A 72,089-nucleotide genomic window follows, 5' to 3' on the forward strand; every position below is an offset into this window, starting at 1 on the left:
GAAAAGATATACCCCTACACAAAACCTGACTACGTAGCAAAGAATTCCTCTAACACATCTGACACTTACTCAGGGAGCAATACCAATTCAGATAGTGACAGCAACTCGTCAGGGTATACACGGCAACGCCACGGACGACGTGGCCAACGCCGAGGAGGATGGAATTATCCACCCGTACCTCCCCAATATCCACCATACTTTAACCAACAATGGGGCTGGCCCAACCATTATGGCCCTCCGCAATACCAAGCACCTTACCTACAACACCCTGCCCAATGGTCCTTCCCTGAACCCCCACCTCCTTTTTTAGACAGAGGCCATGGGAGGGACAGAGGGAGGAGAAAAGAAGTACAGTGGCGTCAAAAAGAGGATGTTTTGGAAAACCCAACGCACAGGGACCAGGGACAAGCAAGACAAAGTAAACTCCGAGTTAGAGAACACAGTTAACATCATCAACCTAACCAACCGGACCCTGAGTCAAATCGAAACCCAAGCATTGAATAAAGGTCTGAATTTTGTGCCTACCCCTAGAGTAGACCTATTCAGAACTAGAACAGAATTGGCCGGTCTGTTTCATAAGATCCGCCTTAAAACCTTTTTCCTCAGGAGAAAATTTGATACTCACGCACAGAATACAGGACTACGTCCGAAGTCTACTTTCTGCCCCCCAGCAGGGCAGATGCCCCCGGAGGTACTGGCTTTTGAAAAGTCAGTATCCCTCAAGATCAATGGGCTGGCTGAGTCATCCAACAAAGTATTCCATAATATGAGTAAAATTGAAATAGAATCACTGAAGAGCCTCACAGCCGATCCTAATATTATCATCAAACCAGCAGATAAAGGCGGGGCCACTGTGATTCTATCATACAAAATGTATAGAGACGAGTGTGAGCGACTACTGGGGAATACCAGACACTACAAGCGGCTGTCACGAGATCCTACAATTGATGTCCAAGAAGAGATCACCTTCCTAGTGTCAAAAGGGAAAGAAAACAATTGGATCACAGATCATGAGGCATCATATCTGACACAAACCAATCCAAAAATCCCGTACTTTTATATTCTACCCAAAGTACATAAAGGAAAGATCCCCCCACCCGGTAGGCCTATAGTTTCCGGGATAGGCTCGGCACTTGAGCCCTTGTCTAAGTTTGTGGATTACTTTCTTCAGCCAATAGTCAAAACGATCCCAACATATCTTAAAGACACCACCCATGTCCTCCTTTTACTGGAATCCATAGCCTTTGACAAATCGAAGGAATTGCTAATTACCCTTGATGTGGAATCGCTCTACACAAACATCCCGCAAGAGGCGACTCTGGAAGTAATAAGCAATCTACTGGACATACATATGGGTGTATCCCAAACCCAAACCTCCCCTGGGTTTATATTGGACTTAGCACATCTCGCCCTGACTAGAAACTACTTCAAGTTTGAAGATAGCTTCTTCCTGCAGACACAAGGCACATCGATGGGAAGTACATTTGCCCCCAGCCTAGCATGTCTATACGTTGACCATATTGAAAGACATACGATCCTACATGAAGATAACCCCTACCGAGATCAGATTAAACTCTGGAAGCGATACATCGATGATGTATTGTTAATATGGACCGGTTGTAAAGAAGAAGCCCAGGCATTCGCTATCTGGCTTAACGGGGCCAACCCTTTTTTAACCTTCACTATGAATATAGGTGACAATAAACTACCTTTCCTCGATCTACTAATCTTTGAACAAGATGGCGGGCTAGCGACTGAAGTCTATTATAAACCAACAGACTGCAACAATCTATTACAATACCAGAGCTTCCACCCACGAGCCCTACGAGATAACCTCCCGGTCGGGCAGTTCCTCCGGTTAAGACGGAACTGCTCATCCATCACCGATTACCGCAAACATGCAGAGAAACTATCTACCAAACTACACACCAAGGACTATCCCACACATTTGATTAATAGGGCAAAAAAACGGGCACGTAACAATAACAGAGACCAGTTGCTCCAGCCCCGAGCACAAAAACCAGACTTGGATAAAATCGTATGTGTCACCACCTTCAATCCCCTTTCCAATAAAATCCAGAGGATCATTAGAGAAAATTGGAAAATCTTGACGTCAGGTGGCTTACCCTTTGAACCACCATTACATGCATTTAAAAGAGCAACTAGCATACGGGACATGGTGGTCCACACTAGACCGAAGGAGAAGCGAGGGTCCACACAGACCACACTTTGGCAAATGCCCCCACCCGCTGGTCATTACCCCTGCGGCAACTGCAGCGTTTGCCCTTTTACTCACAGATCGACCACCATCGATCTTGACCTCAAAACTCCATGGGTGCAAAAATCACTGACAAATTGCAACAGCAAAAACGTAGTTTATTTAATCAAATGCCCTTGCCTACTTAAATATGTGGGGATGACTACGAGGAAAGTGAGCACCAGAATTTGTGAACATAGAAGCACGATCAGGTGCAAACAAGATGCAACGAAGCTCACCAGCCATTTCCTACAAAGAAACCACTCTCCAGATGACATGTCTTGGACGGTCCTGGAACAATTCTCTCCTTCAACCCCCAGCCTGTCCGATAAACTTTTTAGGGCAGAACAATGCTGGATCTGGAGATTGCACACCGACATGGTTGGATTAAATGACGAGATACCGTGGTTCTCCCTTCATAATTAGAACCCCCTACGTTCCCCACCCTTTCGCCCCGCTGTCATTCAAATTCCTCTCTTTTCTCTTCCTCTCCCCTGCAGTCTCTCCTTGAACCTTCCTTTTTCCTTGGTCTTTTCTTAACATCTCCTTCCCTGCCTCGCCCCTCCCTTCCCCTTCCCCCCTTTTTCCCCCCCTCCCCCTCTTCTCCTTTTGGTTTCCCCCTTTTCTGCTGGTTCTTTCCTCCCCTTTCTCTTACTGACTCCTCCTTTCCCAGATCTGCCCTCCTCATTCCCCTTTCCGAACACCCCCACCTCCACTCCTCCTTCCCCCCCCTTTTCTTATCAGCATTTATTTATTATAGATCTGTTATTTTGTTTTATATGTTCGTGTTCTATCCTCTATCCTATTTTCCTTAGCATTCATTATTTTCATTTGATTTACATTTTTTTCATTTTTTTCATTTTTTGTTATATATTTTTTGTTATATTTATTTTTTTCATCATTTTTTTCATTTCATTTTCCTCGCTTCCCCTTTTTTTCCCCTTTTTTCCCCTTCTCCTCTCCTTCCCCCCCGCCCCCCTCCCTTCCTTGTCCTTTCCCCCTCCTTTCCCCCCCCCCCCATCCCCAGCCACCGCCACTCGCCCCCTCTACCCCTTATCCCTTGTCCTGGCTTCGCTCTAAGCCTCATTCGCAGCCGGGATACCACGTTTCCCGGCCCGCGAGTGTAGGCTACACGCATGGCTGCCCGGGAACTACGTTTCCCGGCAGCACGCGCGGGCCCGCGCCTCCCGCCCGCACAGGGCATTCTCAAAGCCGCAGTCACGGACCGCGGACGCATCGGCCCTCGCGGTGGGGGCTGATTATGTGGGGGTCACACCCACTTTGGGCCATTTTTGGCCACTTCCGGACCACAATCGAATCCGGGGCATCAAACGTTGACTACTCGTGTTACTTCCGGCCCCCGGGCCGTGGCGATGATTACCTACAGCTGCAGGCAATTCTACTCACCAATAATACTATATAAACTAAGGACTTTCTGGTCACTTTACCCAAGCGGTCCTGATAGAGAGGTCGGTATAGGCGCACAGAGAGCGCCCACCTTTGATGCAGGGAGTCTACCATCGATGGATACACAGATAAGAAACCTTTCTTTTCTTTTCTTCTCTGTTCTCTTCTTTTCTCCTTTTTACTTTGGCCACCTTCCCCTTTGTTCCCCAGCTTTTCTTTTTCTTTTTCTTCTTTTTCTTCTTTTTCTTCTTCTTCTTCTTTTTCTTTCTTTTTTCTTTTTTCCTTTTCTTTTACTTTGTTTCTTTCTTTTCTTTCTTTCTTTCTTTCTCTCTTTCTTTCTTTCTTTCTTTCTTTCTTTCTTTCTTTCTTTCTTTCTTTCTCTTATGTCTGTATTATTCCTTCCTATTTCTTTGCCCCCCCCCTGCTTTTGCCCCCTCCCTCTTCCCTTTCCCTTTTGTCTCCCCTTTTCTTCCCCCTCCTTTCTTCTCCGTTCTCTTTCTTCTTCTTCTTCCTCTTCATCTTTTTCTTCCTCTTTCTTTTTCTTCTTCTTTTTCCCTATTCCTATTCTTTCATATATATTTCTTTATCTTCACTCCTTTTCCGGTCTCTCCCTTCTAACCCTAGAGTCTGACTATAAGGGGACGCTCCCTCTCCAGGATACCAGAGGCTAGTAGCCTTGATTGTTAGGGTAAGGAATTGTCTTCCCTGACCTACCACTCGCCGCGCATAACCTGCATTGCTGCGAACGTTTTATCTGCAATCAGTACTACTGTGGTATGCATGAAATTGTGTCACGTGTGCTGTGGTTTGCTGTGAATTATCTTCTCACCGCCTTTTTTGGTCTGTTTATGTTATTGTATTTTATCATAGGTCCTCCCCAGGTATTCCCTTGGCTAAGGTAGGCCCTTCCATCCCTTCCCACGTTTTTCTCCTACTGCGATTTAAACTGCAGCGCGCTATAAGCATCTGCAACAGGGATCCAACGCCCTGAAGAATGCCCAGAGACCCTCCATAGCTCAATCACAAGGGCAGAAACATGTCGGCTAGATAGGTGACCTTGTGAGTCATTGTTCTCACACTGGTCTCCCACTTCTTTTAATCACACCACACAGAACCTTCTATTAAATTCACCCTGGTACCTGTGTAGGTGTTTTTATTCCCATAGCTTAGCTGGATCCCTACTTTCCAGAAATCAAACTAATTTACGCACTCCCTCCTGTTCCTTTAACAGCGAGGTTGAGTCCGCCCAGGTGGTACTGCCCTACCTGGGTGGGGCTAGGTGGTCATATGATGAAGCATGACACTATATAGTGTGTGAGACCACCTAGTCCGTAAAGGAAATCCCCCTCCACAGACCTTTAACCACCCCTCGTTTTATCTCTAGTCGAGATTTAGGATTGGTATAGTGACGCAATTAGCACACTTTTAACCCATTTGTAATTCCAAAAAAACCCGTACTCTCTTTTGTGACTTAGTATTGTGTTTGGGGAGTTGAGTACGATGGGTGTCTTCTCCCGCTCCCTTATACTCTCCCTTTGTGTACTATCATGAGGGTGTGTATCACCCATTAGGAGGAGGATGTAATTTGGTGCAGTTGTATGTCCTAGCTTCCAATACATGATTTCTCACAGACACTTTCTACACATCCACAGTGCAGGCTTTGGGTGGGGGCACAGCTATTTTTCACATGGGTCCCCTAGTATGGTGCATGTAAGGTCAGGTATGTCCTCTATACTCCTACCAAGTACTACTATGGCATCCTGATTGTAACAGTTTTTTCACAGTCAGTACCATGGTGGACCATTCCTGGTATACAGAACAGACATGCTGGTGTTAGGGGGCACTAGGGGCGCATGTGAGGTAGCACTGGTGTAGGTGCTGCCCCATTTCTCTTGATTCTGCTCCATGGTCTTAAATGGAAGATATTTTTTTACACGTATGTGTGTGATACAATGCAGCAGACAGGGTAATCTGCACACTCCAGGTATGTCAGGTATGTGTAGATGATATGTAGTTGGTTATGGCACCACTTGGGTGGCATTTGATTTAGGTTCTGCCAGAGGCTTGCACACCATGATTTATGTGCCTATGTGAGACTTACTCAAAATTACCATGGCCTATGCCATTGACATGCCTGGGCACTTCTTTGCTTTGTGTAATGTTTGTGTGTGATCTGTATTTAGTTGTCAACCTGTGGACACTTGTAGTGTTTGTGAGCAGCTTCTGTATGCAAAGACGAGGTGGCTCCACCTGTCCACACGTGGTGTGCCAGTCTGGGTGTGTCTGTGTTATGTACATGTAGGTGTATGTGTTTGTTAAGTGCAATCTATGCAGTGTAGTGTGGCATGTTGCATTTGTGTTGTTCCCTGTACATCTATGTGGCCCGGCCCATGGGTATTTAGTATGGTGTTTGTCTTGTTTGTCCTAGATGGTTGGTGTTTTGTGTGTTATGACTGGTATGGTGGCTGACTTATGAGTAGCCCATTGCCAAATTGGCCATTCTGGAACCGCTTGTTGGTGGTGCAATGGGTAAATATGTATGCATCATGGACGTTGCCGGGATATTTAGCAAGGATGTTGGGGAAGAGCCCACAGTGGTCCACGATGGCCTGCACATTGATAGAATATGTGTAATTACGGTTCCTATATAGATGTTCCGTTGCTGCAGGAGGGACAATTTGCACATGGGGCAGTCCATTGCACCCAGCACATGCGGGAAGCCAGCAATTTGATAGAAGTATTGCTTGGTCTCCTGCTGCAGATGCTGGGTGTTTGGAAAGATGTGGTGGGGTGTGAGGCATAGGATAGCATCCAGGACATTAGGTAGAAGGACCGAGAAGGATGACTGCGAGATACCAGCTACTTGTACACCTGTTATCTGAAATGATCCAGACATCAGCATATGGAGGACAGCAAGGAGTTTGGTCATGGGTGGAATGTTAGTGGGAGTTTGCACCCTTGCCGTGATGTGTGTCGCAATATGATGCAGCAGGTGTACAATGGACTCCCGGTTGAGTCTGTACATCTGGATCACATCTTGTTCCCTAAGTCCAAGGATGTGCGCTGTCTGAAGATCCTCTCCCTCCTTCTGCGCTGCCTATGTGGCTGCTGTGGTGGTGTTTGGGGTTGCTGCGGTGGTGGTAGAAGGACCTGCTGTCTTCACTGACGTCTGCGGCGTGTGCCAAGCTGGAGCAGTACCACTTCCATGTTCTCCTGGAGGTTTTCAAAGGTCCTTATGTGTGTCTTCCTTGAGTGGTGGCCTGTGGGCCTCTTTTAAACGCCTGGTCTGACCAGACATTAAAATTTGACGCTAATTAGACTTAGTGCTATTTCTTAAGTTTGTTTCCTTGGCGAGCGTTGTTTTTGCATTGGTAGGTAAATATGGTGCTAGAGGGCTAGCATAATTTTTTGGAAGGTAACACATACCTTGCATCTCATTTTTGCAATGAGACGCAAGGTGGTTAGGTGCTCCCTTAAGATGGCGCTAACTCTAAAACTTTGATCCTAGACGGGTCTAGCGTCAAAAAATAAATATGAAGTAATTTTTGTGCCCCTTTAGCATTTAAAAAATTACACTAAGGCGGCACAAACCTTTCATAAATATGGGCCTTTGTGTCATGAATAGAAGACAAAAATATCATGAAGGTAAGTTTCTATAGTTACGCAATGTTTTACTATATATCACTCTACAAATATGTACCTTGACAATCTATATGTCTTCAAGGTACATAGATGTGGAGTTGAGATCAAATCTAAACTTACCAATCTGCACTTACCTACCTCCTCGATATTTTGGTCCTTGATTTTTTTGGCACGATATTCTATCCACAAGATAATTTGTTAGCAATTTTCTGTCAGTGCTGCAGCTGAAAAACACAGTTTTGCTGTTTTGAGAGATTAGGTCCTTGTTTCTTCTTTTATAAAAGGAAGGTTCCAGCACTATTTTGAAGGCACGCTGGGGGATTATTTTGAGCCTCATTGCATCACCACTTAAATAGCTTACTTTTGAGTGCCATTTACAGAAGTTTTCACCACAAAACATCGACACAAACCAGGACCTTTATTTGCGATGGAGAAGTGCTGGTGAGCGGTGAGAATTTTGTCCATGTGAGCAAACTTCACACATGCAAAGTTCAATTTAAAGAAATAAAGCACTTTAAGAAAATGTGGCACTCTGATATTTATCTCACAGTAGGGGTGAAACACATAAATTGTCAGGCTTCAGTGGCCCATCGGGGCTCTGGGACCTGGTGCCACTGCATCTTGTGCTCTAGTGGCAGCTACGCCCTACTTCACTTCTTCCCCGGACTACACTGGTATATTTTTCAGGAAGACATTCCAAACATACTGATCTCCCATTTCCTTGTTCCACCCCTTACTCGTGAGCTCATTAAGATACATAATTAATTACACAGAACAGCGGATTTAATGTTCACATTCATAATGACATCATTAAACCTTCTGGGACATCTCCTGCCACATGCCCGTGGCAGGCACGAGTGTGTTCTGGCAACCTTCACAGAGAGCGTGCAAGAAGCAACCTGTCAGTATTTGTAAACTAATAGGCGTGAGAGCGACAATAAGCTGTTTTAAATAGATCCGGTGAAGTCACGGACATTCTCGGTGGGTTAGTCTTCCTTGTAGCATACCTGTCTGCCTGCTTTACACAAAATTATGCTCCCTTGGGGTGTACACCCTCAATTGCCACACTGGTATATCGATGCCACACAATATTGAGGTCAAAATATCGAAAATAAAATACCGACACGAACGGTCGGAGTGACCTATCAGGCACTCCGGCAGTATCCAAGGGGCTGGTCTCATAGGTCAGAGTATTGGTCAATTTTTTTGGTTTATGGGCCTTTTTTATGGCCAGGTGGGCCGGTTTTAACTGTTATTTTCCTGATATTACCACAAACATTACCCATACCAAGCATAAATGCATGCAGTGTCCCATACATTGCAAAACACCTACACAACTTGTCTTCAAACCTACCCTATTTGCATATGTGGGACACTTTTCAATCTATCTGATTTGCTAATTGGGACACTTTTATTTTGGTGGCCGGGCCAATTTACTGTCACAGTCAGGCCCTGTCAATAGTCAAGTAACACTACACTTTCTATACCTAATGCAGCAAATATGTACGTTTGTGATACATATATCTTCAAGGTACTTAGATGTGGAGTTAGGAGTAGTAAATCTATACTTCACTGTATGATATGCATTTACCTTTTGATATTTTGTCCCGCGACATTCTATCCACGAAATTCTTGTACCATGATATTCTCTGGGTCAATATTAAATAGAATAACCCTTCCTTAGCGTTTAGCATATCTCTCAGGTGCCCCCATCCTCTTCTTCAGTGCTAGGTTCATCAGTTTAACAGACACATAATGAAGATAAACACTCCTATAGTAAAAAACAATTCATGCACCTTGATCTGTTTGGTGAGTACTGTGTTGCAATAATTCTGATCATCAAAATAACCTTGAGCAATAGCTATGTTGAGTAAACATTCTCTTACACAATAATTATGATCAGCATTTTTATGGCACATTATTTTGAGGGTTTCTTTTTCACAGTGCAGTCTTTTAGGGGTCTGGACTTCTGTCACAGTTTTCTTTGGTGCCTTGTATGTCTTTGTAGGTTTGTTTCCGTACTTATAGACAACAAAGCTAACATGAGAGCCCTGGAGCGCTTTGTATGTGCATGAGCCCAAGGATGTAATTTGTCAAATTTATGGTATTCATGAAAGTTGATTCCTATCGTTTTGAGCTGTAGTGTTCTCCGCCAAGGTGAGTATTCATATTGTTTTCACATTGCAGGAGAGCTGGAGCTCATCTGATGTTAATGGCAGGGGCAGCTCCTCCATAGGGGCGTAGGAGTGTCACTCTCCCGCCAGCAGCGGTAGCTGCAAACCTGTTCCCAAAAATTGATCATAAACTATGCTTATGATTGTTTTTTGGGAAAAGGGGCCACGGGAGTGTCGTGCACTGAGGAGAGCGCATGTGTGTTTGGCCGGCTTTCTCAGGCTGGCCAAACACACATGCGCACAGGGCTCTCTCCAGCCACAGGCTCCCAGTCTGCCTGGGAGTGCCATGACTTGGCGCTCTCAGCCAATCCTGACGCTGCTATAAGCAGCGTCAGGGTTGGCGCAAGGCAGGCTGGGAAGCCTGTGCCTGCAGCAGAAGACCGAGGAGGCAGAGGAGCAGTGAAGCGGGCGCGGGAGCGCAGGTAGGTGCTTTTTAAATTGAATAATTTTTTCACTCCGTGTGCCGCGCTGCGCCGCCCCGCCCCTTTAAATTTGAGCGAGCCACGACTAGTTAATGGAGATGCTATTCTAGATCCTAGGAGCATGAATAGAGAAGGCCTAACATCAGGTTTTCTCTTTATTTCAGCTTCTGATCTTCTGCCTCCTTTTGTGGTGCAGGCCAGCATCTATGTTTTTTTCAGGACATCTGGAGTAGAGCTATTGTATCTGGCGGGCTTGTAAATGAGCAGCTGGTTTTGAAGAAGCACCTGGTAATTCCTTCATATCTGAGGTGATGTGATTGAACTTTTGTAGGCTCTTGATGAGGCATGCTGCAGCGTTTACGGTGCACCTTTATCGGAGCTAGGGTGGTGTTAAGGAGGCAGTGGAGTAGGGCATTGACTCTGTCCAGGTGTTGGAGGGAGGAATTGTTTCACATATTTCACTAAGGAGAGTTGGTATTGTGCTGTCTTTGGACAATGTTTTGTTCGGAGGGGAGGCTTGCATCAAATGAGAATCCCTCTGATTTTGTGTTGGATTTCGGCTTAGGGATCAAGCCATCCAGGCTCAGTTTAGAAAGTCATGCATAAATATGTGGTTGTTTATTGCTGCCAGCGAATAGGGTGGAATTTGCCTTTGGATTTTAGGTAGGGACTGGACATCCAGTTCTCAATGAGCAGTAGGCAGTGTCTGAGTCATTAAATGGGGTGAGCCCTGGAGATTTCCATGTTGAGTTGTTTATGTTGGCTTGCTATGGATTCTCATATTGTCATCCGTTTGCAGGATTCCAGAGACTCCGTGTACTGACTGAAGATGGTATAAGGCAGGATGAAGCCCTGGTGTACATCACAGGTGATTAAGAGTTTCTTTAATATTGAGGTTCCCATCACACTGAATTGATGGTGGTTAGTGAGGTAAACCAAAGTCGGAAGGTGTCGGGTAAACAGTGCTTGTTTCCAGTGCTTGGTTTAGTGCTTGGTGTTGGACTGCACTAAATGCTGCAGGGAGGTCATGTAGGATCAGGAAGCATGGAATTCTGTTCTTTCAGATTAGAAGGGTATTGTCATCCATATGAAGGGTGATGGCCTTGGTTGCAGCGTGCCCTGTAGCTGCAATGGTATTCCTTGTGCTATATACATATCACAAGGGATAGTTGGCTTTCACTCCTTTTTCCTTCTGAGGTTGAGGGTCCAGTGAAGGATTGGCGTCATGAGTCTAGATTGAAAAGCATAGTCCCTTGAGGGGATTTTATTCATGGTTCCCTACCCTCTTGTGGAAAGCTTGACTTGAGTGTACCTCACTATAATAAAGAGAAATGGGACTGTAGAGATGTAGGCGATAGGGGTGACTAAAGGCAGCAGATGACCTGTTGGGAGACAACACCTCATACTGTGGATTAATTATAAAGATAAAACAACCAGACATAATGCATGCACTACAACCTTGATTAATTCTCCTCAGAATGGGGACATTTATGGCTAGGCATGAATTATAACAAACGGTACAACTATATACACTAGCATACTCGTGCTTTTGGTGCTGGGTGATTTTGCCCCATCTAGTGCAGGAAATGAGGAGAATCCTGCTGGATTCCGGTTCCGGACGCTATTTCTAAAGCTGATCTGGGATCCAGCTGAACCAGTGAAAGAGGGTGGATTTGTTAAGGTGTAATATGCCAATACCGGAACACATTCAGCAGTGCAGGCACGTTGTCTGCTTTATGTTTGAAGCAGGAGCCTGTAGGGGATGAAGAGCTTTCTTACTTTCACTTCCACCTGGGCCTAACACAAATCCCGTATTTAAAGTGCTACCAACCCTCCTTATGTCAAAATATCATCCTGCTGGGAGCTTACTGGAGCCTAAAACCTAGATGTCGGTGTAATGGTGGAAACTGACAAACACAGCTTATCACTTCACAATTATTTAAGAGAAATGATGATGTGGTGGAAGGTTTTTTACTTTATTCAACCTCTGTATGTAAGACAGGCATGATCTGAAAGAATGCCAGATGTGTCTCTGTATATAAAAAATTACACAAATAATGATTTGTAATGGCATTTACTAATTTATTTTTATTTAATGCTTTTATAGTCCTGTCATCCACGTCTAGAGACTAGAGTACTTTACATCACCCATAGAGAGACAAATCATACAATGTCTGTACATCAACGTTCAGAAAATGTTACATAAGGCATTTAGGGTTGTTAAGTGTGTGAGTCACATACCGCCCATACTTGTAGATATTATATATTAAGAGTGCATGGTTGTGAGAAACACAAACTCAGGTTTTAAATGTAACAGTGATTGGGGTTCTCTATACTAACAATGTCATTTTACTTTTCAATGGAACCCTTCTTTGCAACTTAGAATGATAACAGATTAAGAAAAAACAAATAAAGATCTATACCCATGGCTTGTGGTTTGTATGCTGCTCCTTGGTGCTGGTTCATGGGTCACCCGCGCTAAATTTGAAGCACTGAAACTTATGAACTAGAGGTAACAAAGGATAACTGTGCCAAAGGCCATAACTCACTTACCTATCCACATAAAATACAAATCAGTGATCTGCATGTTACACGATGTGTGTTGCAGCAGGCACATTAATCCTCAAAACTACTTTATGAGTCAAATCTGTGAGTAGACAAGCCACATATCTCTCCGGGAAGTGGATTAACCACCAAAGTAATCGTACCATTATTATTACCCTTGAAATGTGTTGGGCACACAAAGACATTTGCTGCATATGCTTAAGCTCATCAGATATTTCAAAATGCAGCCTCCCTGTGACCAATTAATTAAGTAGAACAGATTTACTGTCACATTTGCCCTTGTTGCCAATTTCTTTGAGGCAAATTAAAAATATATATATGTATAAGTTAATTCCCAGACTCTGCTTTTCATAACTATGTCCCTTTTTCAATGCCATAACTTAACCAGGGGCGGTTCCTCCACAGTGGCAGAATGGTGTCACTGCCCTGGCTGAGCCAGCAGATGAAAAATATAATGATAGGAGGACAGAGTGCACACTAAGGGGGTGATTCTGACCCCGGCGGTCAAGGACCGCCGGGGCCGGGGTCGGCGGGAGCACCACCAACAGGCTGGCGGTGCTCCGCAGGGCATTCTGACCGCGGCGGTATGGCCGCGGTCAGAACAGGAAAACCGGCGGTGTCCCGCCGGTTTTCCGCTGCCCTGCTGAATCCTCCATGGCGGCGCAGCTTGCTGCGCCGCCATGGGAATTCCGACCGCCATCCTGTTCCTGGCGGTTTCGCCCGCCAGGAACAGGATGGCAGTGAGGGGTGTCGTGGGGCCCCTGGGGGCCCCTGCAGTGCCCATGCCAATGGCATGGGCACTGCAGGGGCCCCCGTAAGAGGGCCCCACTTTGAATTTCAGTGTCTGCTCAGCAGACACTGAAATTCGCGACGGGTGCTACTGCACCCGTCGCACACCTTCCACTCCGCCGGCTCCTTTCGGAGCCGGCTTCATTGTGGAAGGTTGCTTCCCACTGGGCTGGCGGGCGGCCTTTTGGCGGTCGCCCGCCAGCCCAGTGGGAAACCCAGAATGACCGCCGCGGTCTTTTGACCGCGGTACGGTCTTCTGGCGGTCCCAGCCAGGCCGGCGGCTACCGCCGCCGGCCGGGGTCAGAATGACCCCCTAAGTGTGCATGTGTGTTTGGTAGGCCGTTCAAAAGTTGGGGATCTAATACGTGATAAAGTTGCTGTGAAAAAGGATTTTAGTCCTTCTTATAGTGCACCGGCCCCAGTCTTGGGAATACATGGTACCAGAACTGTCATTTTACCACCGTTGGCTGGTGCTAAAGAAAACCACTTTGTATCTATAGTCAATGTCAAGTTACACCATGTGGCCGATCCTGCACAGCAGACCAAGAGGAGCAGCCAGAAGTTCCCGAATCCCTCTCAGTACTGGTCAAGACATCCCTCGACAAGTTTTGAGCAGCAACGCTGACACCCCTCCGAGCTTAGGGAGGGTGGAAAATGATCTTGCATTAGTTCCACTAACATCTGTTACAACAAACGATATAGCAATTGCTGATTGATTTGACTCGACTTCTACACAGACGGATGTTATAATTTACTTGAACCACCGCGGGAGACTCCTACCAGTTCTCCTCCTACAAATACAGCTCCAGCTTTTGCATGAACTGCTTCTGGATTCTTTACCGACATCAACAACACTTTTTCGGACTCATTTGCCTCTTCTACATCTGAATTGCCAAAAACATGTAAGCTGATAAACTTGCTTAAAACAAATTACTTTATTTTCCCATGGAACTATCTGTGGCTTTCCTTGACTATATTATCTTTCCTCCTTTGGATTGGCTTTGTCATAACATTCTTTCTATTAATACATGGTCATTTTCTTCCTGAAAGATGAACAGTTGAACTGGTGGATGAGGTCCTAAAACTTCATTTTTCCTCTAACAAGGTCTGAAGAGACTTGTCTTTCGTAAATATTTCTGCGATACCAATTGCTGATGGGATTGTTTGGGATAAAGTCACATTTGATATATACGGCCCCACCGAGGTCATTCAAATACCATATGTGTTTAACCTTTCAATTAATTATGTAATAATACCCAGAGTTGTTTCTGATGACTGGGTTGTGAAAACAGTTGATTCCATGATGAGTGAATTATAGAATTTTACTGTATTTGAAAGTGAGGATGTTTATCAATCTAAAGGGAATGATGGTTACATGTTTTGCTATAATTATTATGGACACCATTTCATTCACAGAGCGAGTAGCCCAAAGACTATTTTTAATTACACACAATGGGAACATTGTCCAACTCCACCACAAGGGAGTTCTAAAATGTATTCTGAAAAATGTGCATATTTTTCTGGGCACGATGTAAAAAATGCTGAGTCATATTATTTCAAATTGTCATTGATGGAAAATGTGCATATATTATTGACAGGTACAAAATTCATTTATTTGGATTCCTTTGTTTCCCGGTAGGCTATAGAAGGCTATGAATATTGACAGAAGTCAATTGACTCAAAAAGTGTGTGGGGAACAAAAAATGGGAAAATAAGGTGGAACGAAGCTTTATTCAGAGCATGCCTGATACCTGTTCAAGTGATATTTATAAATGAAACTGTACAACATACAAGTTGTTTAGGCTTAGCAAATATTGAGGAATTGAATGCACCCAGTATTCTGTCCCTTGCAAAATTTTACAAATGGCAAAAGTATATAAATGCATCTGAAAATCAGCTCAATGAATGGGTCCAGAATGACACGTTTAATGCTTCACTGTCACGTCCTGGTGAGTGGTTATTGTGGCCCATAGATACCAATGGGTGACATAAACGTTTTATAAACTCTACGGAGGGTTTTAGAACAAGTAGGCCAGACCCTCGCTATGTATCATCCGAACATGCAGGTATAGTAACAAAATACAGTGTAGGGAAACTATGCCAGCAATTGTTGAAGAGTTCCTCACTAGATGCTGTTAGAGATCACCTCAATCCCCTGATCTCCTGTCTAATAACACTGACTTACAGGGTTTCCTGTTAGGCCCCAGAATACAACTCAGAAAGTGCTTCTTAAATGCAGTCTATAATGAAATTTGGAAGCTTTTTCAACAAGAGGCTGCTGCCTGGTTAAGGCAAATAGATCAGGAAAACTTACAGAAGGCATTAGCTGTTGTAGATAATGGGTTTAATACCTTGCCCAACTGGATATACACCTTAAATAACATTGTTTCTTCCGCAATAGACATAATACAAAGTGATATGTCTTCTCTACACCATGGACAGAATCAACTAAGGTCCATTATGCACTTGGGTTGGACACTACAAACATTGAAAGCAGGTCGGATTCCCTGGCAACATGTTAGCGCAAGGGAGAAGAAGAAAGAAGACAGCAAGTGAAGAAAGAAGACAGAAGACGGCATGCGGTGAAGAAGAATATGGCATGTAGTGAAGAAGAAAGTAGACAGCAGTGAAGAAAGAAGACAGTAAATTAGGCACTGGTGTAGGTCCAGGCAAGGCAATAAGGGTGTTTGTGCAGCATGGCAGCTGCCCATCCTCTAGACTGGGTTTTTTCCTATCTCCCATATTTCTTACCATGATCTCCCATCAAGGCATCGAAGGCTATAGCTTGTTTGTTGCTCATCAGGTGGACCCTGCCTCCCCATCCAGATATACAGTCCTATTGTGCATCCTCCAAAACAAGGACACCATCTCCTGCCAATATTCAATTCCAATACAAAGATCCCACCTCTCTCCCTACCCTTGTAAAGTATTATGGCACATATATGGGCTGTGCAACAGCCCCAGTCAGATACTCTGCCCCCTTATGTATACCTGCATGATCTTCTGAGGCTTTCCCCAGTACCTCTTATGTGATGACGTGAAGAGAGCTTCAGGCTATCACCATCTAACACCCCAGGTTGTCCCACCAGGTGGACATCATGGAATAAGAAATCATCACTCAGGAAGCAGGCTGGAATTCAACTAAACTAAGAGCTAATCAAGCAATGTTCAGACACTTTGTTCAAGTTTGTAAAGGGTAAAATTGCCTAATTTCACCCAGCTACATTGGCATAGTGAAAACCTCAAAGACTCCATAATGAACAGGGGAACTGGAAGCAATTCAGATGCCAAAAGTTGAAGTGGCTGTAGAATGTAAAGTAGTAGGTAAGTTTAAAAGAATGTGTGAGGTAGTGATAGAGGTGTGGTGTGGGGACCTAGAATGAGAATAAGATGGAGATGGCAGAATGTTGGAAATGCAAGTGAAAAACGATGATGATGTTGATTCTGACATACATATAACACTGCATCACTGGGTTTTTTATACCCTCTGCTCACAATTAGGAGCAGCATCAAGATGATTATGATCTGATTTTGAGGAAGAGATCAGCAACAAAAAAGGATCAATCCAAAAATAAATTTGGATTTGGGAAACTCAGCTTTGATTTTGAGAACAGAGTTCCAGAGTTTATCCTCTCTGGTGAAATGATTTGTTCCATCCTTGGTGGTCAGGCGATTGAGAAGGGGAACAGAGAACATTTGTTGAGAGTCTAGGAGTCCGTCTACCCTTGTGCAAACTGGTTTTACTTGGCCTTTTCACATTGTGTAAAAACATGAGGATATGTAGAGGTAAGCAAGAATAAGAAGTGACAAGGAAGGTGACAAGGAAAGGGAGACTGAAAGAGACAGAAGTAAAAATCAAAGAAAGGATAGAGGATGAACATAGGCGAGTAGGAAGCTTGGAACCATATGGATGTGAAAATGAAAGGTGTAGAGATAAGTGGAAGACTAAGAGAGAGGGAGGGGAGACAAAGTTAGAGTGAGAGATGGACGTCAGGGAATTGATTGACAATGGTAGAGAGAAAGGCTAAAAAATGACTTATGGTTGTGTTAAGATTGAATTGTCGAGAGAAACACAAACTTAGGATATAAAACCTAACACAGTGATTGTGGTTGTCTGTGCTAATAAGACTACAACTTTCCAAAGGAACCCTTCTTCGCAATAATAGATTAACAACAGATTGAAAAAAAACAATAAGGATCTATACCTATGACTTACAATTTGCATGCAGCTCCCTGATGTTGGTAAACAATGCATTGTGCTAAGTCAGGTTTGCAATTTATGAACCAGAAGTAACACACCGATCTCAATGTCAAAAGCTGTAGCCCACTTATCCATGTAAATAAAAAAACAAATCTTTGATCTCCATGTTACACAATGTGCTTTGCAGCAGGCACTTTAACCCTCTATGCTACTTTATGAGTCAAAACTGCGGGAAAAACACAGAACTCTCCCTGAACTGTATTAACAACTAGAGTAATTTTACCGCTATCATAATCCTTCAGAACTGATGGGCACACAATATTCTAATGATATTTTAAAATTCAGCCTCTTAGTGACAAATTAAGTAATCTAGAACAGATTTGTTTTCACATATGTCCTTGTTGTCAATTTCTTTGCCGCAGATTTGTTTTTATTTAAACGTGTAAATTGATTGCAACATTGTGCTTTTCAAATTCGGCCCCTTTTGACTCCTTCCCCTTCCCTCTGCCACACTTTGACTCCCCCTGTCTGGACTCCCGGAGTATTTTTTTTCCAATTCTAGCACTGACTACAGGAGCATGAGTGCTGATGGCCTCCGTCTCAACCATCTTTCTCCCTCTTTCCAGCTGATCTTTCACTTTAAGGCTCATTGGTGACATCACAGCCCTGTGTTTGTTGATCCTCCCCCTCCGCGTGGCGCTTGGTATTGCCCAGAGCATTAGGATTCACTTGTTAAACATGAAGCTTGCCAGGGTGCCTGCACCACGTGTCTCTAAGAGGAGGACAGCCTACAACCAAAACAGCCTCGCCCTCTTTGCATGCAGTAAAGAATGAAGCAGGTGACTAAGTATTGCGGCACTGAAATTATATCCCGCATCGATCCGGACGGGTAGACCAGAAATGCTTTGATTGGTTCCCCGGGAGGCCGAGGCGCACAGGTGCATCCCTCCTGAGGCCTGTACTTAAGACCTGGCAGCACAGAGAAGGCAGGTTTGGATGGAGTCGCGTCTCACTGGAAACACTCCTGAACTAGTGCGACTGCAGAGTTAAAGGGGATCTATCCAGACCCTAGCCTAAATAACTTACATTTAAATATCGTGAAGTCTGAGATCGACCATTTAAGGTAAGAACTGCGAGATTATACTTAAAATTCTTATTTACTGTCTTATTCTCTTTGTTAATTGGATACATGACGCTGCCTGCCATCAGAACTCATCACAGGCATCACATCTCCCTCCACAGCAGTTAGGATAGATTGGTGTCTTCTTCCGGCACAAAATTTAGAGCGATCATGATTTCAGTTTGGGACAGTTTCACGTGGGCACTCTTTCTCCTGCAGGGCCCCAATATTTTTCCCTGCTCATTGTGTTTCTACTGCTCACAGAATTTTTCTCATGGTCACATACGTGTCTCTCAGGGGTACAACCTCGTCTTCGTGGCGACACATGAATAATATATTACAGTCAAACTGTGACGTATCTGGTCACCTGTAACAAAGAAATGAGGTTGCGGAATAATAAAAGCCGCTGTTTCACCAAGGAATAATTTTCTTTCTTCTGATATCCTTTTCTAAAAAGAAAAAGTTAACTTCGGAAACTACATGTCATGTTAAGTTTTTATGACGCTATAGGTATTGTAGGCAAGCTAGGTTATCTGCACGTTTCTACTCAATCTCAGTCCCAGCGTTCAACATGACTGACATTAAACGGATTCTAAGATCTATCTTAGATCAAATATTTTTATTAGTTTTATGGATACCTTTGCCTGCATCAAAGGCCGGCGAGGAGCTGTGTATTTCTGATTTCCTTTGAGAATAGATAACCCTAAACCCCTCTTGCCATCGTCCCACCCTCAGCCCAGCATTCATTCTCTGTGTTCCACCTTCTCATTACTCGCTCCAAGCAATGAGAGTAGCCCCCTCCTCCAGTATCGCATGTAAAGTGGTTCTGAGCTTTCAGCATCACCTGTCCCCTCCCCGACCAGTACAACGGCCATTCGTATAATGTCTGAGCAGAAGTGGAGGACTGATGAAGTAGAAGTGAAGCAGGAGTGGAGGACCGATGAAGTAGAAGTGAAGCAGGAGTGGAGGACCGATGAAGTAGAAGTGAAGCAGGAGTGGAGGACCGATGAAGTAGAAGTGAAGCAGGAGTGGAGGACCCATGAAGTAGAAGTGAAGCAGGAGTGGAGGACCGATGAAGTAGAAGTGAAGCAGGAGTGGAGGACCGATGAAGTAGAAGTGAAGCAGGAGTGGAGGACCGATGAAGTAGAAGTGAAGCAGGAGTGGAGGACCCATGAAGTAGAAGTGAAGCAGGAGTGGAGGACCGATGAAGTAGAAGTGAAGCAGAAGTGGAGGACCGATGAAGTAGAAGTGAAGCAGGAGTGGAGGACCGATGAAGTAGAAGTGAAGCAGGAGTGGAGGACCGATGACCTGGTATCATACGTAAAACCCTGTCGTGTATAGGTTGCCGTAGTTCACTATAATCTTTAGCGAGGACAGTGATCTATGGTACCCAATCAGTGTCACATGCTTTTAGTCTTTGTGCCATCTGAAGGCTTAGCTTTTCCATGGCTAATGTGTTTCACATATTTAAAAAAACTGTGATCAATTGTAGGTGCCTGTGTTGTAAACAGAGAACTCGTTGATGAAAGTATCCTATAGTACTTCGGACTGCCCATGCTCGAAAGAGTGCTACAATATGCTCACTGAATTTTTTCCAAATACAGTTTTTAATATTAAGTCACTTCCAGCTCCACCACCAATGCCAGACATAGCTAGTGAAGGCGTAAGAGAACGAGAGAAGGATTTATCCTTTCACAGCACTTGATCTGGATTCACTGGAGGCAAGTCTTAAATCTATTAAGCCGGGTTACCCTCTAGATCCTTCTAAAAGGCAGGAGTACTTTGATGCTCCCGTTAACGTATGTTCTGAATCTCTCCTTGGAGAGAAGTATAATTCCCGTAGCCTCGAGACAGGCAGTAGTAAAAACTCTCCTAAAATAAACCTATGGACAATCCAGCATTATTAGAAAACTATAGACCCATTTCCCTACTCCCAGTGGCAAGCAAAATCATAAAAAATCATGTTAATAAACACTTATCTGACTTCTTAGAACCCATAACATTCTCGGCCCTACACAAACAGGTTTTAGACAGGGGGCAGTACTGAAACCGCCTTACTTGCAGTTATGGAGGAACTAAGGCGGATCCTGGACTGCAGTAGTACTGCCGCCTTGATCATGCTGGACCTCAGTGCTGCATTTGATACTGTCTCTCATCCTACTCTTATACAAAGTTTGAGGGAAGAAGGAATTGGGTTGCTTGCTTTAAAATGGTTTGAAGCTTTTATGGAGGATAGAAGCTTCCAGGGGTGTGAGGAAGTTTTCTCCTCTGATGTTTTCCGTTTTACCTGGCACTGAATCCCATCCCGAATTTTACCCCCCTGCAGCTCAGCCAGTGTCTGATGAGAGTCCTGGAATGGAAAGCAGCTAGCTGACTGAAATTAAATAGCTGCAAGACAGAGGTCATGATTATGGGGAATGACCTCTTGAGATGGAATGAAATTGACTGGAACATTTAGGAGACTGTTCAAACAAAGCAAGACCCTAAAGAGCCTGGGCTTTTTGATTGATGAGAAACTAATTATAGAATCCCAGGCATGTAAATTATCAGGCATATGTTTCAGAACTCCCAGAAAGCGTCTCCAATGCCACCCCCCATCCATTAGGAGAGTGGTAGTCCAGACCTTGATTTGCTAAAGATTAGACTATGGCAATTCATTTTATATTGTCCATCCAAACTATGTTATCAAAAGGCTACAGGTAGTCCAGAATGCTGCAAGGACCCTACTCAAAATCTCCAAATTTCAATTGGCTCTGGCAGCCTTGCATTGGCTGCCGATTCATTAAAGGATCAAGTTTAAAGCCTAATGTATAGTCCATAAAATAATCCACAGTACAGGAAACTGATCCCCCCCATGTCCTTAAAAGTACACTACATTCACAATCACGTGGACTCTTGACAGTCCCAGCAATCATAAGAGCAAGATTTGGAGGCAGAACGTTTGCATCCCAAGTTCAGTGGTGGCTCCTCCGTGTGGGCGGAGGAGCGTTGCCCGGCAACCTGCAGCGGCAGTTGCAAAACCTTTTAAAGAAAACGATAATAAACTAAGTTTATTATTGTTTTCTTTCAAAGGGGCAGGGCCACGAGGGTGACGTGTACTGAGGGGGAGTGCTCAACACTCCCCCTTCACAGTGCATGTGTGTTTGGCCGGCTGTCTCGGGCAGGCAAAACACACATGCACTGTAGGCTCTCTCCAGCCCAGCAACACAGTTCCTGGGCTGGAGAGAGCCTCCACAGCCTCCCAGTCTGCCTGGGAGCTCCCTGGCTGGGCGCTCCCACCCAACCCTGACACTGCTCTGAACAGCATCAGGATTGGCACAGGGCAGGGTGGGAGCTTGTGTCTGCAGAGGCAAAGGAGCGTTGAGGAACAAGGAGCGGCAGAGGAGGTGTTTTTTGGGGGATTTTAACAAATAAATGTAACGTTTATTCTCTCCCTCTCTCCCATGCACCTCCCCGCCCCTTCAGTGGCCCGCGAGCTGCTACTACCTAAATTTTGAAATGTCCTCCCCACTGAACTGAAATGTCAACAGTCAGAAACAAGATTTAGGAAGCTGCTCAAAATGTATTTGTTCTAGACCTATGTGCCTTTGCTGCCTCTGTCCTGTTTGATTGAGTTAGCGCTGGGATGCCCACTTGGGTAGCCATGCGCTCTATAAAAACTGGATAGTAGTGGTAGTTGTGCCCCATTTACCTAGTATGGTTTTTACACCAACTGGCAAGGCCATCATAAGTAGTTTTCCCTTAGTGATCTATGAGACGTCTGACCTTGGTGTGGGGAGCCAAAACAATATGGTGTCTGAGTCCCGCTTTATGTGGGATTCACAGATGCCTCTAGGTCTGGCAGAATTGCATCCCAGTATCCTCCTAGGTGAGTCAGTACCACAGCAAATAGTTCAGAGTGCAAGGGACCCCAGAACTGTCAACATGTCCTCTCTCTCATTCTGTCCCACTCTTTCAGTTTCTGTGGAGTACTCTACCAGTAATGGATCAGTTTGTAATGTGTCTCCAGAACTGGGCAGACCCTGCCAGAGACTCGAGTCCTCTCATATATCTTGTTCCATTCTTTATTTGTAAAGGTTCTCCCCAACTGTTCCTCCCATGTCCTGTTGGGGTCTTGTCTTTATGTAGGCCATCCATTAACTGCTTTTTTATACTGCCAAGATCACATGGTTACTGCTGTCTTTGACCTTGACCCATTTCTTGAAGTTGGTGAGGGGCATGGAGGCACCTTATTTCATCCCTAGTTGGAGAACCCAATTTCTGACATGTCGGTAAGGAGAAGCACTCACGTTCAAGGAGCTGATGGTGTTTAAGATTGTCAAATTATTGGATCTGCCCGTTCTTGAAGAGAGAGCCCACTATGATACAATTATTGCCCTTCTACTTCATGTAGGTCGATTTTTCTAGAGCTGGATAGAAGTTCAGATTAAAATAAATCTCTCTTATCCGAGAGCCTATCCCAAGCCTCCAAAGTCACCCTTATTACTGGAGAAGAGTAAAAACCCCAGGTTCTATATTTTTGAGCCCTCCATGGGATCCGCCACGTTGGAACAGTTGCTATGAAGTGGTCAATGCTAAACCACTATTTGTCTGTTTCTGTTTTCCCTGTTCTACTAGGTATCACAAAAGGGTCATAATAAGGTTTGTATGTCTTGAGCTGCTAGGCTGCCATGTTGCCGTGATTTATACATTTGGTTTGGTACTTTCATACCCAGCCAAATGTAGTAGATTGTGGCTGACTTCAGTTGAGTGAGATCTTCTTTTATAACCTTTAGTGTGGGCTCTTGGAACAAGTATAGGATTCTCAGGAGTATATTCAATTTGTCATTAGAAATTCTGCCCCTGGAAGCGTTGCTGTTTCTGAGACTTATGGCTCGGAGTCTAAGAGTGAGCAAGAACAAAGCAGGGAGAGGGAACACCCCTGTCTGGTTTCCCTCTGAATGATGAATGGCGCTAAGGTGGTGCCATTCATTCATATACAAGCTTTTGTGGGATTTGTAGCCTGCTAGGGCTCAATTTAGGAAGCGAGCACCAAAGCCAGGTGCATCAATATCCAATCCAGTCAGTGAAATGCGTTTTCATTGTCTAGAGAGAGTAGGAGTATGTTTTTGCATCACCTCTGCACATTTTCTATATTGTGTATTAGTTCTTTGATGTTATTACCCCAAAGGCATTCTGGTATAAACCCAGACTGATCTGCATGGATTCAACCTGTCATCAATTGTTTAAGATGTGCAGCTACGATGCTAGTAAATAGTTTGGCATCAATGTTCATTAGAGATGTCGGACAATAGGAGGCGTGCAGAGTATGATCTTTTTCAGAATTCAGGATCAGCATAATGGCTTCTTCCATCGTTGACTACACTAGTTCACCTGTGCTGGCAAACTGATTGAATAGTTTAGTGAGAGTAGATGCCAATAATGTGCAAAAGTTTTATAGAATGTTCCAGAGAGCCCATTGGGTCCCGGTGTCTTGCCCAGTTTTAATCAATGTATACCCTTCTCCACTTCCGCATTTTCTATAGGTTCTTCCAGTTTATGTTTCACGGCACTAGGTATAGTATTTTTGGGTGCTTCTGGACACCCACTTAAAGCCCTGATTGCCCTAAGCCATGGTTAATGCATCACTTCGTGCACCCAGAAGACAGTGGAGTTACACAAAATGACTGGGACCCCCTGCAGAATATGATGCGAGTATGGGCGCCAATTCACCAAAATGCCACGTGTATAGGAAGTGACATCACATGCCACTTGATCTTTACACACATGCTTACACAGACACACACATTCAAGCATTCTCGCTCACATAAACACTCTCACCTGCAAGCATACATACCACATACATTTGAAAGCATTTTACTTACCTTAGCTGCCAGACAGTCATATTCCAGTGAATTGTTCTCGATTTTATTACACAAATAGTAAATAATGTTATTCACTATTTGTGTAATAAAAAAATGACAGAAAACCAGGAAAGTGAAGCCCCAAACGAGAACTAGCTACGCCTGTGTTCCAGGCACTAATTTTGCCACCTCTTAGTTCAAAAGTCGCAGAGGCAGTCCATAGGTCGCAAGGGGCAAGCCGGGGTCGCAGCTGCGACTTCTGGCGACCCCTAAATGACGTATGCATTGGCCTTTTGGCTGAATACCGGGCCCCTTGAAAAGTTGTGGGCCCCTGGAAGGGTTGAGGGCCCCCTGCGCCACAGGGACTGCAAGGGACCTGCGTTACACACCCGCTGCGAGAAGCAAAACCGGAAACGTATTTCTTTCCACAGAGAGCTCGCGCACGAGGCAGTCCGCGGCAAAGGATGCCATTGCGAGAGGCACGAGGTACATACTGAGAACAGAGCACTGCAGAGCCGGATTCTGCTCCCGGCATATCCTTGTCTCGCCACAAAGCAAAACTTCTCATTGTTCAGAAATGCTGCTGAGCGCTCCACGCGAACGCTGACTGGGTGAAGTAGCATGGCAGAGTGGCTTCAGGTGGGGACACTGGTGTGCGTGTGCCCACTCACACCCTCCTCTGACTCGCTGGCATTGTCCCACCAAGCAGGATGCGCTGACAGGATCTGAAGAATCACAGGCGAAGATGAACAATGCCACTGGTAGTGGCAAGAGTTCAGCTGGCACACAGACCCATCCTGGTAGCAAGCGAAGCGCGCCCAGTGCTGTAGGGTCACGGACCCACCTCATGGGCGCGCACACACTGACAACAAGCCACGGCCAACCCTTTTACGTCATACCCGCAGTCACAGGCTCACTGAACGCTAAGAGGACATAAACTAACACCAGACTGAGCATCACTGTCATGGACACCACGTCAGGGCCCAGGCGTACTGACCCCAAGCCACGCTCTTGCCTGGACTTCAGTGCGGTCTCGCGCTCAGGGGCTCCCGCCTCAGCTCTCTCTGTAAAGCAGTGCTGAGGAAGCATAGGTGTAATGGTTCTAAGCCGGCCTCTGGCTAGCAGTACTTCAGTTTGGACCCCGGATTCAGTAACAGCAGGTTGCTCTAGCCACAGTGCACATGGTAATAGGTTACACACTCAAAAGGCATTGCTCACTCGCATCTTAGATTGTAATTGTGGTCGAGCACTCAAGGGCTAATATACGGAGGGTTTATCCAGGTTCCAAACAGCAAAAGTGTCATCTACATAAAAAGATTATTGTTCAGTCAGAAGCAGGGCTTTTATTCCTTCGGGCCTTTCCTCGGTGGGCTGGAGTCACTGGAGGCAAGTTAACGCCCTGAGCCGCCGCCAGTGGCCTAACAAAACCTAAAAGGGACCCCCTGCAAAGGACCTGTTTGGGGGGGGGGGGGGGGGGGGGTGGCTTCCCCCTGGACTCAGTCAGGGGCCGGTCGCCCGTGCGCAGTGTACTGTGCTGAGGAGCTCCCCTGGAGTTCGCCTCCCCCGGGGGCCTTCGTTACGTTCCTGGCCACCGCAGCTGCCTCTCTTCCTATTCCTACCTCCGAAAAGTCAATTGCAACAACCACAAGGGACTTCAAGAGAGAGAAAGAGAGGGAGCAAGTGATATGAGAGGGAGAAGAGAAAGGAGGAGAAGGAGAAAGGGTGAATGGATGGAAAGAGGCACAGCAAGGAGAGGGAGTTGGTGGTCTGGTGTGTGCACTTTTGTCAGGGATGCTTTTGGTCCCCTAGTCCGGCCCTGTGTCAGCCAAAATGGAGTTAAGTCTCTCTGGACATCTAGTGGGGATGTAATCACTCTTCTCAGTCTGACGTTTTGCAAAGTCATTTTGCAGCCTGCTTCTGGGCCAGACTGACAATGTTTTACATATGCGACAAAAAGCCTTGAGAAAGTTGTAGGCTGACCAGCCACGTAGGGCAAAACGTGTTGGCTCTTGTAAACGAAAGCCACCCTGCATGAATTTTGTAGACGAGTGACGTGATGAACCCCGTAAAAGAACAAAGACTGCAGCAACACGTATGTATAAATATTGTATTGTATTTTAATAGTATTTATATAGCGCTTACTACCCCTGACGAGGCATCGAAGCGCTTTTCGGCGAGTAGCACGCTACTCCGGAACCCAAAAGGAATTAGTGGTGGATTAGTATAGGGAAATATGAGTACAGTTTTAGTATTATTATGAGTTAATTTGAGCCGCGGATATGAGAGTTTGTTAGTTAGATTGACTGGAGTAATGGAGGGGTGGAGGAGGGAAAAATCCAGAAGTGTTAATTGGGAGTATATGGTAATAGGATTTAGGCTTTGGATGAGTAAAGGGGGGGTGGAGGTGGGAAGAGTCTGTGGTTAGGGTTAGGTGGATCATAGAAGCAGGGTGAGATAAATGAGGAAGAATATAGTAGGGTTGTTCGGGAGATCATGGTAGTAAAGTGAGGTTTGGGTGAGTTGGATGTGAAAGCGGAGGGAAGAGCTTAGGTAGAGTTATTTAGGAGATTAAAGTAGTACAATGGATTTGGGAGGGGGAATGGAGGATAGATTGATAGAGACATGACATATGGTGTTGGGTAGATAAGTGTGATATAAGATGAGAGCAGGGATTCATAGATAAAATGTATTCCCCCCCCCCAACAAGGTGATACTATTTGGGAACAATGGCTAGTGAATGGAAATATGTGGAATACTGTCCACTTGATGATATGCCATACGTTTTAAATGTTAGCCTTGAAAAAGCCCTAGGCCTGCATGCTTAAAAGAGCGAAACACATGTTGTCTATAAAAGTACTAGCTTTGAAAAGCAACAAAAGAAAGATAGAAATAAAAATAAATAAATCACAGAACGGAAAATACACTGCTGGTTTTGCTTTCAATCATTAAACCTATTCTAAAAACTGCATGATAAGGACTATTGGAGGAACCACAGAGGAATTATTGTGAGGTAAAACTCATCATCCCCTGAAATCATTTAGGAGAATCTATACATACCAAACCCTTATTGTCTGTTTGAGCAAGGCCTTAAAGAAAAGACTTCTATAGCAAAAGCCTTTCAGGAAACCCAGTACAGCTAAAAAATAACCTAAATGTACTTCATGAGATCTATCTTCAGACGCCAGCACATCCATAAACACGTAAACCATCACACTGAGAACAATGAATTTTTTTTTTTTTTAAATGATTGGCCTACTCGGACACCTACAAGTGGTGTTGCTGCTTAACCAAAAGCATGCCACTCAGACATCAGACCATCAAACATTCCACTGTTTTAATTACAAAAATGTTATGTTGTGCTATTAATGTTTGTACCCTTGGTTTAAATCACAGATGGTGGTGTGTGGCCACTGTTTGGGTCTTAAGTTAGCATTGAAAGCAACAAGACACTAGGAACAGAGCTATTACTCCACAAACAACAGCACATGTACACAAACAGGAACTTGCAACTGCAGAGCAGATACACACATTAGATTTGACACCCAATAAACCCTGATGTCATCATTAAAGCTAAACCAGACGAAAAATGTCAATTATCACCAGGTTGGTAGCTACTCTCACCGGTAAGAAAGTACTGATTTCCAAGTCTATACTCAACACAGTGTTCAGATATCCATTGTGCAGAGACCTGCACCTTGACCATGGCCCACCCATAATATCATATGACAACAGCAATCACGATTAGTAATGACAACAAGACACAAAGTAGTATCACATTGCCACCACCCTCCAAGGTAGACTGATTGAAAGAAAAGGCCAGGAGCCTGCAGAGCAGTCCTGGCAAGAATAATCTTAACTCTCCACAGAGCCATGTGTCTGGAAAGAAAGCTGCATAAGCACCCACTCCGTACCATCAACCAGATGGGGGGGCAGTGAGTCAGTCACACAGATATGGTAATAAAGTTCTCAATCTTTCACACACACCTGAAAATGAAGAAAATACCTTTATAATAGATTATGACTTCTGCAGTATCCCCCAGGTTCACTTTCTCAGCAGTAGCAGACTCTAATAGTGTGCGCTTTTTAGAAATATTTATCTAGTTGTCTTGTCACTACTTACTACCCCCATGCTGTGACCTTCCTTCAGCCTTCCTTCTATGCTTCCTGTGATCTTAGGTAGTACCAACCCCACTAACAAATCACTTCTGATTTGTGCTTTATCCCAGCTCATAATACCTTAACAGAGAAGCATCTTCTCGAGGCTATATGTCCCTGTAGTGTGGGGTTCATCCAAATGAGTCTTTTTTGTGCTGTAGTGCTACAGCATTTTTTTTATTTCCATAGCAATACTTTATTGATGCAGGAAATTTCCTTCCAGTTGTGACTTTTCAGTGTTATAAGAGTCCAATAATGTGATTTTTCCCATGAGTTCCCTTGATAGTACAGGTTGTCAGCGATTTGTGCTGCAGGGCATATGCAGTACTGTAGTGCTGTAGGACGCGAGTAATGCGGCCTTCCTTATGATTGCTTCCTTAGGATGCCAGCTAGGATGAGCTTTTCCCAACTGTTTATTCCCAAAGATATAGGATCAACTGGTACCTTCTCAGCACTACAGACCACTGCAATATGTGAATCCACCAGTAGTGTGTGTCAGTTTTGAGTCCAGCAGCACACATTCCTCCAAAAGCAACTTCTCCACGATTTATAAATCCATGTGGTGTTAATTTCTGCCAAATGTACCGTATTGGTGCTGGAGAACACACTAGCAAGATATCATAATTTTCCATTGTCTCCCCTCCACAATGGTGTTAAAAGGTCCCAGTGAAATGTGCTCCCAGCGTTCATTCCGGTAACATGCGCCTCCTCGCAGTCGCTAGCAGTCTGTATAGTATTCAGCAAATTAGTCTCAGTGCCGTGGGATCCCAGATAGGGTCAGCTTCTCCAAGCAGTACATTGCTAGTGCTGTAAACCCACGTGTGGTAGACCCTTCCATCAGCAATGTCTTCTTAGTACTGCAGACTTCAGCAGTGCTCATTCTTAAGTGTTTGTCAGTGCTATTGGGAAAGAGAATCGTTTCCTTGTTTAAGATATCACGCTGCTGATTTTTTTCGGTGTTGCCTTCTCTGTGATACGTTAGGTGTATACAAGCTATCACTATTTTCACTGTGTTTTCTTTCTTCACAGTTTCACTCAAAACCTTTAGAGCAGAGGTCTTCAAACTGGGGGGCGGGCCCCCCTTGGGGTGCCTCAAGTGATCCCAGGGGGGGCGCCAAACTCTGGCCAAAAGAAATATTATACAGATAACATGCCTTTGTTTTAAGCAGAAGCATGTTATTGCAGTTTTAAAAAGGTAACAGTACTTAACTGCAATGTTTAAATAGGTTTAGACCTATTTAAACATTGCCATCTTTCAAAAATAATTGTGAAAAATTCTGAGGGGGGGCCCAATGATTTTTATTTTTCAACTGGGGGGGCGCGGCATTAAAAAGTTTGAAGACCACTGCTTTAGAGTGTTCTTATTTCGTAAGCTTTAAGGGTCTGTGACTGTAATCCTGTGGCTCTGCGCAATTTATTTTCAGTCACAACTATCCCCCACAAAATGCCCCCCTCAATCTTAATGCCTACCCCAACAACCATGCTATATATAGTGTATGTGTACGAGTACAAAATACGCGGGGATTTCGAGGATGGCGGTTGCGGAAGTTCGGAGCTTGGGAAAAAGCATCGAGACGTCAGCCCACTTAATAGAGGCTATACAAAATGTTTCCTAAATATAAATCCAAGTGAAATATGCTTAGATGTGGAAAAATAGAAATATTGCTCTTCATCACGCTCGTTTGTTGCTGTGTGGAAACATGGTGGGAAAGCAAATACTCAAACATATAATAACCCTAATTAACATAATTTCTTTATTTTTCTTAATGTATATCAGAAAAAATATAGGCATTTGCTGCTCCACTGTGGGAGTCGAGGGCTGCAATGGAGGCCGTGGACCTTAGTTAGGGGTACTTGAACAGTTCAGATATTAGAATACTGATATACCAGGTGCAGTCGACACCAACCCTGAACATCACCATCACCTATTTGAAGATTAAATGAAGTTTACATTGCAATGCATTGGACAATCGCAGCACACGTCGTGGGAGTAAGGTGGCCACTTCTCTTCGTTTCATCACAGGCTTTGTTTCAAGTCCTGAACTTTAGCCCTTCAAATCATCTGACAGGGGTGTTAGTCTAATTAGTTCAGTAAAAGTAGACCTAGACTGCAACAGCCATATTACATGTAGCCAAAACATAAAAGCATAGGACTGGAAACTGACATGCAGAAATGTGGTCACCCGACAAAGGAGTAAAGGGCCCCTTTTCAAAAGGTGACCAGGAAGGGGATATGTGCTGCTGAAGTGGTCAGAGAATGCTCTGGGACCAGACTCCCAGAGTGGTTTCTGGAGCTATTTTAACAGAAGTGCTCCTGCTGTCTCGGTCGCTCTCAAAGGAGAAGCATTTCTCAAGTTTATAAGGATGCTGGTCCTCCGGAGGTGGGCTATAAGATTTCTGGCAATCATTTGGCTAGTGTTTTTACTGGCTTCTTTGAGACGATCGATTGAAAGGATGAAGCCTGTGTAGTAGAGTTCTGTGTGAATTTACTTACATTATTTCTCGATAAGCTACTGATAGACTCTCGATAGACAGACAGTCTACCCATCACTAATAAAGAGAGGGTACTCCATGAGAAGGACACACGATAGAGGGAGAGTACATTTACTCAACCCAACACTCCTTTAGATTTAATGTTGAAGGTCTAGTAGGCCCCAGGGACGAAGACTTGCAGGGTGGGGTGGGGACCATTCTATGAATGGAAGAATAAACTCAGGGTCAGACTGCAGCTACCCTCAGTTCAGGACTTTCTTCTTTACTTGGGTTACATCAGTTGAGCCAGAGAGGATTGTGGGTACCCTGACCCACTGCTTCATGCTCACCCATTTGAAGGTAATCTGCTCTTTTGAGCAGTTGTACATGGTTTGTTTCTATACCAGGTTGTGATTTTGTACATGTGCCACTGGTATCTCCATATGGGGACTAAGGGTTCTGAATGGGAAATTGTCAGGGGAATATAGGGAAGGTGTTTATAAGAGCAATGGCATCATCAGTGCGAGATACCCAGAGGTAAAAGTGGATTTTGGGCAGAAGGTGGTCTTGTGAGAGTCTGAGAGACAGTGGAAGTGGTAGGAGGCCCATTCATGGGAAAAGATGATCCTAGGAGGAGGAAAAAGAGCACGGGAAATCAAAGGGGAGTCTAGAGAGGTGGAAATGGATCTGTACAATATAGGACTGTCATAAAATACCCTAGACACATGTTACATGGGAATAGGACTGTGATGAAAGAGCTCATGCCTGTTACATAGGTATGGGACTGTAATAAAAGAGCCACAACGTGTTACGTTGAGGCTCAAGGTGTGTGGCGGGGGTGGGGCAGCGCGTGGCAGGGAGCAGAGGGGGGAGAAAAATGTATTTAAAAAATAACACTTACCTGAATTGCCGCCGCCACCACCGTGCTGCTCCTCTTGACTTCTCTGCAGCTGTAGGCACAGGCTCTCAGCCTGCCCTGTGGCCAATCTGAATGATGCTGTCATGCCCAGCCATGGCGCTCCTAGGCAGAGTGGGAGCCTTCTCCTGCTGTCTCCAAACTAGCAACTCAGTGCCGGGTTGGAGAGAGCCTAGGGTTCATGTGTGTTTGGGCTGTGGACTCCCCTTCAGTGCTCGTCATAGCCTGTGGCCCTGCTCCTTTTACAATAAAAAGATAATAAACATAGTCTATTATTGTTTTATTGTATAAGTTTGTGAGCTGCTGCTGGCGGGAGTCGATGCTCCTCCGCCTTAGCGGATTAGCCGTGCCTGATAGGATTGTGATGAAAGAACATAGACCTGTTACGTAGGCATAGAACTGTAATGAAAGAGTCGGGATATGTGTTATGTGGGCATAGGGCTGTGATGAAAGAACGTAGGAGTGCAGCATGGGCATAAGACTATGGAGAAAGAACCTAGACCTGTTACATTGGCATAATGCTGTGATAAAAGAGCCTAGACATGTTTTACATAGGCATAGGGCTGTGATGAGAGAGACTTGACATATGCTACATAGCAAAGAATTGTGATAAAAAAGCCTAGACATGTGTTTCATAAGCACAAATCTGTGATAAGAGTCTAGACATGTATTATGTGGACATAGATCTGTAATAAAAGAACTTAGACGTATTACATATATCTTAGCCTGTGATCAAAGAGCCTAAGCATGTGATACATGGGCATAGGACTGTCATAAATGAACCTATATATGTGATATGAGCATACAGCTGTAATAAAAGATCCTGGACATGTGTTATGTGGGCATAGGACTGTGATAAAATAACCTAGATGCGTTACATAGACATTGGACTGTGATGAAAGAGCCTAGATAAGTCATATATGTTCATAGACTGTGATAAAGAAGCCTATATCTGGTTAAGTGGAAGTGGACTCTGACGAAAGGGCCTAGACAAGTGTTTCTTGGGCATAGGACAGTGACAAAGGAGCCTAGACATGTGTTACATGTGCATGGGGTTATGATAAAAGAAACTAGACGTGTTACATAAGCACTGGCATGTTGTGAAGAGCCTAGATGTGTTACATGGACATATAACTGTAATCAAAGAGCCTAGACGTTGCATGGTCATAGGCGCACACCACTGTTTTATTAGCTAGGATTAGTGGTAGGGTTTAACATCTAGCGCTCACCTTTAGGGTCGGACTGACCTGCAGGACAATCAGTTTCTGAAAGGAGGGCTAGTCTGGCAGGTCAATGTGTGGGCAGTGTTTTTTGCTGTTTGTGGGCCTGTTTTATGGTCTGTTTTTATTGTTGATTTTCCTGATATTAAACCAAACATTGCATATAGTAAACTCAAATGCATGCAGTCTTCTATACCTTCCAAAACACTTACATGGACTGTTTTTACAAGTTCAAAACTATCCCAATTTGCAAACATGGGTGGCTTTTTTAGCTATCTAATTCACTTATGGGGGCCAATGTAATCTTGGTGCCTGGGCCTACTTCTTGTCCCCATTTGACTCTGCTCACGCCATGCTCTTTGCTACTGCTTAGGAGGCACCGATGATGAAAATACCCTAGTGGTAACCATGACTTGATGTTGACTCCCTATTTATATTCCTCTGCCTCCTCAAATATTTTACACACTTTGCTCTATATGGTTGGTTTTGCCCTTGTTCGATTTTCTAGAAAAGTTTTTTTAACAACCTTGGGAATTGTTTAGTTAGAACATTACAATATAATGCATCTTCTCCATTGATAACCCGAGGACTTCAGAAATGTTACAAAGAGTTGTCCTTGTTCCAGAAGTTTTTGCTTTGAGTATCTATAGCTGGGGTGGGTCAGATCTTCTATCCCTCTTACTCTTCTTTGTAGAGTGACCGTTTTTATTCCACCACTTTTATGCATGCCCTAGCACCTCTTTATATCCCAGATCTTCACTCTCTTGACACACATGTGTCATTGTGACATCTTGAACACGCACCTTCTTTTATTTGTCACCATGTGCAATGCCCCGACCTTTCCCACAGTTTTTCATGCCCCATAGCCATTTGTAATTGCCTCCCTCCCTCATGGCTGATGGTGCACTGACTATCATGAATGTAGATCATCTCTTTACACCACAGGCATTAGTGCCATCCCAGCCCTTAGTGCACCAACCCTCCTCTCACTCCCTTCTGCACCCAAGTCCACTTGTACATAGTCACCAGCATGCCCCTGTCCACATGTTCATTGGTTCCACCCATATCCAGGCATTGCTTCACTCTATGCGCGCTTGGGTAAAGACTTGGATGCCGATTGACACTGCTGTTTTCTCTCTTTCCTTGGCAGGTTCAACAACACCATGCGTGGATCTGAGCCTTTGGGTACCCTCTCACGATGGTACATCTATGCCATCCATGGCTACTTCTGCGAGGTGATGTTTACAGCAATATATGAATTCATCCTGACACAGGACTGGAAGTTTACTGGAGTGACCAGCATTTGGGCACTCTTCATCTACGGCACATTCATGCTGGTGGTGGAGAAGATGTACCTGCGACTAAAAGACCACTATAGCACTTTCACCCGCTGCCTTCTCTACACCCTGTGGATTTACATGTGGGAGTTCAGCACAGGTTTGGCCTTGAGGCAGTTCAACGCGTGCCCTTGGGACTACAGCCACTACAACTACCACTTCATGGGGCTCATCACACTGGAGTATGCCATCTTTTGGTTCCTTGGTGCCCTTCTCCTGGAGAAGATGGTTATATGGAACATCCTGAGGCTCCGCTTTGATGGGGACTGGGAGCCGGACTGCCCAGGCATTGTTTCTGTCCAGAAGACACTGAGGAAGGACACACCATTGAGTAAAGAAAGATGATTGGTTGGCAGATTTGCCCAAGTCTAAAAATGAAGGAGCCATCTTATTGCTGGCGTGTTGAGCACATGGTCATCAGCGCACTTTCTGTTGTGACGCAGTGTTTGTACTCCAGCAAATCTTGAGACTGCAGTCCAGACAACGTTGGCTGGAAGGTTCACGCTGCACAGAGCAAGACATTGCCGAACCATTGAAGTTTTGTCTTTCTCTTCATGGTTTAAAGCTTGAGAAATATCAAGGTGCTTGTCTTCTTCGACCTTTTTGCTCCACAATTCTCAGGTGGACCTGCTTTAGGAACTTTTCGAATCCAAGACTTGTCTGTGGTGTTTCATGAAATCATTCCCAAGTGAAGATTGGCTGAAATCCAAGTGCACAGCCACAAGCCCCCTTAATATTAAAAAACACATTCTACATAAGTTGTGCTAAAACAGAACCTTTACAGCTTTGTCACAGAAAATCCCAAAGTGCTGCTTGTTTGAGGATTTGAAGATTAGTGTTAATAGTTTTATCAACTGTAGCTATGTCCTCACATTATTTGAGAAGCAATGTCTTCAAAGTTACATATGTAACTCACTCAATGGGCCTAAAAGAAGTGCCACTGGAATTATACAGCCGGGAAGGACCAAATTATGTTGCAGTTTTGACCAAATTATGTGGAAACAAAAGACAAATTATGCGTCGTGAAGCTGCAGATTGTGTGATAGTCTTACTTCCTTATTTTGTCATTTTTACACATATTAACAAAAGCTGGGCAAAGATTTCACCGCATTACTACCAGTTTAACAACCAAATACAGCAATAAGCAACATAAAGGGGCCCAGGCAACCTTTGGAAGAACCTTCCACGGTGCAGCGTTGCTGTGTTTTTGCTTTTGATCCATCTAAACTAGAAAGGCGTTCCTTGTTAAAAAATTATGCAGGCTATGATGCATTATGTGGCAAATGCGGAAAAATCGCACAAAATCAGTGACCCTGCCCAAAAGGCATGTGTAGGGCAAGATAGACTCACAAACTGCATAGTTGCTCCAGGGAGCCTCGGAACTGACCCATTGCCATGAAACAGCATCTTATAATCAACCCAGGGGCAAATAATGTAATATTGTTCCACACAGCAGTTGCCACGTGACTCGTTGCTTTTTTCTGACCTTGCTTTTCTGTGTTTTGGTACTCACGCCCCTGTGAATATAAACTCTAAAAACTGACATTCCTTAGTAAGAATATTTCCCATGTGGACAAATTGTATGGTATATTTTTCCACTGGCGCCAGAGGTTTTTGTTAACCCTTGCTCACCAGAGTGGCATAGTTTGCCTGCATATGTGCTAAGTTGTCAAGTGGTCCCACTCCGTGTGACAACATAAACCACCCCTGGCATTTCAGCCAGAGGAACTTGGTGTGGATTTAATTTCTGAGCCCATAAGTGCATCGCTAAAGTAAAACTACAAGTCCCACAATGCATCTTACTGATTAAAGAGCAAAGCGTGCAGAAGATGTTGGCTCGGATAAGGTGGGCTGTTTGGCAATGGAACTCATCAAGAGAAATTGCCTGAGAAACAGCCCCCTATTGAAGGAAAGTATCTGCCTCAAAGTCAAAGAGACCCCGTGTTTGGAGTAAACGAGAGACGCGGGGCACAGAAGTGTCGTATGGTGCTGTGTGGAGTATTTTGGTTTTGTTTCAATGTTTCTCTGCAATCCAGTTACACGTCAGTCAGCAGTGAACGCTAACCAAGATGTTTTGGACAGTTAATAACACCCTTCGCGGACCTCCTCCCACCCCCGCCTCTCTGACTTGATCTCACTCAGGAGCTCTCGCGGCCTCGGGCTGTCTCAGCTCCTGGCAGTCACGCGGGTCACATGAGGACTCGGCCGAGGTTGTGTCATGCCTGCCTAGCCTTCGAAAATCCATAGTGCGAGTACTGCGTGTGGTGAATAAACGGAGTAATGGATACAGGAAGCGACTTATTTATTGCAAAAATAGCTTCAGTGCGCTATCCTTCATCTATACTTTAGAAAGCATCACACCACCACTCACACACACGTTATCCGCTCTTTTCTCGAATAGTGAAGGACGAGAAAGGAATATGTAAAATGGGCTTGCTCAGTCACCCTCAATAGTTTTGGAGACCAACCTAACTAGGACTGGTAGATGTGTACTAAAGCATACCAAAGATGTCATGGGACCTGGTGCAAGCAAGTAAATGCCTCGTGTGACTCCTGGTGGGGTAGTGAAATACAGCAATTCTCAAGTTAAATGAGTCACTCAGGGGTCTGAGCACCGGTTCCACTGTACCTGCACCAATACTAGCTACACCCCTGGACTTTAATTCCCAGCTTCCCACTTTTGGACTGTCTCAAGGGCTTGTACACAGACACCCTGCCTTACCTCTGCTTTGTACCTCTGCCATCTGCCTTTCAATCGCATTCCTGCTCGATTTACCTTTAGTGTCATCTTTACCAAGGGGCCCATGGACTATGTGCCAATACATCCAGCTGTGGACTTCGTCTGTGCAAGTATCCTACCAGCCTTATTGGTGCATCCTGGACTATATAGTAAAGACACGACTCAATTGCACTTTATTTTTAGAAAAAAATATTTGTATTAATTGCATTGTTTAAAGTGATCATTTGATGCAGGTTTGACTCAAGGTCATCCCTTTTTCTCTCTGCCCTTCCAACCAAAGTATGTTTTACCCGCAACACGGCTTCACTTGGTAAACTTGTGTACTGGGGCAGGGACACTAACCATCTCAGTCTGACTCCCAAGTCTTCCATTAGAGCCCGATCACCTAATTGCTAGGGTTCCCATTGGGCCCAGATCACACATTGTTAGGCTTAGGGCTCCTTTGGAGCCAGGTCACCTAATTACCAGGGTGAGGACTCCCATTGGAGCCTGGTCACCTGCATGTTAGGGACCCCGTTGAACTCAAGTCACTTAATTGTGAGGGTTATTGCTCCAGTTGGATCTAGGTCACTTGACAGTTGCGGCTTTCCCTCCTGTTTAAGCAGGACTCCTCGGGCATCCAGGACTCTTGGGGCATCCAGCCCTTGCAACAGGTAAAGGGTGTTGCATGTTTGGGCCTGAAAGCAGGTTAGTGCTAGAAATTCTGTCTCCACCCCTAGCCGATCAGATAAGCAGCTGTCCACCAGTACAGGGAATCCCTGCTTCTTGGTTGTAGGGGATTAGGACACCTGACTACAAAACCCCATATACAACAACAGGTTGAGGTTTGCTGTTACTGGCCTCCAAGGGATAGAAAATAATGACTGTACTACCTCCTACATCAGCATAAGATGGAGGACAGTAAATCTAGTCTTTCAAATGGTCCTCCCTTGTCAAGCCGGTATAATCTGTGTCACCATATGATTCCTTAGACCACTTCACTACCTGATCTCTTGTTTTCAGTGGGACAGGCATATAATGTATGAAAGGTCCTTGCAGGCAATCAGACGGCACAGATTTAGACTATACCAGCGAACCCAACAAACCATTCAATATTAACCAGACTGGTCTTTGAGACCGCAGAGATCTGCCACACATTGCTGGTCACCGGAAAACGTAATATGGAGCCTTTTCCTGGTACTAAATAGTCACATACCCTGAGCACGAACACCCTCCTATTATGCCAAAATATGTTTATAACACAGTGCACCTTAGCAAATCGCCTTGATTAATGTCTCCTAACAGTAGTCATAGAAAGGAGGGCTTTAATGCAGTCTTTCCCCACAGATCTTTGATTCCCTTTTCTTCCACATAGCTGTCATCTCTGTTAGATTCATAAAATCAAAGTGGGTGACCTTCTCTCACAGCCTGTGTGGGAAATGGGTTGGAGAGCGCAGAAGAAAAATACCAGCAGAATAAAGAGAACTGAAGAGCTAATCAGTGCTGCTAGCATACCACATACTACATAAAGTTCTGTTTCTCACACTTCCTAACCCATTGCACCACCAGGTGCTCCATCCCATAATACGATAATTGCCCCTTGGTGGACATTGCGCATGGCATTGAAATCCTTCCCACACATGTTGACTATTAAGACAGCTCTATCCTCAGTCACACATGCTACTTACTTCATGTAGCATGATACCCATGTGGGCAAGCGGTTCAGCACTCACCTGGAGTAGTAAGTGCTACATAAATGATACAATGCAATACTACCTGCCTTGCCATGCAAGACTACCATACTCAAGCCTCTATGAACCTTTTTTACAGTGTACACAAAGGGACTCCTGAACTGAATCTTTGTACTCCCAGCTTCCACGACAATCTTCAGAACGATGCATTGGTATTCCTGGAGAGCCCAAGACATTTGCACTAAACACCACATCCTCATCCTTGTGTGGTGTTCATAACCATAAACTGTGAAAACCTGGTCGTAAATGCCAATCATTGCTTTGAGTGAAACTTGTTCTTTTTATTCTCCATTAGCCATAGTAGTTTACATACTCACCACTCCTTACTCGGACCCAAGTTCACAAACAATGAACTCTACGTGGTGTGAATGTTCATTTCAATTTTATCATTTGCACAGGTCTTAAACATAATCTTTTATGTATGCCTATTTAAGTTTTCTCTATGTTCGACAACAATAAAATTTAGTTGATCAATCTTTTTTTTATTTGTCTTCTATTTTATTCTTGTGATTAAGATTCTCTACAGTACTTCTCTGACAGATACACCTTCCCACAGATTCCTCACTTTATTAATACTCCTTCCAGGCTTCAGACTGTTCTAGAAAACTTTTTTTCAAGAAATGACACTCTATTTCCAAAAGGTGGTGGAAATATGGGTTCACTTCTGGATGTGGCGACTCCGGAGTATATGAGGTGCCAGTCTGTGTTCAGGCATCAGTTTCTGTTTTTCCACGCCTCTTCATCTCCGCAGCTATCTCTCAGTGCCTATCATCATCCACTAAACAATTCTGGAAAAGTCTATAGTTGTTTCTTTTAATTGAAGCATGTTTCTTCCATGTTCTGTCCATGAAATATCAGTTATTGTGTTTGTAAATGGAACATGTTTTGAAATGTAGTTTTTAAAATAAAAGAAAAGGGTATCTGGGTCCATGCAATGAAATTATTCCATTGACACTGGTCCCAGTGATTAATCAAACATATTTTGTCTATATTTTCCTTCTTTCCCTTCTTCTTCTTCTTCTCTCTGCCTCTCTCAATCTCCATTTCTCACTCCTTCTTTCACTCTTCTTCTCTCTGTTATTCCACATCTCACTCGTCCCCTCTCTGTAGCTTTCCCTCTGGCTTTCTCATTTTTTCCCATTTACTCCCTCTCTTGCCTTTTTTTTGCCCATTGCTGCCCTTGACTCTCACACTCTCTATTGTCTTTATCTGTGACCACCTCTCTCTACCTTTGCTTCTTTCTCCTCTTCTTCTTCTTTCACTCTCTCTTCCTTTGTTTGGCTTTCCCCTTCTCTATATATTTCCCCCCTCTCCCTCTCACACAGCGTTACTTCTTTCTTATGTCTCTCCCCTCCCCATGCTTCACCATCTCTCCCTCTCTCTCTGTTACTCGCTTCTTCCCTCTTTTCTGTATTTCTCCCAGCATGTTCTCTCTTCCTTCTGTCTCTCTCTTCTACTTCTTTCTAGTTCGTCCCATTTCTTCCTATTCTCTCTGTCTCGTTTTACTTCCCCAAACCTCTCTCTCCCCTTCTCACCACGCTTTTCTGTGCCTCTTTTTCCCTCTTGGGCTTCTTTCTGCTCTCTACCTCAGTCTCTTTGTCTGTCTGTAAACTGCATTCTCTCCATGGTCTTCAGGGCCTTGACTGTCAGACAGATGTAGAACGCCTTTTTGTGGCCACAAAGAGTCTGATTCGCAAAAAGCAAAAATGCCTTTTCTTATATAGAAAACGAATTGCGATTCGCAAATGTGAAGTGATCACCAAGAGACCCTTTTCCCTTTGTGAATGTTCAAAAAAACACGTTTTAAGAGTAGGGAGTGGTTCCATGGTCTACTGCTTACTCTTAAAAAAATTAAACATGCACTTTTCTTTCTTTTTTTTCAAATACATCCTGTTTTTCTAAAGGAAAACAGGTTCCATTAAAAAAAATACTTCATTTAAAAGCAGTCACATACATGGTGGGCTGCTGACCTCATTTGGCCACCTTCCCTATGATGACTGCAATTCCTACTAGGTCGCAATTTGCAAACTAACTAAATAATATTCATGAAGTAGGTCAAATTGCAACCTACTGCAAATCAGTCATTTGCAAACCATCCTATTAATACATTGGTCAGTTCTCAAATTACCACTCTGGTTGCAAAAATACTGGTTGCAAATTGTGACCAGTATTTTGCAACCAGTTCTTGGAACATCTGGCCCTAAATTTGATACAGAGATACTGTATAAGAAAGTCCATGACGAAATAAACTAGTATACAACATAAAGTCTTGGGAATACTCGGTTGACTTGGATTTAAGTGTATTAAAACAATCCATAATTAGAACCCCTTCCCCATTTTTGAGTATCCTTTGGGCCACCCATGGCTCCTTGCACAATATGGTTGCTTGAGAGCTGGGAAGGAAGCTGCTCTAGTTGCACTTTCCTTATCAGACATCCATCAAAGCTGCACATGCATGCAGCAATAAAGACATGAGACAGAGAGCAGCAAGAAGCTTGAGCAAACTGAGCAGGCAGTTTGAGAAGCCTGGGACACACAGACTGTGAGAGGAGCTTGAGGCAAATGGGCAGATGGTGTGAGGAGCTTGAAGCACATAATGCAGATAGACTGAGGAACTTGGGCAGAGAGTGAGGGAAAATTAAGGCACATTAACAGGCAGTATGATGAGCAGAAGGTAAATTTACAGACAGAGCTAGACTGTTGAAGCCTACTGAAAGACCGAGGAATCTGAGGCACAGAAAGTTACAGTATTAGGATCTTGAGGCACAGAGAGTGGGGGAGCCTGATGCACAGAAACAGTGAGAAGAGCTTGAGGCTCATAGATAGTGAGGGGAGCTTAAACTAAACATACTTTGTTCAATGGCCTTTAATGAGTCACAACATCAGAAAATGCACATTGAAATATGTCAGATATAGTGATGACGAACGCAAAAAGTGCAGATCTTGAGTGAATTCGGAAATAAATGTAACTTTGTCACCTGTCCTTGATCTACAGGAACACATACTATTGAGAAAAGACACGATAAAAGCGTCTGGTTGGAAACCATGATTAAATACAGAATTTACAAAGAAACTTGATTGACGTATGCAATGTGGGTTTAGTCTTGTCATGCCATGTTGCACGGCTTCTGGATAGTGCTGCGTTTTCCATTTCAAGGCCTGCTAGTGCTCATGAGTGTTTTGTACGTACTGACAGTTCTTCGCTATTTTAGGGTTATCCTGATGCATGGAAGCTCTAAAGGGGGGTGGGGCCTTGCAAGCTGCCACTAAATCATATTATAAGTGGCTCATATATGGGGTGTGCAGAGGGTCGCTATACGGCCAAATGCATCAATACATCAATTGGATATGGACGGCCTTGAAACAGTATTTTCATTGAGGATGCTGGGGCCGCACAAGGATATAGCGCTCAGAGGAAGGAAAGCAGCTACCAGGTGAATCACTGATGCCTGGACCCAGGAGGACTGCGCTCAGTTGAATTCGAGGTGACTTTTCTACAAAAAATGGGTGAAGGTAGATCCGTTTTCGTTTTTTGTACTAGGGCCCGGAACCACTCTTGCTATGCCTCTGGGGGCTGGCTGTTCATGCGCAATAGATGCCGGGTGCTTTCATGGTGAGGTTCTTACTCCCATGGATTGCCTGAGGTAGAGGAGAAAAGAAGATGGCAAAGTGGGCACCAGTATCAAACCTCAGTCTCCCATGACCACATTCAACCAGCTGCATACTCCCCAGAAATGGAAACACAATATTCCTGCTGGCATGTGATGCAATGACATGATACAAACTACGGGGCTCCATTGCTATATGTATTTATGGGACTACACGATCCCTCTTGTGAACATTTACAATGTAAGAGTCCACCTTTTAGTACTGATCATATTTTATCGATATAAAAAGACTTGAGGTGAAGCTCATCCCCTTAATGAAGAAGCCCTCTCCTCCATCCATGCATCACCTGGGCTCCTGTGTCCAGGTCCTGTTTGGGGTTTCCCTGTGCAAGGGACAGTGGCACCGCCATGCTCCTTGAGGCAGTGGATGCAGCAAGATAAACCAATCAGAGCAGTGGTCTTGTCCAGTGATCAGCCAGTAAGTGCTGTTCAGTGAAGCATACAACAAGTACTCCTGCCACCAAATGAAGTGGTGTAACGAAACTTGAGGGGGCCAACCTGCAAAGCATATGGAGGGGGTCGCACCGCCGGACTTAGTCAGGAGCCCTCCGGCCAGGGTACGCTGCCCATGCACAGTGCCGGCCAGTGCGCTGTGCTTGACTGCATGCACAAGTGTACCAAACTATTTGGTCTGAGACCTAGTCAGTGTACTGTGGCTGAGGGGGCCCCTCTGCACTCTGGGGGCTAATGTTACACTATTGACCAAATCCATCACCCCCCACCATCATCTTCAATCCTGGGGGGCATATTAAATACTCCTTCTCCAAATTACGTGAAATTTTGTGAAATTTACCTGCCAGTAGCTGGCATGAAAACTGAACGTGAGCACGTACCTCGCATTCAAGAGTCACGTGGTATACTCGCAAGGGACTGGTGTGAGGTCGCAGATGAGATTTTTTGTGCCGGGACCCAAAAGTATGCTACATTTCGCACCCTAGAATTTTTATGGATTTAACAAAAATTGTCCAGGTATAAAATAGAAGTTACTTCGCTATGTTTCAACTATTCAACACACAACATTTTTCTCTAAACCCATACTTAACAATGTCCAGGCTCAGATTTGGAAAATTAGCCCGGGAACCCAAACATACTGGCCCCTTTCGCAGATCGCAGCCTTTCATGAAACACTCCTAGATTAAGATCCATCACTTATTTTTGCACATGTGCAGTAAACTAATAATCATAAGGATTACAAAGATCAGCAACATTGGCCATCAGTAATATTTGCCAAAACCAGAAACACTGCAGCTTTGAAAAATTACGACTTACTTGCACAGCCCCATGAAATACCCTGTCCCAACCAACAATGTCCTGGACAATGTGGGGCATATTTATACTTTTTGGTGCAAAACTGCACTAACGCAGTTTGGCACCGAAACGTTTTGCACTGACTTGCACCATTCCTGAGCACCAGCCGGGTACCATATTTATGGAATGGTGTAAGCCTGTGCACAGGATGGACTAGCATAAAAAAAAAGACGTTAGCCGGGTGGGGGTGGCGGTATGGGGTAAGGGGTTTTGCACCAAAAAATGACGCTAGGCAGGTTAGAGTAAAAAATAATGATTCTAAACAGCCTAGCGGCGCAATTTTCTGGTGCAAAGTCATCCACACCACATGACTCCTGACTTAGAAAAGACAGGAGTCATGCCCACCACCCCGATGGCCAGCACAGGGACCACGGTCCCCTGGGCATGGCCATTGCACCCAGTGCCATGAAGGGGGACCCATTTCAGGGTCCTCAATGGCACTTTAAAGAATAAAATAAAATACTTACCTGTACTTACCTGTACCTACCTGGGATGGGGTCCCCCATCCTCTGCTGTCCCTCTGGTGTGGGTGAGGGTGTCCCTGGAACCTGGGGAGGAGCCATGGTGTTCCACCATAAAAATAGGCCCACAGGTCCCCTAATGCCTGCCTTGACCAGGCGTTAAATAATGGTGCAAAGCTAGCTTTGCACCATTATTTGCCACCACCTTCCCCCGTGTATGATTTTAGCACGGGCATAAATATGGCACTAAGGCCATTGAGTCATTGTTTGCACGGGAACTCCTACCTTGCATCTCATTGACGCAAGGTAGGTTTCCACGTCCGCAAAATAACTTTAACTCCATAAATTTGGCGCTAGATGGGTCTAGCGCCAAAGTATAAATATGGAGTTAGTTTTGCACCAAATTTGCATTAAAAAATGGCACAAATTTGGCATAAAACAAGTATGACTGTCAACTTAATTTAGTCTAGAGCCAAGGGGGAAGGATTAGGATCAGCCTGTGTTGGCCTACCCTAAGGGGAGGGGAGTGGGGTAAAGTGATTAGATGATCCACTGGAGTTGGTGCTCAAGCCCTGTGATTCTTCCGGTTTGGCAGAGTTACAAAAAAACAAAATGGGATGGGTACCTTATGCCTGGTCCACTGTAGTTCTTTGTCTAGGCCAGAATGCCTTATATGGGCAGGGGATGGCTGGGACATAAGGAGTTGAAGAAGTAGTATGAAGCAGCATTCAAGTGAAGCATGGTCTCCTGACCACTGGCTAATGTTTGTTTTGTCCTCCTGCTGTGACCTTTGGATAAGATCCTGCTGGTATTGGGCACCGCAGAATCCAGTTTGTTCTATCTCTCTCACCTTGAAACAGCGGACATGGAAGTCAGGAGGTAGGAAGGAAATCTTTAAATGATCACTCCCCTTCCTTCCATAACCCCCCAGCTATATGAGAAAGGGGCGAGGTTAGAGCCTTGAGGCAGAAACCCCATAGGCAAGCTGTTTCAGTGCCATCTTAAGAATTTTTGGGGCCCCTAGCAAGACGTATTTTGAAGGCCCCTATTTGGAACCGCCGTGATTTTTTAAAACTCTTTTTCAGCTAATGTGAGATCTCATGATGTAAAATAACACTGAATTGTAGGGTAACCTTTAGAAACGGTGCCATGCAATGACAGCTGAAAGCTGAAGCTGCCCTGGCTATGCCACCCATGTAGTACCAAAATAAGGCTTGAACAAGCACTGATAAAGCCATTTCTTTTTTATTTAGATCTAAATAGTTTGGCATTCAAAAATAATGTTTTAAGTACAAATCAGTGTCTAAAAAGCCAGTTCCAATCAGTGTAGGAAAGACAAAGTAAGGTTGACTTAGTGGATGCTTAATGGACCAGTGCACACTATTAAAACATACTCACATAGTGCTTAAGATTGTAGCTTTCTTCGCCGAATATTTGTAATCGCAAATAAATCCCTTTTCACCATTGGCCCTCTTGCTTTAATAGTGAAAATCATAGCACTTGTCCGAGGATTTGCACTGTTGTAACAAATGAAATAAAATAATGTTCTGCCTAATTCTCTTCCCCTGCCTTGTCTCTTCTTTCTTCCACCGGCTAGGTAGTCATCTCCAACGCTGCTTAGTGAACAAAATAGAAAAGACATTGAAGTAATGAGAATATCACAGCAAGATATGAAGAACAGGAGTAAGGAAGGTAGAAAAAGAGAAGATGCAGAGAAATAGGTGTGATAAGGAGATACATATGTTAGAAAGAGAATGCTGAGGTGGCCAGAAAGACTTATGGAGATGTAGAAAGATGTAGATTGGAAAAGGGAGGTAGAGTGATAGATACGATTTTGGAATGAGATAGAGAGGTAGATATATACAGATAGGGAATAATGAAATGCAAAGAAAGGGATGGGTACACTGGGTGAGGTAGATAGAATGGTAATGTCGGAAGGGGGCTTAGTTAGAGAGATCTAGAGACAGGGAGCTGTAGAGGTACCCAGGCAAAAAGATGAGGTAGAAGTACAGAGAAATGCAAGCTAGAGACAGTGGTGAGGTAGAGAGAAGGGCAGAATATGGCGTAAGGTGCAGAAAGATAAGTTAGGTAAGGTGGGCAGTTAGAAAAATAAATTACCTATAGAGAAAAGAGGTGAAGGTGGAGAAAGAGAGGAGAGACTGAGACAGTGGAAGAGCGACAGTCCGAGGAAGAGCTTGAAAACGACATAGAAAGTGTGTTGCAAGTCGGTCCAGAGAGGTGAAAGGGGGAGAGAAAAAATGCAATTATAGTTTAAAAAGAGGGCTACAAGTAGATAAAGAGGGTTAGTGATAAAGGAGTAAGGTTTTCAGAGAGGGAATGTAGAGGGAATAGAGGTAGAAAGAAGTGTAGATTTGAGACAGTCATCACATGAGGCAAAAGGAGAGGTTGGGGAGTAACAGGAAGAGAGAATTGTATGGGGAGAAAGACAAGGTAGTATTTGTGATGTGAAGGTTAGAAAGAAGTGATGACGAGAGTGAGAGGTAGAGAGCGGGTGAGAAAGATGGAGAGAGGTGAAGCATAGAGTCAGAGCGGTAAGGAAATATCTGAGGTTGAGAGAGAGGTAAAGTAGATAAAGGAGATTTAAAGGGTAGTGAGATGAGAAGGACTGTGAGGTGTGATTAAGAGGTGGGGTAGGGAGGAAGAGATGTGGAGGTAGGCATAGAAAGTAGGTGAAAATGTAGTAGAGACCAGTGGGATACAGGGTTGGAGAGATGTATTTGAAAGAGAGGTGAGGTCGTCAGAACTGTGGTTGAAAGGGCTGAAATAAAAATTAAGGGGTAGGTATATGGGGGTATTAAGATCAGTGGAGAGACAGAGGAAAAGAAAATGAGGGAGGTAGAAGAGCTCATGTCAAGTAAGGAGAGAAGTGAGACACAAATCAGTGAGGCAAAGAAAGAGATGCAGAGAGTAATAAAGGAGGTGACGTAAAGGTAGCCTGAGAGAGGGGTAGATAGATATCGATAGGGGGTTAGTTACTGGTGAGGGAGAGAGAAATGAGGCCCCAAATGTTAGGTAGAAGAGAGGAAGTAGCAAAAAGTGAGGTACCAAAGCGATGTACAGTAATAGAGGCAAGGTAAAAAAAGGGAAGTAAGATGAAGAGTAAGTTAGAAGGAGTTAGACAAAAAAGTAGATGATCGGTAAAGGAAGGTAATGGCAGATAGTGAGAGATGCTAGAGAAAGTGATGGGTGAGGAGACAAAGAGAGGTAGACAGAAAGGCAGAAAGTCGTGAGAACATGGATAGGAAGAGCCAGGTATACAGACAGAGGGCTGTTATAATAAGCCTGAGGTGCAAATAAGAGAGCAAACAATAACTTTATTGCCCATTTGTGAAAATTCTCTGTCTATTTTCCTGCCCTGGCAAGCTGGAGAGTAGGGAAGGTTGCAGAGCCACAGGGAGGTGAAGGGGGAAGTTTGAATGTCCCTTACTGCTATGGATGAATATATTGGAAATGTCTCAGTGGAGTGGTTCTTAACCTATGGTCCACGGACCTCTGGGGGTCTGCAAAGCCTACTCACAGGGTTCCACCATTGCTCGGAATTAAATATTATTAACAGATTTATAGAGCATATATAATTAAAGAAGCAAAACGTACAATGGAAATTTTTAAATGTTCTGTAAATGTGAAGAAATTTGAAACTGGAGTCTAAAAATTAAGTTAGTATCCTCAAAATGATTTGTGGGAGGAGTGCAAGTGCACTAAACAGGAAATATATGGATGATAAAAGACCTCAACTGAATTTTAAAAAAGCTCCAATCTTCCACATAATTGTTAGATTCTTTAATAATTGTGAAACAAATAAGACATTATCATTTGCGTATTTATTTGATGAATGCATGTTTCTGTACTTTGTGCGTAATGTTTTGCAGTTCAAACCATTGAAAATGCTTCTGGGGTGATCAGCGTCCAGTAATGACTCAGTGAGGAACACCTAATTTCAATAATGACTCAGTGGGGGTCTCCGGGATCCAGTAATGATTAATTGGGGGTCCACAGAAGTCAAAATGTTAAGAACCAGTATTTCAGTGCGCTCCCAAGTTTGAGCAAAGGTATGCTTAGTTTGATTCACTGCCTTCCGAACAGGCTCTTGAGGGTGCCAGTTTTGTGTTGACTGTTGTTACTAGTAATTTTCCTCAGCTTGATGGCTTAATGAGTTGTAACTGCCACTGACATCTGTTGTGTTCTTCTGGTGAGGTGTTCTAATACGGCAAAACTAAATTATCCTTCTGAGGGAACTACTGAGTTCTTTTAAGTTGTGTAAAAGTGACACTTTTATAGTCAGTGCTTAGAAAAATTTAAAGTGAAGTTTTATATAAAAGCACTCCACAAATACACAGATAAACAGGTAAGCAGCAGAGCTGGCATCACAGAAAACTTAAAGCATACCACTAGCATACCCCCAGGAAGTGCAGCAAGTGAGGCACATGGATCCTTTTCCTTATCTCTCTCTTTCTCTTGTACGCGCACACACAGAATTCTCTATTTCTCACCCTCTCACACAACCGCTATGTCTCGACTTCTCATCCTTTCCTTTCCTCATTTCATCATCTCTAATCTCTCAAGCACTCTTCCGTTTACTTCTGCTTCTCTCGCGTCCTCCTTTACCACAATTGTAGTCTCTCTCCATCTAGCACTTTCTCGTTCTAATCTTCACTCTTCCTGTCTTTGTGTGCCTCTTACTTACTCTTTCCATAGCCCCCGTCTCTGTCTCTTCCTTTCTCCTAACCTCATCTAACCCGCAGCTCACCCCCTCTGTCTATCTCTTCTTCCACTTCAACCTCTCCTCTAACCTTTCTCTGCCCTCATTAAATGCTTTCTTCTCGTACTCCCTCCTTGCCTTCTCTGTGAGTGCCAAGGTCCCTTGGCCTGCAAGTACAGCAGTGCAGGGATCGCGCATAAACCCCTCCAGACAAAATTTTGTTAATTGCTGGAAAAACTTTTGGCTGCAGTTTATTGAGGCATTGTTTTACAGCATGTCCGCCCTTCTTTTATGAGGGCCATAAATCATTAAGTCGTATTGTTGTTAAGGGCAATAAATTTGCTTAGCTTCGATACATTTGTGTCATAATTGCTTTGCATTTTAACAACTTTATACTTGACGATAATTATCTTGATACATGCCTTTTGCTCTTTGTTTTCAATCAATTTCCCGTGTTGGTCTTTTGCCGTTATTCCTTTTTAAGTAGGTGGGTACTCGGTTCCCTTTAGGCTTAGCTCGCTACCTTGTTTTAGTCCTTGTGTCCCGCTCTCTGGCAGACCCGGGCTGCGAGTGCTGTGTTTCCGAGTACCTCCCCTGACTGACTTACCCTGCCGTGAGGCATCCCAAGGTAAGTAGCCCTGCCACCCCGCTGCGTTGGGTGTGGTCTTTGTAGTTCTTTATCACTCCTTTCCGCCTTTCACTCCTACTGCTATTTGTCCGTTAACCCAGCCTGCGACGCTCTGGGTGCCTGGTGTTCCTGTTTGGTGTGGGTGGGTGTCGTCTGCTCCTTGGCTGCCCAGTCTCTTGTGGTTCTTAATGCATGCTTCGCTCCAGGCAGCTCCTTATAAACCCACTTGTTGCCCTCAAGGCGTTCGTTGCATTTTGAAAAATGCAATCCCCCCATTGGGCCCTTTGCCCTGTCGTTGCCCCCCTTCCTTTCCGCTTCCGCCTAACGTCTGACATACGATGTGGCCGGAAAGGCTGGGGGCGTGGGGGTTGCCTCTTTGGGGGCATTCCGCCCCCTCGATCCCTTTGTTTCTTGCACGCCAAACCCGGCGTGGTTTTTTGCTCAGGCCGCGGTGGGGTTTCCGCTCCGGCCTCACCGAGCTCCCTGTGGTCGCAGGCCTTCGCCCCGTGCAGACAGCCTGGCAGGGAGGGAGCAGGGCAGTACAATTCCAATGGCTACAAAGAGATGAGTGTGTGAAATGGACCCCTTGACCTGGGCTCTAGGGAGGCTCCCACCCCACTCCTCTCATGTAAGGGGTCATGTTAAGGGCACACGGGCCTCACACAGTGAGGGGTGGGGGTTAAAAATGTATCTTCTCAATTTGGCTAAGACGATGCTGCGCCTAGTCAGTCCCCTGCCCTAGCTCAGTTTGCACACATTATTATGTGTCCGTAGCCGGCCAAAGCCAGCCTCATGCACAAATGGATCGGCCCAGCAGGGGACTGGCGAGGATGTTGCCAGCCCCCGCTAGGAGGTGCAGAGGCTACTAGACTCCGTCAGTCCCTGCTGCAGGCTTCCAGAGAGGGCCATTAGGCCCCATGGAACCACTGTCGGCGTCGGGCAACACAGCTCAGTCCATAACTTTTCAAAACGGGCTCCACTAAACAAAAAACAAAACCGCCGCGAGTTTTCTGGCGCTTATGGACTGGATAACTCTTTGGTAAGTCTGACTAAACACATAAGGTCTCACTGGTAAAAAATCGATTTGGCATGCACGCTGAAAAAATATAAACATCTATTTTTCTTATCATTTATTTGTGGTCTCGAGCCAGGGAGAGGCGCTTCTGGGTTATCTCTCAGAGGTATCTGGGGTGTGTCATGTGACGTCACTCTGAGCCGGCAGCCCAAGCTTGTGCTATTGAGAAATACAACGGATTGTGTTCTCGGATAGCATTAGGACGCGTGGTCACACCCAGGGATAGGCTACTGAGTCAAACTGCTTTTTTTAGGATAACTAGGGGTATTTCTGAAAAAGAGAGGTTGTGTCAGGTGACAAGCGACTGCCTCTGATCCAGCCCTGTGAGCCGATGAACCCGCCCGGAACTCTTCTGAAGCCCCCATGATCCAGTGCTCTTCCGGGCTACTTAAGGACGGGTTTGTCTAGGAGCTGAAACAGAGCCGAACTTAGTTCAAATTTCGTTCCCATTCAGCACTGAGTGGGCAGGTGGAGCAAACAAGTTTGGCCTTCCCATTGTTGGAGTGAGGGATTCTTCGGCTCCCCAAGAAATTATAAAATAAAAAAAACAGAGACATAATGATTTATTCTATAAACTGTTATCCAACTGCAATGACAAACAAGACACCTGTTTTACACGCTGTTCTGGGGAGAAGTTTATGAAATCTCAACTTTTCAGTCTGTCGCAGAAGAGGAGCTTTGATTTTCTGAAGCAGTAAACCATTTCTGACCAGGAAAGGACATTCTCAGGCCTCAATTGTACTCTAGCCACGAAATCAGCCTGCTCCCTCCCCTCCAGGCCATGGGTAGTTTAACAGGTGTCCCAGCCATGGCTAGCTGAAAGGCAGTTTTGCTCTCGGCAAGCAACGAGCCTGCCCTTGGGCCTGGTGGGCTCTCTTCCTATAACCGCCCAGTACTGGGAGGAACAGAGGCTCGCACCCGAAGAAGACGAGAGGGACAGGCGTCGTAAACAGCAACAAGGCCCAGGAATGGAGGTCCCGAAGGGGACAGTAGGCAGGAAATGGCACCCCCGCCATCGAGCGTGGTGGAGAGGGGTGAAAGTTGGAAAGGGAGTTGAACCTGCAGATAATGACGCGAACCCGGCGGCCAATGGGAAGGCCGGGCGGGATTCAACATGTACCCCTAGGGCATCGTTGCCATATTAACAGGGGCTAAGCACCCCTGCCTGGTCACATTTTTCACAGCAATAAAGGTCAGAATGATTTCTGGTGATAAATGACTTAATGAAATGTATAATCTTTCCTGTACATTTGTTTTATGACTTGATTTATGACCTGTATATTTGATTTATGGCTTGATTTATGACCTGGTGACAAGCTGGGCTTTTTTGGATGATTTAATGATGGAGTCACGCATGCCTGAACCACTCATGCCTTAACAACGGGGTCTGAACAACGACCGCGTCTTTAACACGCATGCCTTTCCAAGCATTACATCCAATTAAAAACATGTTTGGGAAAGGAAAATGCGTGGGTAATTCCCTCCTGCCCTGCGCCCTAATGCCCGATACCCCAGCCCTGTAATCCACCAGCCCAGGCCTTAGAACTGCCCCTTCCCACTCGCCCCGAGTCCTGAAAACTGACCCCACTCTGCCTCTAAAACTACCCCTTCCCTGCCCCAACACCTAAAACCCTGCCCCTGCTAAAGATTATCCTGACCCAGCACCCCCACCCTGACCCCTAAAACTGACATCACCCCTGAAAACTGCCCCTTCCCAACCCCGCCCTGAGCCCTAAAACCCTGCCCTAGTCCTTAGAACACCCCGCTCCCCTGCTCTGAGCCCTAAAACCCTGCTCCCTGCCCAAGAAACAAACCTGACCTCCCCTGCCCAAAAAACAAACCTGAAACACCCCCCCACCCCTGCCTCCCTGAGCCATAAAACCACCCCCACCCCTAAAAACTACCCCCCAAACCCAGTCCCAGCCCCAGCTACCACTCCAATGCTTCCTGTTGCTGCTCTTGATCCAACCCAGACAGCTAGACCGCTCTCTGCCTTAACCACACATATGTGTGGTTAAGGCACATGCATGGTTAAGGCAGATCCACGCCTATGCATGGCTCAGCTTATGTAGCCCGCATTGTTAAGGCAGTTTCCCATTTTTAGGGTTGAGCCTGCGTTGCATGCGCTTGTGCATGCGTTTCGCTTGCGAGGCACTTTAGTTGTTAGAAAAGGGCTCGGAGCCCCGTCCATGTCACGTCAGTGTCTTTCATTGGTTCGTGGGCTTGCCTGTTAAAATCTGCTTGCTTTCATTTGTGGAAGGCATGCATACGTCATGCCTTTTCCGGTGGTTAGTCCTCCTCGAGCGCAGCGACCAAGTACTGAAAGCATGCGAGGCTCGCTGTTTTCCATCCATTTCGCAGCGTGATCTCGTTTGGCAGGAGTCAAGCGCTTTCCATGACATCGATCCTGTTACATAGTTAATTGCACTTTTGCCGGTTTTGTAAATAATTGCATTTTTGCCGATAGGTTTCACTATGAGTGAACTGTAGCAGCGCGATCGCGCTCTTTTTTCCATTTAACGAGGCAAGAAAAGTCCAGTTGGGAGTTTACAACTGCTAATAGCTATAACTCGCATTGCAAATGCTTGTTTATTTATGGCACAAGTTATGATGATGTAGCCTCAAGGGTCAATCTGTGATTTACAACGACGTTTATAGTTGATAATGATTGTTTTTGGACAACGGATGCGCAGGGAGATTTATGGCCACCAATAAAGTTGAAGCAGGGGTAGCTCTTGTGCAACGTTGCTGTGAATAAAGCTGCGGCCATAACTTCTAAACATTTTCAGTGAACAACGTTTCAATGAAGAATGGGAGTGGCTGTGAGCGATTTTTACTGCTGAAAGCATTTTCCTGAGGCAGGCACAGAGTGTTGTCATGGCAAGGAAGGAGCAGGCAACCAGTCAAGCCAGTACAATAGTTAGCAGCAGTTAACCAAAGGGCAGCACTGGGGCAGGGATAAGCAATTGGAAGTATGTGACCTCCCTTCCAAGTTATTATTGTGGCACAAAGCAATTGTGCAACGGTGCGCAAACACCAGTGAAAACTGTAAGTCTGCCAAGTGCCACCAGACCAAATTTACACCAGCCTCTCACAGCAATGATACTGCTAATGACCTGCACTAGTGTGCAGAGCTTGAAATGCGAATATAAAAGTACAGGTACTCAATATCCTGGAGCACGTGTGCTACTGACAAGTGCAGTTACCTATTAAAAGTATTGCACCCCTGCTGAGAAGAGCAGGTACTTTTCTTTCCAATGTAGAGAAGTGCAAATATTGAATATCTGTGAACACCTGCATTGTTAAAGCACTGGCAGTGTGGGTGCATTTTTGGTGCACTACAATTTTGAGCTGATCCACAAGCTTTTATATTGGTAAGAAAATTGACAATGCTTTGCGTCACATTGCTCCATGTAAGCATCCATTCAAAACATTACTAAAAAAAAAACCTAAGCTTCTAATCTCTTACTCCTTTTGCTTCAGTGAATGACAAAACAAGCATTGGCAATGCCAATAGGTCTGGCTTTAAAGGAATGCTGTATAGTAATGTGAAGCATTGCAGGTAAATAGAATGGGAATAGATATGTATTGGTGTGGAAGCAAATAATTGTAGACTAATATTGGTGCATGTTAAATGGTAAGGTGAAGGTTGCGCTGTCAAGCCAGATCTACAAATTAATGTAGGTTAATGAATGCCTTCTGCTCATCTGTGCTGCTGCCAGAGTAAAAACATGTATTCACTATTCTATCCCAAGGCCTCGAATAGGTGTGGAAAGTTTTTGATTGTGAGGGGGAGAGCAAAACTACCTGCATGTCAGTGCACATGCATTGAGTTATTTTGTACGCGCTCCAGAGACCTAGGGGTACTGATAGGAAGGATGTAAAGAGAATAATGGTGCTATATTAAAGTTAATGTATAGCCCACCTCAGAAGGCCACCAGAGGGTGCTAAATTGCTAGAAATGTACACAAAAATGGCCTGGTTGCAGGTGGAAGGAGAGTACCAAAATATCATTTTACCTGCCACTCCATAAATCCTTGCGCAGGTGCTGATTATGATTTATTATATCAAACCTCATAGCCTCTGCACTTTTGTTCTTGAGATAATATTTGAGATGCTAATTACCTGAGAAATGCATATGTTGGAGCAATAGATGAGTTTCTGTTTCCCAGAAAAAACTTGATATTCTCCATGTTGCACTGGGTCTGTTTTGCAGGGTCATCCCCAATCTTTTTGCCTCCTTCCTCTTAATTTTTCTGACCAGCTTTTGTTGGCTTTAGGACTCTGGGCACTTTACCACTGCTAAACAGTGCTAAAGTGCATATGCTTTCTGTGTATATTGTACTGTGGATTGGTTTATCCATGACTGGCATATTTGATTTACTAATAAGTCCCTAGTGTAGTGTACCAGAGGTGCCCAGGGCCTGTAAATCAAATGCTACTAGTGGGCCTGCAGCACTGGCTGTGCCACCCACATTAGTAGCCCTGTAAACAAGGCTCAGACCTGCCACTGCAGTGTCTGTGTGTGCAGTTTTAAACTGCCAATTCAACTTGGCAAGTGTACCCACTTACCAGGCCTAAACCTTCCCTTTTACTACATGTGAAGCACCCCTAAGGTAGGTCCTAGGTAGCCCCATGGGCAGGGTGTAGTGTATTTAAAAGGTAGGACATTTACTGGTGTCTTTTATATGTCCTAACAGTGAAATACTGCCAAATTTGGGTTTCACTGTTGCAAGACCTATTTCCCTCATAGGTTAACATGGGGCTGCCTTTAAGTAACTTTAAAGTGCAGATTCCCTGTGAGGGCAGATAGAAATACGGAGTTTGGGGTCTCTGAATTCACAATTTAAAAATACATCTTTTAGTGAAGTTGGTTTTTAGATTGTGAGTTTGAAAATGCCACTTTTAGAAAGTAGGCATTTCCTTGCTTAAACCATTCTGTGACTCTGCCTGTTTGTGGATTCCCCATCTGGGTCAGTTTGACAGTTGGGCTGTTCACACCTCTCCTCTAGACAGTGACTAAAATGGAGCTGGGGTGTAGCCTGCATATCCTGATAAGCCATCTGAGCTAGAGTGGAGGGAGGAGTGGTCACTTACACCTAAAAGTACTGTGCCTGCCTTCACACAATGCAGTCTCCAACCCCCGGGTGTGTGTCTGGGGCCTAGCCTGGACAAGGAAGGATCTCACAAACACTTGGGGCTTTACTTTGAAGTTTGCCAACTTCAAAGGCCGAAAGGGAGAAGAAGACCCAAAAACCCAGACTTTTAGAATCTTTCTGGAATCAAGAGGAACCTCTGCCAAGGAGAAGAGCTGAAGAGCTGGAGCAGGAGTACTGTCCCTTTGCAGTGTTGCTTTGCTGGCTGGCCTGCTGTTTCTGCTTCTGCCTTAAAAAAGAGTGCAAAGGGTGAACTTTGCTGTGTGTCCTGCTTGAGAAATTTCTCCAAGGGCTTGGAGTACAGCTTTCTTCCTGTTGGAAGTCTCAGGGACACCAAAGACTTCAGTTTCCTCGACCTGCTCAGGAGGAGAAACCACCGCAACACCGCCAATGACACGCTGGCCTGCACCGTGACCTACCAACACGACACAGAGTTGCCTTGCCTTGCTTCACACCGCGACCCTGGTCTCACTGACGCCATAATTGGACGACTTCACCTACCCGCTGCTCGCACCGCGACCTGTGGGCCCGCACTCCGGCACTGCCTGCTCACACCATTCACACAACAGCCTGGGCATCCCCGACGCTGCCGCTCCTGCTGACACCAGTGCCACTGCCTGCACCGTGGCCTGTGGACACCGCTTGTGAGGTACACAAAGCACCGTCCTGTCCCACAGACGCCAGCATCATCGACTCCAGTGTTGTCACCAGGCATCCTGCCTGCACCGTGGCCTGTGAACACTGCTTGTGAGGGTCACGAAGCTTCATCCCATCCCGCAACACTGGCTGGTGCCTACCGACGACAGCGCTTCAGCAACTATGCCGCCGCTGCCTGCACCGTGACCTGGTGACACCACACGTAGCACTGCCCCACTTCACACTGTAGCCCTGGTCTTACCGACGCCACTAGGCGCCGTCACTGAGCCACTGCCTGCATCAGGACCTGTGGGAACCACATGTTCCATCGTACCGCTTCGCACCACAGCACCAACGCCATCCACGCCAGCGCTCCTGACTTCATCAGCCCAGAGTTCGATCCACACGCGTGTGACTTCAAGGGCCCGATGACTTCTGCACCGACTCTGGAACCGACACTGCAATGCCAGCGACGCCACCAACACCGCTCTCCGGAGCTCGCCGCGAGGATCACAACACCCTGCAAATAGGTACTGTTTGCGGGTCTTCCGGACACTGTAGCTGGTCCACAACGCCACGGCCGGCCTGAACTGTTGGTTTTGTGATCACGACGCCGTGATAGCCCCAGGTGGAGCTATCGACTTCAAGGAACTGTATTTTTAAGATAAATCTTACAAACTTCATATCTTTTGCACTGTATGTTGGTTTTGTATCGTTTTGGTATTGTTTTACACAGATAAATTTTGCCTATTTTTCTAAAACTGTTGTGGTGTCCTTTTATAGTGTTTTCACTTATTACTGTGTGTTATGTGCAAATGCTTTACACATTGCTTCTGAAATTAGCCTGACTGCTCGTGCCAAGCCACCAAGGGGGTGAGTAGGGGTTATCTGAGCCGGTATCTCCCTTATACTGAATAGAGTGAGGGTCCCTACTTGGACAGGGGGCAAACCAACTGCCAACTAGAGACCCCATTTCTAACACTTCAGGAGACATTTTCCACAATTTCATTAACTGCAGGGATTACAGAACATTCTCCCTACCTAGGCTTTTCCGAGTAACTAATGTAATGTCTGTTTTCTCGTCGGTTATGAAAAGAATAATAAAATAATCACAAACTGGTATAATGGAAAGGGTTTGCCATGCATCACTCCTCCTCTCACTAGAAAGGTGACTATTTCCTTTGCTTGAATTCAAAGGATTTGAAAAGACGGCATGGACCTATCTGCCATCAGGCTTTGCCACTGTCTCCTACACTCGCCACACAGATGTGAATGGATATTCAATCAATTGATCAGGATTTGTAAAGCATGACTAATCACCCGTGAGGGGATGCAGGGGCTTCAAGGTCTTAGTGGCTCATTCGAATAGCCTGGTCTTGAGGGCACTACGGAATTCTGGATGAGAGGTGGTGGACAGGAGATTCGTGGGGAGGCTGTTCCAGGTTTTTGCTGCTGGCATGCCATCCACTTCTGCTTTGGTGGATTTGTGGAGTGTGGACAAGCGATAGGGAGGAGGAGCGTAGTCTTATTGACGATTGGTGGAAATTCAGGTGGTGGTTAATGTAGGTGGGTCCTTGGTTGTGTAGAACTTTGTGTGCCTCGCTCAGCAGCTTGAATATGCACCTCATCTGCATGGGGAGCCAGTGAAGTTACCTGAGGTGTGGTGTGATGTGGGATTGTCAGGGGAGGGAAACAAGGAATGGATTCTTACCTTCTACTTAACTTGGCTTGACAAGCTTCACCCTTCAGACTGTCCTGAATCTGCACTTAATCAATCTTCTTTTAAGAAATTGTACTGTTGTATTCACCCATTTGGTTTGGACTGCCAAATAATGGATTTTGATTTAGAGAAAGTATCTGATGACCTTTGGAACAATGGAGAAATGTTAGCACTTGCCATACACACAAAACAAGCCTAGACAAATGCATTTGTTTAGACCTTTCCCGATCTCTCCAAAATCTGGCAAAGACTTACTTTCTAGTGCTTGGAGGAGAGGATTAGCTAAGCATATACCCACTAGTGTACTCATGTTATGATGGGAAGGTGATGAGAACTGGGGTTAAAAGGGTACAGAAAATATTGAAAACTCAACCATTTTGGCCCCGTGTGCACTAACGTCCAAAGACGTCATATGGGATCACGTGGAAGTTGATAAAATAATGACACTTCCCCAAACTGCGACATATCACTCCACAATACAGCAATCACAATACTCCCTAGAGAAAAACATTTGTGACTATACCTACTTCTGATCTACTGTATGTACAGGCAACCAACCAACCACCAAACTGCCCGTGTATAGAGCTCCTACTGGTCATAATGAAAAACTTGTGACCCAAACCACATTCTTAAAAAAGCATCAGGAAAATAATGCCACATCACACATAACCCCAAAAGCTGACTTCACCACCAACACTGCCTCCTCAGCAATATTGTGTTTAGAGCAAATGTGTGTGGAACGAGCACAACTGTCATACGTCACATGTGGAGAGAGACAAACTAATATCTATTTGATTGCGCTGACAAGGCCCAAGGGTATCACAGTGCGTTACATAAACTTAGTAAGTTAACACATTGTACAACTACCTATTAAGACTCCATTTGCACGAACAGCATTCATAGCTTTAAAGTTGCCCATGTAACATGTGACACATACCAGTCCTGACTTTTTGGGCGAAAATCACTTGCATTCTGAGATTTGCAGTTACCCTTCCTCCATTACAACTATGGGCTTGTAGGCACTAGTATGAAAAGTTCTATTGGCTTCCTAGTCAAGACTAACTGACGATGTGACACATGTAATGGGCCACTTGGCAGCTATGAGCCTTGCATGTGCCAGGTACTTTCCACACCCACCCCCTTTTTGTACAGCACAGAACTCTCATCTTCCTAGGGTCATGCCTGTGTATTTCAACTTGTTCAAGTTTTTGCTTTACATTCAGAAATTTGTACTCTTCATTTTAAAAATGAACAAACTGAACAAAAAGTCCCAGAATGCACAGCAAGAACGCCGGAACGCTCTTTGGAGTTGCAGTGCACTCTATAAATTCGGTCATTCTTTCAGTCAGAATTTGAACTGGTTGAGCTACTTATGCACCAAGGAAACTTGCGATCACCAGCAATAGAGAATTTGATTCTTCCCTCATATTACGCTTTTTCTGTCAAGAAGGTGCTTTCAGGAGTGCCGAGGCTGTTCTGGCATGCCTGTGGGGTACGCCTGCGATTTTTGCCTGCAGTCTCTGATTGAGTTACTGCCAGCAGGTTCGCCCTCTGCACCAATGAGCCTGAAAGGGCTTAATCAAGGCAACCCTCTTGGGTATGCGCATGTTCTCTCCCCTTAAAATAAAAAAACACAACAAAACAGTCTTTTGGCCCACTAGGAGGATGATTGGAGAGGGTTCGATTTCACAATTACCTTTCTTTAGGACAGACAAATGCCAAAGCAGATACTTTGTCAAGGATTGTTTCATATTGGAGTCAAAATGAAGAAAAAAAAACGCCCGCCCAGAATCAGGCTTAACTGACTTTCTGCCCTATGTGATGCACTTTGGAGAGTCTCATCCCCCAATGTGCCAGCGGTGGTGAGGGTTGGGGAAACAAAGGGGAGCAGAAAGTCTACTATACAATACATAAACATGATGAAAAAAGAGAGAGCAGGGTAGCCCACCCAGGAATTGAGCTTTGTCTGTGTCCCATAACGGGCCCAACAAAGTTTCTACCACACGAGAGGGCAGAAAGCCTATTACACCCACAGATGTTTAAACAAAAAAAAGATGGTGTTGGTCCTGCGAATTTACCACCAATCTGTTTCCACTGAGAGTCAGAAAGTCCACTGGATGCCCGGGATTTTTTCAAAAGAATGGGGTGGGTGTGTCCTCATATCTGGTTGCGTCCCGCCCCTTAAAGTTCCAACAGTCTTTATCGCCCTATGGGGCCTACAGCATCTCCATGCCAATGGAAACAAGAGGAAACGTGGATACATTTGTGCATAGTTTTTGCAGATCAGCAGAAAGAAGGTAAACTACAATTTCTTTTTCTTAGCCATGGTGAATGGCCACACTTGTTGGTCTCTGGGTCAGCCAACAACCATGGAATGCAATGAAGGCTTAACATTTCTGGAACCTACTGACTCAGGTGAATTCAGACTGGTGTGGTTTGTCTGAGTACCACAACATTCTCTTACCCAGAATGTTCTGCAAATATCAAACTTAGAATCATGCATTTACCTCACACTTCTGTGAGGGAACGTTCTTGAATTTGCAGGGATCCACAAAATTCCTACCACCTAGCATTTCTACATTTCTAATAAAAATGTACCCCACTAGTGTGGCTGGGCTGATTACCTGAGACAAGAACAGACCAAACCATGCACTATGTGACAACCATTTTGACTTCACAGGGTCATAGGTTTCATTTGTTCCCACCACAGGCAATAGTTTCCAGAAATATTTAGGTGTGGTAGCCTTCCCTGGGTGGTGGTCAATCCCGGGACCAATTACCCCAGCTACCCACATCATCAAAATGAGTTAATTTTAATGGTGAAAATTTGATGTCTCCCAGTTGCATTTGTTTGGGTCTAGCCTGTTGTGAGAAATACGCCTAGCCACAAAAGTGGGATACAGTGTTTATCAAGAGAAGTATGGGAATGATGCATGGTAGGAATTTTGTGGATTCTTGCAGATTCTGGATTTTCCCTCACAATAATGTGAGGAAAACAAGTGATTTTAGCCAAAGGTTTAGGATTGCCTGGAATTCCGGGTAAGAACATTTCATGGGATCCATAAAAGTCACCCCACCCTAGACTCCCCTCAGTGAATAGTTTTCAGAAAAGTCAAGCTTTCAAAAGTTTCCCTGGGTGCCAGCTCCACCCTGGCACAAATGCCATAGCTTCCCATATTCCCAAGAGGCGTTAGTTTTGATAGCCAGAGCTGATGTCACCACATTGCGTTTTAGAGCTTATTGAGTTGTGGGTAATAGGCCCCAAAACACATAATGGGTACCATTTTTATCAGGTGAAGTGTGGGAACGTTCGATGATAAAGGCTATGTGGATCCATGCACATTTTAATTTTCTCGCTCACACAAATGTGAGGTAAATTCGTGATTTTAGTCATGGCTTGAGGTTTGCAAGGCATTCTGGGTAAGAAACCCTAGTGGGATCCACAGAAATCACAGCACCTTCAACTCCCTTATGTGTCTAGTTTTTAGAAATGTTTAGATTTTGTAGGATTCTCTGGCTAGTGGCCAAGCCTTTGCCCAAACACTGCAACTACCGACATCATGAAAATGGGTCAATACATTTTGGGGTCCATCATGTTGCATTTCAAAACAAAACACAACTACCAACATCGTCAAAATCGGTATGATTGTGAAGAAAACTTCAAATTCACAGTTGTATAAATAACCCCTATGAATAACTTCAGTATCGTGGACACATTTAAAAAATGTATAGGTTTCCCTCATATCCATTTCTCATTCATTAGATTTTACCATGTGAATTGCTGCCTGGCCAGTACTAAATGAAATATCAACATAGGCGGCAGCTTGGTTCTTAACTCAGGGGAATCATTTGTTTTTGGACACCACCATTATATACCTCTGCAATCAGAAGAGTCTGATGGATGCAACAGTATATTACTTTTGGAAACAGCCATTGAGGTTAAAAATGCTTATTTTCATTATTTTTTTTATTAAATTGATTAGGTTCTATCTCAAAACCTTGAGCAATCTACACCAATTACCCCTTCCTGAATTTGAAATTTTGTCTACGTTTCAGAAATGTACAGCTTTCTGTGTTCACCAATGAGTTTTAAACCTCTATGCACGTCAGACTTCAAGTAGGCAGAAACCAAAAAAATATGAAAAATCAACTACCACTTGCAAAAACTGGGACAAAACAGTGTGTTTTTTTAATCTCTGCTTGTTCCTGAAAGCTAAGAAGATGGTGATCTTAGCACAGGGAACAATTTGTGGGTGCGATTTTTAGAAGAAAATATATTTTCTTGCAAGGCATTTTCCCCCCTTTATTCAAAAAATAAAATGCAGTATTTTGGCGATTTACTCTGTTCCCTCCATTAGAATCCACAAACGAAGGGTACCTTGTAACCCACACTTGGGAAAATAGGACACAAATTTGTCCCGGATACCTTTGGTGGGAAAAAAGTCATGAAGGCTTAAGCGCAAAGTGCCCATAACACCAAACAAGCATTGGCAAAGTCAATAGGTTTCGCCTACGCAAAATCTATTGGGTTTGTCAATTTGTTTTTTCCATGTGGTAAAGCAACACATAAACATCATGATGGGTGAAAGCAGAGTCAATGAAAATAGCCGACAACTAAGACGGAAAACTTGTAGAATCATTGAAAGTACACATAAAACACTTTAAAAACATTAACAAAGCCAAATAGCTTGGCACAAGTTATTTGTCTTTGCTAATGTTTGTTTAAAGATGTACAGTAACATTGCATTTCCATCCTGAAATTTAACTAAAGTTGTGCCTTTTTTCCCACCGTCCAGATTCTTATAAAACTTGTATTCATATAACACCCACGTTCAGACTAAAGCAATTAACTTGCAGTTTTCCTTTTTTAAAGAAATAAATAGACTTTTCTTGAAAAAAAAAAAGTAAAATATATGTAAACTGTAAACGATATATCTACAAAATATGACACTTATTCAAATAACAAGTATGCCTATGTCACAAACGAGTGCGTGCGCGCGCGCACACACACACTGACGCGCGCACACACACACACACTGACGCACACACACACACACACTGACGCACACACACACTGACGCGCACACACACACACACACACTGACGCGCACACACACACACACTGACGCATACTTGTTCTCTCAAACGGACACGCAGGAGAAGTACTTTAAATAAAGGCCAGACCTGATATCCTGTGCAACACTGAAGTTATTAGTAAGGCAGAAGCCATTGTACAGATATGGTACGTAAGTTGTTCATCTGCAGGGATGCATAGTAACAGAGAGCTGGAAAAAGCTGCAGGGTCCGTGTGAAAAGCGCTCTGTGTCTGTGATGAATGGGCGTTAGAGCCGGGTGAAAGCCAGCCCTCAGTTACACGGTGACAAACTACATTTTAACTACAATGCAAAAGCATCTAATTATCCATTTGACAACAACCACTGCTTCAAGGGTTGGAGGTGACCTGCAGACTGCCTTGAGAGGGTCCTATGTTTGAGGAGGGACAAGAGGCCTAGGCTAAGTTTACCTATGTTATTGCAGCTATTCAGCCCTAGTCTGAAAATATACTTTAGGCGACTATTTTTGCAGAGCATACATGAAAGCGCTCCATTTCCACACACCCTGTTTTAAGCAACAATATTTGCTCCTATTACATTTTCATAATGCTTTTTATCTGTTTTCACTTTCAAAAATCGTTTAGGTCATTTTGTTTTGCCTTTTTACGGTGATTCTAGAAAGTAGAGTACTGAAACTGGAAAAAACAGGTGTTCCGCCGTCAACTTGATTTTTTTTCCAATAAGCCCTTAAGTGGTTTCATATCCAGTAGGAATAAGTAACCATAAACAGTGTTTACCCTATGATACTTGTAATCTTAGGTTTTAAATAAAAAAGTTACAAATACTTGCACCATTTTGTAACAACACACAAAGGGGTCATTATGACCCCGGCGGTCGGTGGTAACATGGCAGTAAGTACCGCCAACAGGCTGGCGGTACCTACCACCATATTATGACATTGGCGGGTTGGCTGAAGCCAACCTGCCAATGTACCACTCTACCCGCCACGGCGGTGACAGCCGCCGGGCTAGAGATATCTATCTCCAGCCAAGTAGCCGTCACTGTTCCGCCCACGGGATTATGACCCCGCCTACCGCCATGGTTTTCGTCGCTTCCTTACCGCCACAAAAACCATGGTGGTAGGCACTATCAGTGACAGGGAATTCCTTCCCTGTCACTGATAGCAGTCTTCCGCCGTCCCTCTCCAGAGTCCCTTCCTCTCCAACCCCCTTGCATTCATGCCCCCCTTCACACACACACACACACACACACACACATGCACACACCCATACACACATGCATTCATGCATGCATACATACATCCATTCACACACATATCCGCACACACTTACATACATACGCACAGACACGCATTCACACAATACAGCAGACACGCACTCACACATCCATACATGCACACACATTCAAAACGAAACACACACCCGCATACACGCATACACAAACATTCACACTCACACACAACACCCCTCCCCTGTCAGAGCACCCACTTACCTGTGTTCAGGGGATCCTCTGGCAGGAGACGGGATGGGGCGCTGCTGCCTGCAGTGGACTCCGCCAGCAGAACACCTCCAGCAGAATACCGCCCGGCCGTATTATTGATCATAATACGGCTGGCGGCAGTCTACTGGCGTGGCGCTGCTGCTGGCAGCAGCGCCACCGTACCGCCATCTGCCAGCATGGCCACAGCCGGATTTCCGACATTCTTCTGGCGGAAATCCGTCTGTGGTCATAATATGGTGGAAGGCTTTTAGCCGCGGCAACGGTCATTTGGCGGCCGTCGCCGCAGCGGTATGCGTTTTTTACCGCCAATGTTGTAATGAGGGCCTAAATGTGCTATTCACACCCTACATGAAACAAGTTGAAAACTGCCATACTCCTGGTCTTCTTTGATTCTATCCACTTAAGAGAGTTGAAGTTGTCCATTCCCCAGCACAAGTAGATCTATTCCTACCTAAACATATCCCTGCACTCCAAGGGGTATTGAAATTAACATTGTATCTTTCCTGAAATTGGTTCTCGGGCCCAGGCTTAAAGTGGGATATAGCAACCCCCTCTGGTTGAGCCATCCATGGGCCATAGGGTGCCCGATACTCTGGCTGAGCCATGGTCACACAGACACCTTGACTCCCCCAGTAACTGAACAGCAGCTCAGTCAGGTCAGGGAGCGGCTCCCCGGCCACCGTTGGACTCAGAGTGCCTCTTGTGTATCCCTCAGAAGAAGCATCCCCTTACCTGTGCTTAGCAGCGACCATGCTGGGTCTGCATCAAAATGTTCTAGATCCTGGGCATCCTGCGTGTCCGAGAGGGCTGGTAGGACACCCTGCGCAGGATTAGAAAACCACTAAGTTGTGTGCATCAAACAAAGAGGACGGTGCTGCTTCTCAGCAGCTTTTTTCGGACATCCTTTATGTAAGGGGTGGGGGGGAGAATAAGAAACATCAGCCAACGGTGCAAGCCTTGCTGCAATCATAGGGCTGCACCTGGAGAGAGCTTTATTAAGCTAAATAAACAAGCAAGAATAAGAAAATGAACAACAGGGAAGATGGGGACAGCAAGACAATGTAGGGTGATAGGGGTGGAGCAAACAACGATGGTAAAAGTGGAGACAACCAATGGAGTGCTGGTCGTAATTGAAAAAAATGAACCTGCAAAAGACAAGAAGCTAGCAGAAGTACACTGGTCAGTAGCCACTGGCAGTGACCGGAAGCTGTATTTCGTCCAGACTACACATGACGACAAAGCAGAGTAGGAAGAAGCAGGAAGTCAAAGCAAACAACGTGCTGACAGGCTGTACAATCAGAAGCCGGTATATTAGAGCAACGGTTGGAAAGTTCAGGTGAGTGAGGAGCGGGTTCTAAGCCCCTTTTAGGATTTTTTTTGTTTGTTAACAAAAGACTTTGCAAACACAGCACGCAAGTGCACCATGCAGGTGAAATCTAATAATAGTTGCAAAACTAAGACAGGAAAAGCATTAGCAGCTCACCGGTTAAGGACACATGAGGTCTATGCTGTTTGTGTTATTTTGAACTTTTGGTAGTAACAACGGAAATAAATTGATTCTTGCTAGTAAAAGCCTTGATATTTGGATAGAGTTCTTTCTTGTGTGTGTGTGTGTGTGTGTGTGTGTATATGTGTGTGTGTGTGTGTGTGTGTGTCTAGTTCATGGAGTGTCGATAATTCAGAGTAGAATGTATCTGGAAGGAAAGACCTTTATCTATTTTAAATAACAAGTCTAATTTCCCCACTTAAAAACTTACAGGCAGAGTGTGGGAAAACAGTTGTTATTATTGGATATTCAGCTAAGATGAACACATGAGGAGAGTCTTTTCATTTGTATCTAAAGAGTCTATTTTCTAATTCCAATTCAGCTTTATCTAAAAATTATGTTTTGCAATTCCAATAACTTGTTCGTACAGTGGATATGACTTCTTCCTTTTGATTACCCTGCTGTGTTGCACATAAAGTAAGTGAGCCCATCTTTAGTTGTATATACCAAGGATAGATTTCCATGGGTGGGTTGACCTTTCTCAGTTTCACCATAGAGAGGAGGGCAAAGAGAGTAGATTCCATCTTTAGTTTTAAGTACACATAGAGGAGATTTTGCTTTTTAGTTTACATGAAATACAATCTTTGATTCTATGTCAGAACTGGAGGCTCTCATTATGCTTGACTTTCTTTATTGTTTTTGCACAGCAACCAATAAAAAAACTACAACTCGCAAGAATGCATAAACGTGATGTGACAAGTGACACCAATAACCAATAGCAATGTTTATAACAAGCTAATTGTTGCTCCATCACCCTCTTCTCCTCTTTCTTTCCTGCATACAGCAGCCACAGATAAGTGTTCCTTGATTTCATAATGATTACTGTATGAAGAGCTGTTTGATGGATTCTTAATGAATTCTAAGGTACCCCTTTAATGTTTTTCCTATACGTGACATTACACATGCCAGATTGTTTGGTGTGTGAATTGCATGCTGCAAGGGCGAACCTCCAGGCCACGGCTGCCGCTCGAAGTGGAAACCCGATCTTCCTTCTTAGTCCCCCCCATCGGACGTGACCCTCAAGCATGGATAAGGTTGGGGGAGGATCTCTGTATTGGTGCAGCAGCAGTCTCAGACTAGTAGCGCGTGGAATGTAATACGCTGCTTGGATCATAACCCCTGCTCATTCCAACTTGTACACATTCCACATATACAATTGTGAATGCAATTACATCAGCCATATTTTTGTATTCTCACTGGAAAATGTGGCCACAGTTTTATTACATCTATGGTTACTATGTTATGTCATTGACCTCATCGTCACAGTGGCCAGTCCTATTTCAGTTAATAAAGGCCATAGATCATTATTACATTTACATAGACCATTGTAAGGGCCAGATGTAGGTAGGTCCGATTTGCAAAATCGGATGCAGAACGGTGTCTCAGACACCGTCTGCGAGTCGCTATAGGGTCGCAAAGACCCACCTCATTAATATTAATGAGGTGGGTCGCATTTTGCGACCCCATATCGAGTCCCTGCACTCACAGGGATGGTGGCCTGCTGAAGACAGCAGACCTCCATGTCTGTAACTGCTTTTTAAATAAAGCAGTTTAAAAAAAAAAATTGCAGCCCGTTTTCCTTAAAGGAAAACGAGATGCAAAATAAAAAAAATTACGAAACCATTTGGTTTCGGTTTTTCAGAGTAGGCAGGGGTCCATTGGACCACTGCCTGCTCTGAAAAACCCTTTTTGGCAACATTCACAAAGGGGAAGGAGTCCCTTGGGGACCCCTTCCCTCTTGCGAATGGGTTACCACCAGTGTGACACTGGTGGTAACTGCGAATTGCTTTGCGACCGCATTCGCGGTCACAAAGCACTTTAGCATAGCGATGCGAGTCGCAAATAGGAAGGGGACACCCCTTCCTATTTGCGAGTCGCATTCACAATTTGCGAGTCGGTACCGACTATCAAATTGTGAATGAGCATCGCAATCGGCATTTTGCATGGCGCAAACTGCGATTTTCGCAGTTTGCACCATGCAAAATGCTTGCTATATCTGGCCCTAAGTGTCATAAATCATTCTGACAGGATCACCAATCATAATTACATGACATGGCATAAATCATCTCTGCCATCCATAAATCATTCTGAAGGATCATACATCATCATTTCATGACCAGTCATAAATCATCTCTGCTATATATCAATCAGGTCCATTTTATGACAATATATAAATCATCAACGGTTGATAGGTCAATAAATCATCTCTGCAATATGTCAATCAAATCTTGCCATTTGTGTCCTAGTTTGAACAACTTTTTTTCTGTATAGGACATTCTCCATGCCACTTCTTTGGGGTAATAACGTTTTGTTGTTGTTTATTTGGCCCACTCCAATTAGTACACATTCCACATACACACTTGTGAATAAAATTACATCAGACATATTTTTGTATTCTCATAGGAAAATTTGGCTGCAGTTTTATTACATGCATGGTTACTATGTGATCTCATCTTCACAGTAGCCAGTCCTATTCCAGATGACAAGGCCATAAATCATTATTAAATTGACATAAGCCATTCTGAGTGCCATAAATCATTCTGACAAGACCATAAATCATAATTACATGGAAAGGAAAAGTAATGGTGCACTCTACAATATGTCTCATATAGTTTTTTAAGACCAAGGTCCAGGAATATACTTGTGCAATCCTTACAAAGTGTGTCACATTCAAGAGAAATACAAAGGTTGATAGAATGCAAGAAAAAAGCATTCAAAAATGTTTTTGAAATGAAAATATGCATATTTTACTTACCAAAAGATTCCTTTACAAATAATTAGTAAACATATGAAATATGAACAGCAGGACAAACAAAATTAGGATTATGTTGTCGGTCTTGATCAAAAAAGGACTACAGCCTCAGTCTTGATCGAAAGTGGAATCCAGCCGACACATGTTTCATCCCTACCTAGGGACTTTTTCAAGGCTGATAATAAAATTAAGATTGAAATACAAAACATCAAAAGATAATAACATGACCATAAAGATAAACTTAATATCATACAATGCTAAAACCTGCACCACACCCTCACCGAAGAAAGTGAAAACACCTATGTGTATATCAACCCTAAGAGTGAGCAAGACAAAATAAAAAATAACAATCAAGGACACGATACACATGGATGAGAGGACGCCCATGTGAATAATATGTATAATACGAATTAAGATAAGTACCACCTGAACATTGAAAAAAAGAGTCAGAAGTTGAAACAAACAATAAGCAAGACCAGAAAAGGGAAGAGAAAAGTGACAAAATTGTAGATTTTGTTAAAAATGCCATTCAACCACATGTTCACCTAAAAAATGTGTAAAAACTCAATGAGCCCGTTCATAGTGAACTTACCACCCTGAGAGATAGAAAAGGAAAAAAGTACTATAGATTACCTAAATACAAGTCAAGTCAATTTGAAATCAGATCTTTGTAAACATTAGATCAAAAACCATAAGCACCTATAGAATGTCATCCCAGTATCAAACGGGACCTGTTAAGGCAATAGATGTCAAATGTCATCTACATACAATATTAAAAATCCAGCGCATAGAAACACTCCCCTCAACAAACCTCTTGGCTCCAGTGATCCTTTATCTTAGTGAGAACTCTGATAAAAGTATCCTCCAACGTTAAGATACTGTCGATACATAGTCTGAATGCATTATAAAAACATGTGTGATGCAGGTTCACAAGTGTTACGTCTACCAAAAAGTAGTCTTAGTCAGCAGGAAAGGCGCAACCTTTGTAGGGATAAGGACACTGATAAGTCCATTTAGAATAGCTGTAAATAACACAAAATAAAATATATTTTAATTATGAAACTATAACCAAAAAAAGAATATCCATTAAGTAAAAGTGAGTCCAAATACTATAAAACCTCTGGCCACTCAGTATAAGTCAACATATTATCTAAATAATATACCTATACCTGAGGCACCTTCTTTAAAATAAATGTCAACCTTTCTGCCAAATAGAAACAACCATAGCTGAAATATAATAGGTAAAAATATAATTCATAAGAGAGGACATGCACCCACAAGGGCCACTTTCTATGATGTCACTGGAGTAATCAAAAGGCACATGATATCTGTTACTATGATGTCACCAGTTATGCAAATTATTACTTATGCCTAAGAATTTTGAAAACCTGAGCGAATCTACAGAGAGGAAAGTAAGCTGTGACTTCAGAGCTTCATGTAATCACCTGTTAGACGTCTCCATCTAATATAATTCTATTTTTCTATAGGAATTCTGGTACTATTCACGTTATACACATAGAATTTCAAGTATAACAATTCTAAGAATAAAATAAGACTGGAGATGTCTGCATCAGTTTTCTTTCTGTGTCACTCAAAGTGCCACTGCTACACATGGGGAATGTGAAATGTCTGTCATTGGTGCACTATGTAAACTGAAAATCTAGACCAGACAGGCCATATCGGGCATTGGGTGTTTCCCCAGGAAGCTTGATCAGTGGGGAGGGGCAGTTTTGTTACTGTGGGCTGGATTTGCAGCAGTGCTACAGTATTGGCCCTCAGTTACAAAAAAGCAGGCCTGGCCAATTGGCAGAATTGACTCATCTAAAGTTTTGCAAAGGGTTATTATGCCTACTGCAAAGAATGAGTACCATGCAGATCACAGAACTGTATTTTATTAGCACAGCTCAGTATGTTCCTGCTTTTGTCGCAGATATCCTTTGCTACTTACGGTTCATAAATTACAATCATAATTAAGCACAGTGAGCTAAGAACTGCCGTGAAAGATCTTCATGCAAACTGCATGATACACGTTTGAAACTTATGTTTTTCCCAGTGATTCATTATCCTAATGTTGCTTAAATGGTTTTGTTTGGGTAAAAATACATTCTTATTAGTAAATCCAGCCCCAAGTACTATGTTGCATTCTAATCCAGAGTTTTAGCTTGTCGAGATCAAACACTCTTAAAAATGCTTACCAGTATGGATGACGAGAATCCTACACCGTGTATTCCCTTTTGCCTTATGTAACATTTTCTATACACTGATTTACACATGTATGATTCAGGAAGAGAGAGAGAGAGTTTGTGTGTGTTATAAAACAACTTAAATACATGTAATGGCGGCGCTATGGAGAGATGAGGGGCCCTGTTGGCAGGTGATATTGAGGGAATCACTGAAGGGCCCCAACAAAGATAGTTCTATGCTTGTGCACTGTAAAGTCACCTTTTAAAATGTTTTAAAAGCTAATATAATTCAATATATAATGAAAAATGTGTAGTAGAATGCACCATTTTTGCAATTTTCTCCTATCTTTCTTGGGGCCATCTACCCTTGTAGAGCCAGGCTTGCTTGCTGTGTTAGCTAAATATGCATCGTACGGGGCTGTTCTAACACAATTTGCCAAGGCTGCTTGGGGTTCCAGAGCCACCCCTGCTGCATACTTGGCATCAATGATACCGTAATCTGAAACATACGAATATGGGATTATGACCCTATTTCGCTATCTCTTTGCCACTTTCGTATCAGAAACCCACCAATGGATATTGTGCCCATGCGCCGGCGGAATGCTAATAACAAAACACACTACTGCTGGGGTCAACAGCGCTCACTTTATTTATGACCCTGGTCGTGAGCC

At 44.3% G+C, this 72,089-nt stretch overlaps 1 long non-coding RNA gene across 1 annotated transcript; it reads left to right on the forward strand.

The window, feature by feature from the left end:
- Positions 1-18,305: 18,305 nt before the first annotated feature.
- LOC138259297 (uncharacterized) lies at positions 18,306-39,469 on the forward strand. Its single transcript, XR_011198699.1, has 2 exons — positions 18,306-18,580; positions 34,334-39,469. It is a non-coding gene; the product is annotated as an uncharacterized lncRNA (long non-coding RNA).
- Positions 39,470-72,089: the final 32,620 nt, after the last annotated feature.

Source organism: Pleurodeles waltl, chromosome 9 (genome assembly GCF_031143425.1).
Source record: "Pleurodeles waltl isolate 20211129_DDA chromosome 9, aPleWal1.hap1.20221129, whole genome shotgun sequence".
Taxonomy (NCBI): Eukaryota; Metazoa; Chordata; class Amphibia; order Caudata; family Salamandridae; genus Pleurodeles; species Pleurodeles waltl.